General features: G+C 45.8%; 1 protein-coding gene and 1 long non-coding RNA gene across 4 annotated transcripts; both read left to right on the top strand.

The window, feature by feature from the left end:
- Window positions 1-17608: 17608 nt before the first annotated feature.
- Window positions 17609-35182, top strand: LOC142769300 (uncharacterized). The gene is made up of 2 exons (XR_012885757.1): window positions 17609-18080; window positions 33799-35182. It is a non-coding gene; the product is annotated as an uncharacterized LOC142769300 (long non-coding RNA).
- A 4170-nt stretch (window positions 35183-39352) lies between these two features.
- On the top strand, window positions 39353-54935 carry LOC142769299 (TNF receptor-associated factor 3-like). Of its 3 annotated transcripts, none has more exons than XR_012885756.1 (3): window positions 39353-39681; window positions 43742-43811; window positions 54829-54935. XR_012885756.1 is itself a non-coding variant. In XM_075872430.1 (3 exons), exons 1-3 carry the CDS (start codon window positions 39409-39411, stop codon window positions 53106-53108), a joined length of 576 nt encoding a protein of 191 aa, XP_075728545.1. In that variant the 5' UTR covers window positions 39353-39408; the 3' UTR covers window positions 53109-53599. The 3 variants fall into 3 exon arrangements, 2 of the variants coding, with proteins under 2 accessions (XP_075728545.1, XP_075728544.1); XM_075872430.1 differs by lacking the exon at window positions 54829-54935 and adding an exon at window positions 52876-53599; XM_075872429.1 differs by lacking the exon at window positions 54829-54935 and having other exon boundaries at window positions 43742-47587.
- Window positions 54936-72089: the final 17154 nt, after the last annotated feature.

The raw sequence follows: 72089 nt of genomic DNA, 5'->3' as shown, positions 1-72089 counted from the left end.
TCAGATTAAATGCATGAAATCGTAGTCTGTGCTAGTGCTCACTGTCCTGCACACATAATAATGCAAGCTGCAACTAAATTTCCAGCAGGATATCTGAGCACATGCATGCTAGAATTCTTACAAGTGATAATATGTAGAAATGTGACTGGCTCAAATATTTAACACATACATGATCTCCTGCTGCGGTCACTATTAAGTTGATTAATAAAACTTAATGGCACCGCTGACAGTGATAATTATTGTCTCACATTGCATCCTCCTGGATACATAGCTATCAGCAGAGGTCGCTTTACATACATAACTTACAGCGCTGACTTCTCTTTTTTAAGGAAAAATAAAAGGGTTAACTTTGAACACCCTCAACCTTTGTGCTCCTTGAATACAGCTACCAGGTGGCTCTCTGCAGCTTGCTTTTAAGAAGAAACAGAAGCCATGGGCCACTGATGTGCACCAGCAGTCAAATTTTCCACGAGCCAGCCTTGAAGATGGGCTAGTCCAGACGTCTCCCACACTCTCTTCCTACGACGAGCATGTATAAACTGCGAGAGAAACAAAAAAACAATTTACTGATGTGTCTGTTAGCGAAGCAAAATTTGGAACTCAATTTAGAATGATCTGGAACGTTTTGTTTTGAAAGAGTAGGATGTACGAAAACCAGACATGCTACAACAAAAACATCCTCAATGTTTTTGGCGAACATAGCTGCAACCTTACGAAAGAATATGCATTTTTCACATAACAGATGTGTCACAAAATATACTTGAATAGCGCTCTGGCATAGTGTGTATACATGCCAATTCAGTAATAGGGCAGTGCGTACATGACGGTATACGCTTTGATCAAGTATCCATTGGAGGTAACACATAAAGTTACATTACGAATTTTAGTTTGAACACAACTAATGCAACTTTCTTTCGGCTGCCTACATTAGGACGATTATGCCGATAACATAGAAAATTGGTTTCACTAAATTACCATTGCCAACTGCTAAATTATGGCTGTTAATTCAATGATTCCAGGTGGCTAAAAAGGCAGTGCCCCTCACTCATCCATAACATACCCCTCATTACAGGCTGTCTAATAAATAATGGGAAAAATGTGGAAGTGCTAATACAACGCACCCATCTTGAGCTAAATACCATCCCAATAAAGCATGCAAGCTTCTGCAACGATCTCTAGTAACAAGAATACTGGAAGGCATTGGTCACGATTTAGCAATACATAATAAACGTTTGACGAGACTGATTTCTGAAGTTGTGTAATTGTGTCAATGCCAACAGCTTGGAGACATGCAGTCTATATTCATGATTGTCAGATGAACATACTGTCAAATTTTCCATTTTCACAGCAACATGTGCATGCCTTATGTATGCATACTAGATGTATAACATTATTGCAAGTTTTGAGCGTTAAATGATATATTCGTTTCTCCAAACACCACAGATTCCTTTTATAACTGTAGCGCATGCCTATAGAATTTACTGAAGCTTGTCATCTGATGTGAAGACAAAACAATATGCTGACCCTAATTGAAAGCATGACGTTTTGGCCCCCACTCAAAAGCCCTATTCACTAGTGACAAAGGATGTGCTTTTATTTGTGGCCAGTGTGTGGTTTTTCAATGTTTTCAGGTGTGTTTCTGACCAGATCGGCGTAAGCTTGTAATCTGTTATTAAATGCCATTGGAGGTGATGGTCTAAATTGTTCTTACTGTTCGTACAAGTAAAATTGCTTAGCAAAGTTTGAACACAAAGTTTGGGCGAGGCGGTTTGTGGTGGTTTATTAAACAATGTTTAATAAACCACCACAAATTAATGAAATCTAAGCATAGCGAAAACAAGCTGAATAAAATAAAATGTGCTCTACCGCATGAACTACTGATCGAATTAGGGCTCGCACAGTTAAGCTACAGTTATTCGGCCCCAATAAGCCATGAAAATTTTGTTCGGAAATACAGTTTAAGTTTAACGAACGGCTCAAAATTCATGGGTTTCGAACGCATCAGACAACCTATGTTGCGAGTGTATAACATAAGCTCAGATTTGACTAAACGGGCTGCATAAACACCTAAGCGTACATACGTGCAAGCCTTGCGAGCCGTACCTAAGACGAGGCATCATGTTGCACGCGAACTCGAGTAACACGGTAGTTCAAAGATGCGTGCCGGCGTGGAAGCATACACCGGCATACGTTCGGCTACCCGCAGCAATTTCTGATAGCAGTTTAAAAAAAGGGCGTACAGCATATGAAACTTTTCAAACTGCTTTGGACGTACAACATATGAACCCGTTGACTCCTGTAGCACACAATATGAACAGGCATGCAAAAAAAAAATCCTCAAGTTAAGAGATCCAAACATACGCGCCCTAGGCGTAATCAACGCTTACAGCTAACAAACGCCGTCTTCGCCCAACAATTATTTAACCAAAATATTGGTCCATCGCGAGCAGGGCTCCCTGCCAACACCACTGCCGACAGAGGCGAGCGCCGTCACAACTCGCACAAATCCGCCGCCGAATTCCCACTGCGCACGCACGCGCCATGTGCTTCACACACCGAAGCATGCTTGAATCGAAAGAAAAAGCTCGCCCACGCTTGACTTCCTACAAAAACGCCTTCATCCTGATGAAATGACACACACAAACAGGTTCGCTACGTTAAAAAACTTCACTTATCGCCCACGTGTAACGAAAAACGTGGCATGGCGTCGTTATCACGCTCTCGGTGTTGACAAAGCGCCGACAGCAGGAATGTGGTACGTACCTGGCGAGTGTTCCAAAATGCGACGCCACACGTCCTCCCTTGAGTAGAGTTCATCTTCGTAATAGGCAGCACTGGCAGAACACAAAACACGAACACAGCGCGCAAGCACACCTCAAAAAACGAGAAAAAACGATGCAGATCCGACAAGCTGCCGCGCCCGACCAGCGAGCAAGCACGCCTAAACATGTATTACAGCTCCGGTTACAGCTCCGCAGACGTACAAAAGCGCAATAAAATGCTTTAGTAATGCGTTTAAGTATGAAAAGTAAACGGAAATATATATAGCATAAAAACGAAAGGGGCAAAATAATTTTATCTTTACAAAAAAAAAACGAAATTAACGTGACTTTAGCGCGCGAAGTTTGAAACGCTTGCAGGTACAATGCATTTTTAACAAATGAACAACAGCGGTAATAATCACCTAAAACACTCATGTTCGTGAATTCCAAATGTACTATTGTTGACGCACACATTTACACACAAAATTTTATTGCAATGATTGATGGTGCCTATGCATAGGCGTGCCCACCACGGGGGAAGGGGGGCGGGGGCGGCCCTTGGTCATTTAGGGGGCAATGTAAATCCCTATAGGTACATAGAGAAATAGAGAGGGGGCGCTGTAACTCGACGTAAGTTTTTTACCTTGACGGGGGTTGCAGTGCCCCCTGCTGATCACCTCATACACCCCCCCCCTCCGAGGGGATGTCAAACAGAATAGATAGCAAATACAACTTTTACGGCATGGGTCGCAGTGTACCACAATATATATATATATATATATATATATATGTATATATATATATATATGTATATATATATATATAAAATAAGGGAAAGAAGTGTATACCTAAGGGCTCGTTTTTCCGTGTTTTTAACACAATAATAATGAGATATAACAGACAGTAATGCCAAGGAATGTACAGGGGAAGTTATTAACATTAATGGAATGTAAATAAGAAGAAAGAAAAGTGGATATATATATATATATATATATATATATATATATGTGGGGGGGCGAGAGGTGTGTCTCTCCCTCCTCTCGTACCCTTCTCCCCTTCGCTTCGCAAAGGCGCTGCGTGCACTGACCGTGCCATTCTCTGACCTTTATTTCTTCACCTAAAGAACCACTTCCCGTGCTCCCGCATGGTTGCAGAAGGTAGTGCATTGTTTTCTTTTTCCACCAACACGTCTCGTCTTCGATAATCTTGTGAAAACAACTTGCACTCGAACGGCTTTTGACGGAGCAAGGGTTTTTTGTAATAAATTCAAGCTTTTTTTCTCAATTGCTTCTACACATGAATATGTGCTGTCCGTAGATCGTGACAGTAGCCCATTAATTTATTCACATATAATGTGGACGATATAAAGCGGCAAAGCATCTCGAATCATACAGTGTGAGGAGAAGTTAGTCTCTTTTACATTTTCTCAATTATTCTTAGTGTTCTGTAAAATTTGTCAATGCCTCAATCATTTCCTTGATTTTTTTCATCCTTAGACATTGTTATCTTAGGAAAGGCATGCATTCCTTGCGCTATGCGTGGTATTTTATTTGCAAGCATGGATGCAGCTCGATTCTTGCACGTGCACTCCAGCTCCGGTTGTCTGGTGCTTATTGTGCTGAACTGTTGACCCGCAAGTCGCAGGATCGAATCCCGGCAGTTCAAGGCAGCCACATTTTTAATGGACGAGAAAGAGGTCCAGACCTGTGTAGTCAGGCTTAGGTGCACCTTAAGTAACCCCAGGTGGTTTAACTTTTCGGAGCCCTTCGGTACAGCGTCTCTAATGATTATATGACAACTTTGGGACGTTAAACGGAACAATTTTTATTCCTACAATTATAGGTGTACACCCTTCTGTTCTTCAACACCCTCACGAACGGCATAATCACACCCTTTTGCCAGTTACACCCTTCTCTGAGGGTGTACCAGCAAAAAAGGGTGTTACATTCATTCAAAAAGAGTGTAAATCTGCAAAACACCCTTTTTACACCCATAAGGGTGTAAAAAGTTCTACTGTGCACTATCAGGGCCATAGTAGTCACAAAAATGGCTGCTACGAAAGCCTGCCGACAGCGTTCTGAGGTTGCACAGGCGGGAGTTGCTATGGTTAAATTATATTGGTCGTGAAACTTGGAGCAAAAAGGGCCGAAAACCTATTAGCACAGACATCAACGCCAGCCGATGATTTACGCGCGACTAGGTGAGGAGTGGAAGAAGTAACCAAAATCAAACATTTCATGTAATTGTTCCGCGACTATTCGTAACTTTATATATCTCAAACGTAACCATAAATTTATTTCGTGGTTTATCTGATACTGGAATAAATGATTGATTGTCTCCTATTTTAGTCAAAGTGCCATAAATAAAGGAGTATCCAGGCAAACTGCTATCAGCATTTGTGTTCAGTTCAGCACATTTCTGGGCCAGCGAGACATCTCACATAGTGGATTTGCGCGTATCTTTGGTAGTTTATATATTTGCGGATGTACTCTTCACTGGCATGGCATTTCAGAGATGGGCTTGCTCACAGATTGTGTAGATAGCCGCTACTGTAACTGCCAATTGCCTTTTGCAATTGCGTGCCCTCACCTTTTGGTGACGTTTAACGCGACACGCTAAGCACAAAACACTGTACTCTACGGTTGGCAAACCGATAATTTTATGGCTGCTTTCTCGCTGCACTGGTTTTACGCGATAGGGCAGTGCAAATTTTGAAAGTTAAAAATAGGCTGTTGTTCTCGTGATTAGTTGTTCCACGATTTCATCTCCAAAGTTTTTTATCTAATTGCAAGTAGATTGTTTGGCTAATAAAATAACTTTGCGACCTTTATCTTTCTCTTTCGCCTTCCTTTTCTCTCGCACACGCAATAAGCGAGCTACGAGGCGTGACAAAACTATGTATTACAGCCGCACGCAAAAAATCAGCAATTAAGGTTTTTTTTTTCAGTTTCGCGCCACGTAGGGCAAGAGCAAGGCATCGTTACAACTTACGGCTGTGACGGCATTTCTCTTTTTTTTCATTTTCTTCTTTGCTGCGAATTATTCCTGCGTACGTATGAGGCCTTCCAGGCCTATTGCGATGCATCAGCACACGTTGGTCAGTTTTTCCAAAGAGTTGAACTGGAGACGGTTCACTTTTGTGAAGCCAATGCCAACAAACAGAATATTTAGGTAGCCAGATTGACCGCTCTTCTACCTTTCCTGTACTTTTCAGCAACGCGTGCTACGATCAGTGCCCTCACTATGGCGTTGACTGTGCCCCGCTCAGTACCAATCTTAGCAGACGACGTCGAATGGCGAAATTTTCCTTTGGGCAACGTCCTCAATTAGGTACCTCCCTCAATTTTTACTCGCATAGATCAGGCATATTGAATTTACCTATGTGCATTTACTGTAATCAAGAGGAAACAATCAGTCATTTTTTATTACATCGTCGCCGTTTCGATTTATTCAGGCAAAGCATACTAGCACCATCTCTTCAAAGACTGGGCTTGCAACTATCACAACCTGATCTTCTTTCATTTGGAGCCTCTACACTGGGTTTCAGCCACAGGGATGTTTTATTCGCCGTTCAAGAATACATCACTGCGACTAAACGATTTTCTTGCTAAATTACTGTCGCACTATTTTTCTTCTTTTTTGCAAACTAGATATCGGTAATTTAAATCAAGTTACAAAAAGTTTGTAGGAAAGACGCATTGCTGAAAGTTTAGGGCAAATTCACCTTATAATCGGCCAATCCCCTTCTTTGGGTATGAGCCATTTGCACAGGGAAACAACAACAACAACAACCTCCTCAAAAGGAAGGCAAGATTTCTGATGCCTCATAGACGCTTTCCCCCTAATATTTAGAGTGTAGAATAGTAAGAGTCACCTGCAATAACTGGGCGAGAAGAAATCACAGAAATTAAAACTACGCTGATGCACAACCGCAGTACGTACACACGTAATCGCATAAAGATGGCACAACTGAATTCTGTTGCCAGGATTTGTTTTTTTTCTGCGTAAAACACTCCCCACTTCATTGCATGCAAACGTATGGGCTCTAAAATACTTTTCCACACTTTGTAATATTCGACATAGCATGAGCATTTGGGGCAATTATGTGTTGAAACCACGGTATCATTGTGAGAACCGCCGCAGTAAAGCGCTTCGAAACTTTCAACAGCCTGGTGTTTTTTTACGTTGTATTTATTTAACCTACGTACACAGGCCTCCAGCATCTCTATAATGCGACCACAACGGCCTTCATTCGATCAGTGAAAAATGGGCGCTCTGGAATGCACAAAGACTGCCAGTGATATAACACCACAGACGAAGCGCATCTGTTTTTGGGTCTTTGTATTCGATTCGTTGGCTTCAAGAATATCCGCTGGTATTGATTTACTTAATAAGAGTTTCTGGCGCCCATTTTTATATCGACTGTTTTCTTGCGTACGGGCACTTCCTATACGAGGGAAAATTGGTGCTGTGTTGTGGCCGATAGCCACTCGAATATTCGAATATCGAAGCAAATGTTCTCAGCTCTGCCAGGTAGCCTGTACAAGCGATTCAAAACATTAACGACCTTTATAATAAACGTCCAAAATCAAAGAGCTTTTACAGGATGCCGTAGGCTTGCAACGCCAAATTTCGGGCCCAGCAGCTCGTTTCGCCACCTGACGACAACTGCAAGGAAACTCTAGACGCTCGTTGACGCGTTTCTCTGCGATATTTTTACCGCTCTTTTTACTCGACCATTCTGATATCCAGTAACTGCTTTTATAAAATTTTTCACACCAGAGAAGCGTGCGCTCCTTCGTGGCCGCAACCCACGTCGAGGCGCTATCAGTGCGATAGTCGTCTGGAAAACGATTTCCGCGGAGGTGTTTTGACGATGCTCACAGTTGTGGCTACTGCCATAGTGAGCCGCTGCGCTATTCATCATACCAACTGCCAGCAATCAGTACACTTTGGTCGGTATTTTCGAGGAGTTGGACTGCAGAGAATTGAGCTTTGTGCAACCGATTCCACGGAACTAAATTTGCAAAGTGTGCGGGCTGGTTACCCGATTGACCGAAATTTTACCTTGCCGACACATGTCCTGCAAGAATCGCTAAGAAGAGCTGCTGTGATGACAGACTTTGCTGACCTATTGATGATCGAGATGTTCCGGCAGAAGACGTCGATTGGAGGGAGTGCCCGGTGCACAACCTACTCAAGCAGAAGATAGTAATGCTTAAAATCTAGACGCAAGGGCTCTTGTAGTAACATTCATCTTTTGAAACAGTCATCGTCCTAAACCGAAAGGAACTGAGCAGCACATAGAAGAAAATTTGACTGAATATGGTGCCATGGCTTTGTGTTCGATGTGTAGCTCCTTCATTCAACATCTGCTGCTGATATCGAAATCTAGAATTTTGTCTATTTGACCAATACTATGCATAGTTCCACACAATGACTGAGTCAATAAGATTTTTTAGAGTGGTGGGGGGCATGCTAGCCCTTCTGGTATGCTTTTCGTACCACATTCTTGTTGTCACAACAACTAAAAGTAAATGTAATGCAGCATGTGCCTAACAATGTTTACCACTCTGTCGCGGGGGATGCGAGGCTCAAACACGGCAAACACAATTGGCCAAGGTCTGCAAAACGCAAGCGTAATAGTGTCAAAGATAAGACGACGGCAATTGAATTGGATCTTTAAGCGTATTCTTGTGAAATAAAAACACGAAATTTCGTTGCTTGGCTAAGTAGGTAAATACGGTTGAGTGTTATAAACTGCGGTCACCAAGGTGTGTTGTCAATCTGAAATGCAGCATAGTACATGCTCAGACGATTTAGTTGTAACGAAGTGGTGCTTTCAGCAATTATTTCGGCCACTTGTATTTCATTCATGAGGGTGCGCGCATAGCAACAGTGGGGAGTATCCGAGTATTATAGCCTTCAGGTATGTAATAACTCTTCTCATTATTGTGGCTGCCTATTTACGTATTTGTGCACATATTCTGTGACAGTCTTGTGTTCCTAAAGAAGATACAATTCGAATGTCCAAGAATAGTTTCTGCATCAATTTTTTGTTTCAAGAGGATTCATGGACACGATTACTCTTATAAATTATACAGACGGTATTACTTGCTATTTCAGAATATATAGTCAACGGCCGAGTAGCAAAAAATAGCAACAGTGCAAGAAAGTTAGTAACAGCTGCAGTTGCCACGAAATTCGCCCGATTTCTTAGCTGGGTACATAAATAGGTCATAACCATGTAGCAAACAATTACTAATAATTGCATGTAGTAACTGTTCACTAACGTAATTAGTAAACAGTTTGCAAACGGAGGTAGTAAACAGATAAAAAAAGGTTACTAATGGTCCAAGATAGTAAGAAAGCGATGCAGTGATCACCTATTTGCTTTGAGTTTCTGCCTTTCAAATATCTTTTTAGGAGCGCACCATTAACTTCAAAAACTGCCTCAATGAAATTTTTATTGTTTTAGATTGTGTAAAAAAGATCTTGTCCTAATTTTCCAAATACTGTCGTAATTAGGCTTGTACATATCTGAACGTGCCTTCACCCAGGGAACACCGGAGGTACCTCGCAGATGACTTCTTTCTGCAAATTTTAAAATAACATTGAACATATTTCTTGAAACGTCTTGTTCGTGAGACCCGGTATTTACACGAGCCTGAATCCGGCCTGTGCTCTATTCCTCAGCGCCTTACCCTGCCCGACCCAGCCCGTGGGCCAGGCCCGAGCTTTTAGGCTGGGCCGGCCCAAGTAGTACCTCAGTACTCGGCCGCTTCTCATTTCTGAATGCTGCGGCTAGTTGCGGGGTCTCCAGAATTTTATAATAACGAGACTTGACTAACGAGGAATTAATATAATGAATTAAGCAGGCGCCTCTCACGACTTGCCAAGCATGTACAAACTCCAGCGCTTGATTGTGCAGGCATGTAAGGTATCGAGTCCACTACATGTGAAGTACACGGAGCTTCGAACTGCGAATGTTTTGAGAGTGCACAGTATTGAATGCTCGAACTGATTAGGACTATTCGCTGCTTCCGTGAGTTCTCGCACCCCCATATTGTTAGAGCCTATGTGGCGCGAGGTCACGCTTTCTTGCTAATATTGCTCACTAGGCTTCGTTTTGGAGATAGGTTGTATTTTCTAGAAACAAGCTCACAAATTTGCCCACAAGCGAAGCAAAAATGAGGCACAAACGAATTTGAATTACCACAGACAAAAGATTCTCGGTAACTCACAGTAAGTGAACGCTTTGAAGCTATTCCTGCTACAGCCCCGTAGCCTGCAAGAGAGACCACAGTGAAAAAGTGCAAAAGCATTTTTTTTATTTGGAGGATCGAATGCATTCAAAGCTTTTCACAACTTCTCGCCGGATTTTGCGTTGCTCGTTGATAGGTACTCAATTAACTGAGCACCATTTTCACTTGGTGATTTCATGATGCCTTCACAAGTTCCGGCGAACTGCGACGTCCTATTGTGACATCATCACGTCATCATCTTTTTAGTGACACTCGTGTAGACGCCGACGCTGTGGACAATGGTCGATGGCAAAGCTCAATTTTTGCGCTTCACGAGGATTTAAAGGTTGTTACCTTTGAAGGAACACCAAAAAGCAAAAAAAAGTTTCGCGTATCAATAAAGTACAATTTTGAAATCCCCAAAAACACCACACTTATCGTGACACAAGAATTGGTAAGCGTGAAAACAAAATGGAAGTTAAGACACCAACCTGCATTTCCTGCACCAGATACCATGGCGTGAAAACATTCAAATGCATCTACGGGGCTTTACGTAGCTTCTCATCAGTAACATGAAAGTACATTGTCACCTGTCGACGCCATAAAACTACCATACGAAGTTTCAGGAAAATTATTCGAGCCAATGTTGCGAAAATACCAAAAAAATTATTTTTAAGTTTTCTAGGACACGTGCGGAGATTTCAGCGTAAATTTTCAATATGGAGCTCTAAACTTGACTTTCTCTGTTAGTAATCAATTTATGATTGTGAACTTTACGGCTGTCTAGTTCTCAGAATGCAGTTCCCCAATCTAAACAAAGACATTGTTTCGCCCTTTGGTGCCTTTTAAACAGTTCCTTGCAGCCACCATAGCCAGCACGACCAACGTGTAGTATCACTCGCACGTGCTGGATGTTCGTTCGCTTTCTTTGAAGGCTCTTGGCTAATTCGCCTAAATTATAAGGTTTGTTCGTAGTGTATTTCAATTTTGTTCCTGAATAACCTTCTAGTAAGGGTTTTACATAAGGCGTGGATGCCTACATAAAAACTTAAAGCCAAGTTTAATTACACCACAATCTACTCTGTTACAGGTGGTTATGAACTCGATAGAAAACACACTGTCCCTACTCAATGTTAAAGCAATGAATGCGATAGAAACACATCGGACTATTATGCAAATTAAGGCTAGAATATTTTGGGACCTTGTAAATAAAGTGAACGTGATCGAATATGCGTTGACGTGCTGCGCCTCTTGCACGCCCAGCACCACATTCTTTTTCGGGGTTTGGGCGCGTATGCGACCACGCCGTGCTTCGACGCAATAAGCATTCCGTTGGAGCATCACAATTACGTTGGAGCATCACAAGGTCCGAACATCATACGTCATTTTCGCCAGCTTTTGTCTGGCGTTTTCTTCCTTGGCCTCAGTAGAAGTCGACGATATCGGTGATGGTAGCGAAGGTACACTTCCAACGCACTTGATGAAAACGTTCAACTTCGCTTGTCCCAGACGTTGCAGTGCGAACATAAACGCCGGAAGCAGCTGAATGGTGAGAGAATCTTGCTGACTTGCTTTTTATATATGGCTCTCATCCACCACGGAGGATCGCCCACGAAGCCGGCGACTAATGCATATGTCTATAACTGCATAGCTACAAGTGAGACATACAAGATTTGTTCGGAAATGCTTCTTTTAGGTCCATTGACGGCTCCTGTGTGCGTTTTTGTTTTCTCCCGAGTGCACGTGTGCACTTTCAAGGACGACAGTCTTTCTTGAGAGTCTTTGACACAAAAATGTTGGTCTATTTGTCTGTGTGTCTGTACATTTGTCTGTTTGCTCGCCCTTAACGATACCCTAAACGGTACCAGACGATACCCCAAACGGTCGCCTCCATCCGCAGCGCCCACAAATATTGCTCAATATGCAGCGTTCCCGCTTGTGCGATTGTCAAATGAAAAGCTATATTTGCGCATATCGAAGGCACCATAAGAACACGTCCATATTCTGTATGTGTCTTTTACTAGAAAAGGCATACATAAATAATTCTAAGGACCGTAGCGGTCATCACGCTACGCTGACCATGCAACGCTTGCACGAAAAGGCAAGTGTTTCCAACGCTTTGCTAAGACGGCACAGTGGTGGCATCTACCCGTCGCCTTGCGTTCTCACCTTATCACCTTCGAGACGGACGCGCACGCCACGCGCTTAGTTTTACAAAATAACTGCCAGGTAGCGCTCATGTCTCACGTGTGATGCAAATTCATGCGCTCGTTCACCTCCGCTGCACGCTCGAGGTACTCTAACGCAGCGCCTCCAGAATATTATTCACCGATTTTCTTGTGCAGAACATCAAGTACACTTTTCGTTCTCTCTTTTCAGACGCAAGACAATCGTCTTTCAGCGACATTTGCAGTGTGACATGCAGAAACAGGGCGAATTTGTTTTAGGAGCGAAGCTCCTTAAGGCGTGGGCTGTGCGTCCCCTGTATGTAGCCACCTCTCGTTCAGTTCTAAGTATTACGCTAGCCACCGCCCGATCTAAAGGGTACAGCCATATCCATCCGTCCATCCGTCCGTCCGTCCATCCATCCATCCAACCATCCATCCATCCATCCATCAATCCATCCGTCCATCCGTCCGTCCATCCGTCCGTCCATCCATCCGTCCGCCCGTCCGTCCGTCCGTCCGTCCAAAAGATGCAAGATGTTATTAACTAGACGGCGGTATGTGTAGTTGATTATGAAAGATGCGAGGTGTTATAAATAGGAATGATGCCACATATGGCGCGTGTCATCGTTCGATATAGTGCGGCGACGTACGCTAGGGGGAGCGTTGCAATAAAATCGACTGGGCAAATTGTACGGAGGATTCATGGTTTACCAGGTTTACCTCCGGAGCTTCGCCCACCCATCATCATTCACTTCGTGGATATGGCGGCATTTTTTTTCTCTCTCTCTTACTGCACTCTCTTTCTTGCCTTTGTTTCGCCACTCCTAGAGCTGGGTAGCAACCCAGATGCGAAAATTTGGTTAATCTCCAGGCCTTTCGTTTTCTCTTTCTCTCTCTCTTGCAATTAGTATGGGTGGGTAAGGTTATTTGATAATTGTGACTCCTGCCAATTACACAAATAATGTCACAATCTCATCGCACGCATCGTCACACCTTTTCCGCCAGACATGTGCCGCATACCCACTGGTGAATATTTGCCTTTGGTACTCGTATGTGTGGCAGGTGATTTATTGTTTATATCTTCCAAGCGACGGCAAGGGCAAACATTGGTGATTTTAATGCCCGAGCGTTAAGAGAAAGATCACATTGACAGCGCTGACCCGACAAAAGCAAAGAAGAAATGTAGGGGTCTAAGTGGGAATCGAGCCCCAGCGTTCTGTTTGGTCATAAGTACTATAAGATAGAGCCACACCAGGTCCCGGAAATACTTTTAAATACACCCTAGTCTACGTGAAATGTCAAGGTTGTTGAAGTGCTCACTATTCAAATTTAGAAAACATTAGGTGTGCACTTTTATGATGCAGCCGTCACGTTGGGTTAACGTCAGCAGTAGCTTATCGGCATTGACTGAAGTTGATTTAAAAAGGACTTTGCAGGACTACTATTCTCGCGAGCACCGGCGCTTCATATCTGCTTGCCGCTTCCGCCGTTTCTAATATTAATCTTAATGCTGGTATTGTTACTCAACTGTAAACAACTGGTTATATAAAACACATCCGGCTGTTTAACATATGTCTGAACGTGCGTTTCTACATGTATTTAGCGCTACTTCATTATGTTCTGATCAATAAAAAATTAAAACACAGTCACCTTTCATCTACACGCTTCGCATAACTTCGATTCCGAAGGTGAGTGGGAACTGCAAATTTTCGTTATTATCTTGACATCATCTCAAATAGATTACCATATTAAGAAAAAAACTGATTGTTTGTGCTGTAGGCTCAACGCACGCCCACATAATAACATATTTTTTTCCCAAATCCCAATGGCAGAAACCTCAAGTGAATGTAAATGTGTACGAAGTAGCAAAAATAAAACAGACAATCAAAAGAAAAAAGAAAACAGAGAGCCTATTTTGACTTCACTTTACGTATGGCATATTGCATTCACAAGACTACAAAAAAACAGATAAGAGATCCTGGAGATATTTGGGACGCAAGAGACGGACAACTATAAAAGCACTTATGCTAACAATCACATTTTAATTTCAAGAGCTCTTCGAATAGAATCACCGAGAAACAGCAGGAAAGCAAGCGCCATGATACGTCAAATATAGCCGGATTAGGTGAGTACTTTTTCTAGTAGATACAGCTGCAGTACCGGCGTTGCTATAGTTTTTTCGTTGGAGAGTGGCATCATAATGTGTGCAGTCACCGCTGCACAAATAATCGTACACGGCGCATGCAACTGGCTAAGTGTAAGTGCCGTGGCTCTCCAACAGCTAATAATTGGCAGATGCCACGTACATTGCGAATTGATTATAAGTGAAGTACGAATGAGGAAGGTTGATATGTCACTTTGAAATCAGCACAAAGTAAGGGCGCAAGCATTTAGTTTACAATAGACAAAAGCAGCAAAGTTATGCACACTCAGGTATGTAGATAGAATGCAAGTATGTTGTATATAGCCGCGTAACGAAGGCACTACTAACGTTTGCAATAGCAGCCCTAGTAGTGGTAGGCATGCATATTTTGTCGCACGTGGCTTCCATGTCTTTATTATGATGTTAGCGCCTGGTAATTCTGTTCGTTGTTTATTCACGTCACACAATACCAAATTTGCTACATGGTAATACATAACGCGCACATGATGAATATTATACTTGTATGTGTCATCTTCGTAGTCCATTCACGTCCCGTAATACGAAATTTGGTATTATATGAAGCTAGCGAAACAGCCGAGAGCGCATCATGAGCGTGGGTTGTAGTCATGTTCTTACATGGTACGCGTCTTGATTAACATATTCGCACTATTCCCTTCGCCATCAATTCACGTCACCTAATACCACATATAGCATACGTGAAGCTAGTGAAACGACCACGGCGCACCATGAGCGTATCTCGTGTAGTCATGATTTACATGACATGCATATCATGATTTCCACGTTACGGCCTGTCACTTTGTTCGCAACGCAGTTTGTCATATGTCATACCAGTCTTGTAATATGTCATGTGAACGAAACCACTGCGAAAGCAGCCAAATCATGACATGTAACTCATGGCATTCATAATAAACATGTCATGATTTACTTGTTATGACTAGTCACTCATGCTTGTCTTAGGGTAACGTTAGGCCATACCAATTTTGGTGTAGATCCCATCCTCGAAAGAGCTGAAAGTCATTGGCGGTCTAATTGATAGATAGATAGATAGATAGATAGATAGATAGATAGATAGATAGATAGATAGATAGATAGATAGATCCTCACCATTATCATCAGCCTGCCTACACCCATTGCAGGGCAAAGGCCTCTCCCATGATCGGCCTTGTGCTTCCCGTAGCCCATCGTCCAACCTAACTTTCTGCCTCCCCTTCGCGTGTTTGCCTTCTCTTGGAATCCATTAGTTACCCTAATGGTTATTCTGCCTACGTGCTACGTGCCTGGCCCATGTCGATTTCTTCTTAATTTCAACTATGATATCCTTGATCCGCGGTTTATGCCCTGACTCGCTATGCCGTCTTCTTGCCTCTTAATGTTACACTTAGAATTTTGTTTGCAGCGCTCGGTGCGTCGTGCTCAATTTAAGCCGAACCCTCTTTGTAAGCCTCTAAATCACAAGGTCAGAACTTCGAAAACAGGCGAGGTGTTTTTCTTCTTTCATACAGTTTACAAAACAAGCCCACGCGAGCTGCAAAAGTCAGATGAAGGTGAGAGTTTATGGGCGGTCAGGTGGTGTTCTACAGTGCTAATGGAAGGGACATTTTGCTTTTTCGAGAACATTCTTGAGCAGAAAAAAAATGGTGCTTTGAGCAGGCTTAATTGTCTTCGGAGCAGAAAAAAATACTATATGTACTAAAAGAGTGCAAAAGAAAACTTGCTCAGAGATGTCGGAGCAGCATAGCATGGAATAACAAAAATCAGTTCGAATGCAGATGCTGGACCATACCTCACGTATATTTATTTAAAACGCGTGATAAGAAAATCGCCTAATGAAAAATGAAAAATGAAAAGGCCTGGGGTGCTGCCTCACTGACGACCACCTGCAAGTAATGCACTTCCTCGGCAGAGGAGGATTGGTCATCCTGGTGTAGTACATGGCCGCTGCCTACCAAGACTATATGCAAATATTTAGATGGATAGCAGCGGCCAAAGTGTCTGCAGAACGCAAATAATTGCTTAGCATTGAAAAGTTGCAAACCTATGGTTCGTAGAAAGCTAGGTAAATGCGATAAGTACCATTAGCTCACACAGCGCTGGCTGCATTAAGTCCACTGGAGATCGCAGTCGTCCTCAAGCGACAATTCATGTGAAGAACATTGTTGAGCTAGCAATTGCTATGAAAGGACCAGTTCACTACGTCCTAGGTGTTCTAATTGAAGTTTCTTTCGGATTTATTCTTAGCGTGCAAATTTATTGCTTTTAAATGTTTTTTTCTACGTTTTGAAATGCCCGATATAGCATTAGTGATTGTTGCGATTATGTTCTGAAACAACGGTATGGTTGTGAAAGAAGCACCACTGTGAAGGGCTTCGCAAATTGCGGCCCCGTGGTGTTTATTTTCAACTTGCATACAGTCAAAACTACGCAAACGAGCCTCCAGCGTTTATTTACTGTGACCCCTATGGCTGGAAATCGATGAGTGTACAAACATCACTGCGTAATTCCCAAATATGACGAAATATATAACGACGCCAATGCAGCGGGTCCGTTTTACACCATGTAGTATTCAATCTCGTGACTTCAAAAATATCTAGGGTATTATTTACGTGAGAGTTTCTTGTGACACACGGCAGCGTTTATCTTTTATTTAACTGTTTGCATGCGTACTGGCATTTTCATTAGACGAGAGAAGCGTGTGCTTTGTCGTGGCTGAAAGTCGCTTGAATACATTGTAATTTATTGCAGTACCATTTCGAAGCAAGTTTTTCCTGCTATAGCCGGCAGCCTCTACAAACAAGCGAAAACATGAAGAACTTTTAAAAAAAGACGCACCTACAGAATATTTACGTGTTGTTATAGTGCCTAAGTTATGCGCGGTAATTGCTTTTTAATGGACAATCGCACTAATATGAGCGCTGGAGCTTGAGCAACATTGGTGGGCGCTGTGGATGAGGCCGGCCTTTTGGGGTATCCGCTGGTGCCATTTAAATTCCCGGTACTGTTAAAGATGGACAAACAGACGAAAGGACAGACAGACAAACAGAGCAAAATTTTTGCGTCGAAGGTCTCCAAGAAAGATTATCGTCTTGAAAAAATAAAATCGACAATCACTGTCATTTACAGGGCACCGTAGGCTTGCAACGCGCATTTTTGGGCCCAGCAACTCGTTCAGCCACCTACCTACTCATGCAAGAGAACTCGAGAGGCTCGGTGTTTTGCTTTTTGCGATCGTTTGACCACCCTTCCTTTTCGACCACTGTTATGTCAAGTAAGTGCTTACATACCCTTTCTGTTCACCAGAGAAGCGTGCGCTCCTTCGTGGCCGAAAGACGTGTCGAGGCACTATCAGTGCGATAGTCGTCATGGAAACGCGGGTAGGCATTCTGACGACGTTCCTAATTCCCAGTGAGGGAGCTGAAGCGACGGCGATAGCAGGCCGCTATACTATTCGCCATGTCAATTACCAGCCATCGGTACACTTTGGTCGGTATTTTTAACGAGTTGGACCGGAGAGAATTGAATTTTGTGGAACCGATTCCACGGAACAGAATTTGCGAAGCGTGTGGGCTGGTAACCCAACTGACCGCAATTCTACCTTGCCGACACATCTTCTGCAAGAATCGCTACGAACAGTGCAGCACTGACGAACGGCATAGCTGCCCTATCGATGGTGAACAATCCTGGCAGAAGACGTCGATTGGAAGGAGTGTCCGGTGCACAACCTGCTGAAACGGAAGGAAATATGGTATATTTTTTTCCGCGAGGGTTTTTGTGGTGATGTTTGCCTTGCGAAACCGTGATTTTCTGAAGCAGCGGGCGACCGATCAGTACAAGAAAGAGCATTTGGCTGAAGATTGTGATTTGGCTTTGTGTTTGATGTCCACCCCCTACATTTAACGTCTTCTACTTATATTGAAAGCTAGAACTCTTTTTTCCGGGCCAATACCCCGAATAGTACTGCGCAGTAGCTAAGTCAAATACTTTTTTTAAGGTGGGCACGCTTTTATGGAATGCGTTTTGTGCCACATTGTTGTTGTCACGGCAAATAACTAAATATAAGGCAGCCTCTGCCTAACGATCTTCGACCGGTCGGTGGCGGTGGTTCGGCAAACAAGATGGGTTAAGGTGGGTGTGTCGGGAACATTGTGGTGTGCAAGATAAGCCAAAAGCAATTCTACTGGATTCTTCAGCGTATTCTTTTGATATGAGAACACGGAATGGCTTCTCTTGGATAATTTGTTAAACATAGATGAGTGCTGTCAAATAGTGTCAGTGACGTGTGTTGTAAGTGGGAAAGGCTGAATAGTGCGTATTTAGATGATTTTGCTATATCGTTGTGGCGTTTGATACATTTAACTCACTCTCTCGTTTTTCTTCGTCGAGGCTGCGTGCATCGCAGCTGTCGAGGATATCCAAGAAGTAAGAGCCCCACGGCCTTGAAGTATGCAATGCCTCTTGTCGCTATTCCAGCGTCATATTTAAGTAAGTGTGCTTATAGTCTATCTTAGTCTTGTGTTTTAAAGAGAACATACAACCCAAACGAAAACCAAACGAAAAGTATAGAAGCTGGTTTATTTAGACATACGTGCGTGTTAAAGGAGACCAGGCGGTCTTCAATCCCGGAGCATTCGAGTACGGCGTCTCTAATAATCATCAGGTGATTTTAGGACGTCAATGTTGAATACATAATAATATTACCTAACGGCAAGCGATACATAGAGGACGTCATTTTTGTTATTTTACCGGCACTGCAGAATTTGTTCTATATTTTTTAAGAAAATAAAAAATATTTCCAGCTGCTACCATGTGTGACGCCACGACAGCTAGTGAAAAAAAAACGTGACTGATCATCCCTACATAATATAAAGGGTTAGAATATGAAAGTAAAACATGTCTCACAGAAGTAGTTGGTTGAGGTGGGGCCGGGGGGATGGGCGCACCACTTGATGTCGACCCACCTACGTTCACACCTAACGGCGAATGACCATTCCGACGAATACCCCTAAGATCATAGTTTGTATTAAATAAAGTTGTCAATACATGCCTGCACCCTACATATAGTGAATCTCTCGCAAAGATGGCTGCACTACGCAGGTAATCAACACTCGTACTTGGTATGCACTCCTTCAAATTCTCCTAAAAGGCGAACAGAAACGCAACGCGCATCTTGTTTTCTCTAGGCAGGCTGGCATTTCTAACAAGGTTACCGCGGAACGCGGCGTGTCTGCCAGGCGAGTGTCCGATAAGTATATTTTGAAGTTGGTAATTATAATGGGCGGGGAAGTTTGGCTTTCAGGCGCCTCCACACAGTGTGTGAAAACGTTCGAGAAATTAGTTTTCAAAATGTGCCTAATTGTATGGTAGTTGCCAAGGTGTGTTGCCTGAGCCCATTGCGGAAATCACGCGTACCAATTCTTCTGTTTACGGACGTAAACAGCACGCTGCCAACAAGGGCACTGTAAGAAAGAGGGTGTGGTCGTGTTGCCTCCTTCATGGCCTTAGTGCTGGCGGTTTGGTTCAAACGCACGCCAGCCGTTGTCGTAGACTGAGAGGTCGTAGGTTCAACCAACAGCAGCGAAAGAATTTTCTTCGCACCTTTTTTTTTCTGCTCCGTCTGGTTGAGTTTATTTCGTTGACGTATTTCTCTGACGGCGATAGGTCAAGAGTCGTGTTGGAGGCCGCCATCGAACACATTCGTGGTAAATGTGTTTCACTCTTTCTGTCGGCCTAAAGAGTCGCTATAGCTAACTCAACCACCAGCGTTTCATATCAGCTTATTTATTTATTTATTTATTTATTGTGGTTTGAGGTAAATTTATTTTTTTTCCTGTATATAAGAAAAACAAAGCAAAAGCAAAAGGCTGGTAAGCGTGACACAGGCTGTCGCTCCGAAATAGTCTGGCACAGAACTTAGACGCAGACTAAACAATTTTTACACAGACTAAGAATCAGCAAAGTATAATCAGACAAATAAACATTTCAAATAGGAAAAAATATAACAACAATATGCACAATAAAAGACAAAATACCATTACAGAAAAACATCCTATCACAATAAGTTGAATAGGTGAGATAAAAAAAAACATTTTTAGCAATATACATTTCTGAAGCCAGCATAGCATTGAAACTATACAGTTAACAATTAGAAAACATACAGTAATAACTAATCGAAATAATACATTAAACATATTCAATGCAATTATGAAAAACTTCCTTTAATGAATTTTTGAAATTTTTTTTATTTAGGTCAAATACAATTCCAAGTTTATTGAGGAGACTTGCTATTTCAGTCAGTACGTTGCTGACGATAGGCGGTACTAGTTTTCGGCGTTCCTATGCCAGGTGCACGGAGGCAGTACTCAACACACCGAGAAGAATCATACATAGGCTATAGTTTGTGAATTTTTATGCAAAAAAGTAACTTGTAGTATTATATTTGGTGTGCTTGTAATAAATGTTTAGAAAATATGGACGTGTGCTAAAATTTTGTGCGTGACCGTAGTATCCTTCGATTAGTCGTAGTACTAAGTTACTGTACGGTGGTTGTTCTCCAACACAAGACACAATAACTTAGCCTGGAGTAGAAAAGCGCACAACACTTTCTTTAGCCAAAGGGGTAATAAAGGAAATAGTCAGTACATGCATCTAGTGCATCTACTTGGGTCTGCTACTAGTTTATGTATGTGTTCATTCCAACAATGGTCCTCCCAGAATCAACAGTGCTATATACCCACATACCCATACCCACAAAAGCCACATGGTATTACAGTGGAGGAGTACGGGGGGAGCGCAAAGTAATATTGAAAGCATACAGTTGGTATTAATCTATAGGAGCATCAAGGGAAGATAATTATATAAGCAGAAACCGCTTCTGGTTTTTGTATTACTCATGTTTCTGTTGGCATTGTTGTGCAAAAGTTTCGCAACTGGTGATATAAACATATATCACCAGTTGATACTGGTGATATATATATATATATATATATATATATATATATATATATATATATATATATATATATATATATATATATATATACATATATATATATATTGTTACGGTACGATGAATGCCTTTATTTACAGGAGATAATCAATGCGAGAGTCCAGGGATCTGGCCGATCACTGCTCGTGCCAACCTCGTTCTCCTCTTCTTCCACGCGCATCCTCAGTATCGTAGCAATTCTCCCTTTGCAGACGATGCCCACCGGGCGAGTTAGGCTTCGTTGATGATAGCGTTTTAAACGGGCAACATGAACGACGTTGGTCTTGCTTGAGCGGCGTCCAGTTGACAACAGCTGAGATATCACGTACGTGACATCGCTTAGACGTTCCAAGACAACAAACGGACCGGTGTAGTTGGCCAGAAACTTTTGGCAGAGGCCGCGCTTGCGAAGCGGCGTCCAAAGCCACACCAAATCCCCTTTCTCAAACCATACGTGCCGGTGACTTCTGTCGTAACGGTTTTTGGAGCGTTTCTGTGAGACGAAAGTTCGAAGACAGGCGATGCGCCGGGCCTCTTCTGCGCGGCAAATGGTTTCGGCGAGAGTAGGTTGATCAGTCTCGGAAAAAGGAAGAATAGTGTCAAGAGCTGTGCGGGGTTGGCGTGCGTAGAGCAGATAAAATGGACTGTACCTCGTTGTTTCGTGCTGTGCAGTGTTGTAGGCGAAAGTTATAAATGGCAAAATCGCGTCCCATGTTTTGTGTCCAGAATCAACATACATGGAAATCATGTTGACGAGAGTCCTATTTGTTCGTTCCGTCAAACCATTAGCCTGCGGGTGATACGGGGTAGTCTGACGAAAATGGCACGAAGCAAAACGGAGGAGGTCTTCAACTACATCGGCAACAAATTGCCGCCCGCGATCACTGATGATGACACGGGGGGATCCATGGCGTAATATAACGTGTGACAGCATGAACTGTGAAACTTGAGTGGCCGTTGCCGCAGGAATCGCCGCAGTTTCGGCGTAACGTGTGAGGTGGTCAACGCCCACAATAATCCATCGGTTGCCGTTCGTTGATCGCGGAAAAGGGCCGAGCAGGTCGACACCTACGACGTCAAATGGTGAACTCGGGGGTGCTATGGGATGAAGTAGTCCGGCTGGTGGAGTTGTAGGACGCTTGTGGCGTTGACATTGCTCACAGCTCGCAACGTATGCAGTCACACTTTTACGCATCTTCGGCCAGAAGAAGCGTTCTTGCGTGCGATAAAATGTCCTAGAAAAACCCATATGGCCAGATGTTGGGTCGTCGTGCATTGCTCGAAGTACGTGTTGCCGAAGACTTGTAGGCACAACTAGAAGTAGGCGAGGGCCTACGCCGGAATAATTCTTTTTGTAGAGAACGCCATCCTTTACGACGAAACCACGTTGACCGTTCGTTCCGGAAACAAAGAAAGAAGCGAGACTGTTGTCATTGCGTTGCTCTGCTCGAAAAGTTGTTAGGTCGGGGAACGGAGTATCCACTACAGCCAAATATTCATCAAAGTTGTCAGCGTCACACTCGGTTGTCGGAAGGGGAAGTCGTGAAAGGCAATCAGCGTCGGCATGACGACGACCACTCTTGTAGCAGACTTCAAAGTCGTGTTCTTGCAATCGTAATGCCCAACGAGCAAGACGACCAGATGGGTCCCGTAGTCCAGTGAGCCAACACAAAGAATGGTGGTCCGTGACAATCGAGAATCGGCGGCCATAGATATAAGGGCGAAACTTGTGCACGGCGAATATGACCGCGAGACATTCCTACTCTGTGACAGTATAGTTTCGCTCCGGCTTACTTAAACAGCGACTGGCATAGGCAACGACGTGTTCAGCAGCTCCATGGCGTTGGACCAATACGGCGCCAATACCTACACCACTGGCGTCGGTATGAACTTCTGGGGCAGCAGATGGGTCATAGTGGCGAAGTACGGGCCCTGACGTAAGAGCAAACTTGAGTTGCGAAAAAGACGACTCGCATTCCGCTGACCACCGAAAAGGAGCGTTCTTGTTGAGTAGGGACGTCAAAGGGTAAGCGAGGTCGGCGAACCTGGGCACGAAGCGACGGAAGTACGAGCATAGGCCCAAAAAGCTTCGCAACTCTCGTACCGACTGAGGTTGTTTGAAGCTGCTGACTGCTGCGACTTTCTGGGGGTCGGGTCGAACGCCATGCTTGTCCACCAGGTGACCGAGAACGAGAGTCTCGCGGCTGCCAAAGTGACACTTCTTAGAGTTCAGGGTGAGCTTAGCTCTCTCAAGGCAGGTGAGAACAATGTCTAGACGATGGTTGTGTTCATCGAATGTACGGCCAAATATTATAATGTCATCCAGGTAGCAAAGACAAACTTCCCACTTTAGTCCACGTAACACAGAGTCCATGAAGCGCTCAAACGTGGCTGGAGCGTTGCATAGGCCAAACGGCATTACATTGAATTCAAATAGACCATCTGGAGTTATGAAGGCCGTTTTCTCTTTGTCATTCGGGTGCATGGGTATTTGCCAATAACCAGATCTCAAATCCACGGATGAGAAGTACGATGCCGAATGTAAACAATCGATGACATCATCAATCCTGGGAAGCGGGTAGACATCCTTTTTAGTAACAGAGTTGAGCCGTCTGTAATCCACGCAGAATCGCCATGTACCATCCTTCTTTCGGACAAGAATCACAGGGGCAGCCCAAGGGCTACACGACTCTTGAATAACCCTTTTCTTTAACATCTCTTCTACCTGTTGAGTAATGACCTTGCGCTCCGCAGATGAGACACGGTATGGTTTCTGCCGGATAGGGTGAGCAGATCCTGTGTCAATCCCATGGCGAGTACGCCACTCGGGTACACTTATTTGCTCTTCTTTCTGCGCAAAGTCAAATATAGTAGCGTGCTTCGCAAGGACTTCGACCAAAGCTTGACGTTTTTCTGATGTTAGCGACTTGTTTACCATACTCAGAAAGTTGGCTTCTGTATGGTACGTTGCAGAAATAGGATCTACTTTCTCGTCACTTAAAGATGCAATGAAACTAGTCACATTTTGTTCGAAGCGGGCGAGTCGCATTCCGCCGGGTAGCATAACAGGTTCATTTGAATAGTTCGACACCCATAAGGCCGATCGCCCATCACTGATCGACAGAACACAATGTGGAATGAGCACATTTTTCTTGGCGCAATTAAGAGGAATGGGCTCCACAAGAACATCAAACTTTCCGGCGTCCGAGGCAGAGGCGTCAACGCGTACGGTCTTCATTGAGTTGGGCGGCAAGACAACATCCTCAATGACGGTGATAGATCCTTGACAACACCTAGGATCGTCAGTAAATGCCGATAGCATAATCTCGCCAGCACCGCAATCTACAGTAGCCCCGCACTCGCGTAGAAAATCGATGCCCAAGATGATGTCATGGGTGGAGCTGGTCAGGACGGCGAATTCAGCCTCGAAGACCTTGTCACCCAAAGTGACACTAACAACACACACACCGATCGGGCACAATGTCTCCCCGCTCACTGCACGAAATGATGCACAACTGTCCCAGCGAAACATCACTTTATGCCCTAGCCGCAATTTGAAGTTAAGACTCATTACTGAAACAGCTGCTCCAGTATCTATCAAAGCCATCGTAGGAAGTCCATCAATAAGCACGGGGACCCTATTTTGAGTCATAAAAACGGGTGGAGGCATAGGCGGATGTAGTGACAAATGTTCGGCTACCTCACCTCCATTGGCCGCACCACCTAGTTTCCCGGAGGCGGGGAGGTGACGCGTCGACCAGGAGATGGGGAACGGAACCGGCGTGTTGTGGGGGGCGTCAAGCTTCGCACGGAGGAAGGCGAGTCGTTGCGTAAATTCCGGTGGAAATTGCGTCCTACATGCGTATCACTGTGGGTCGTTTGCTGGAAACCGTCCCCGTCGTACACGTCCCGCATTGAACGCATACCACCGCGCCAGCGGTTTTGTCGAGAGGAAGGTGATGGTCCCTCGTAGTAGCGTTGCTGGGGGCGACGCCTTTGACCACAGAATCGAGCCACATGTCCACGGAAACCGCAGTTATAGCACACAGGGGCCTCACGCACGTCGCGAAACCTTCCACGAGGGGCCATGTGCCCATGATCGTCCCACGAAGACACCATTGTAGGTGGTTGGCGGGAGGCGTTCTGGAAACCACGGCGATGATGTAAGTTGTCGGTTGGGGGCTCTGGTGCTCTTGATTGGGGCACATCATATAGCGTGGCATCAACGGCAGCACACATTGCGTCGTATGGCGGGGAGGTGTTGATAGCAGGTGCTCTCGGCGGGTTGACAGCATCACGTCGTCCAAGTTCTTCGCGTACGATTTGCCTGATCATTGAGGCAAGATCACAGGGGGATGTTGGAGGGACGTCGACACTTGCAACGGTGGTGACGTTGGCAAGTCTACCGAATTTGGGAGTGATGCGCCTAGCCTTCAGTGTCTCAAACGTGCGGCAGTGTTGTATTACGTCCGCTACAGACGCCAAGGTGTCCTTGCCGATGAGGAAATTGTAGACATCCTCAGCAACCCCTTTGAGAAGATGCCCTACCTTGTCGTCTTCTTTCATGCGTGGGTCTACAGACTTGCACAATTTCAAAATCTCTTCAATGTACGTTGTGCATGTTTCACCGGGGACTTGAGCACGCTGCATCAAAGTTTGCTCAGCGCGCTTCTTCTTCATCAATGGGTCCCCGAAGCAGCTCGCTATTTCTTTCTCAAACGCTTCCCAGGTCATTATTGTTTCTTCGTGGTTTTCAAACCACACCAACGCCGTTCCTTGAAGAAACAATCCGACGTTGGACAACCGGGAGGCCGCATCCCAACAGTTGTATTTACTCACACGGTTGAAGTGTTTCAGCCATTCGTCAACGTCTTCTCCGACCCTCCCTGAGAAGCTCCGTGGTACCATGTGCCGGGGCCACGCAGCGCCAGACGAAGAGTGCGTGGTGTCGCCGTCAGCAATCGGATCCATAGAGAGCGGTGGTAGACCAGCCAGTCGGCGGCTTCGGCGTAGTTCTTGAGGTAGCGCTTCCGTGATCGTTGGGCTTGGATCGCTCCGCTGTACCCCGCACCTTCCACCAATCTTGTTACGGTACGATGAATGCCTTTATTTACAGGAGATGATCAATGCGAGAGTCCAGGGATCTGGCCGATCACTGCTCGTGCCAACCTCGTTCTCCTCTTCTTCCACGCGCATCCTCAGTATCGTAGCAATATATTGTTGCGAATGTATTTACTACTTTAGAGTACAAAAGTACTCCAGCAGTCAAGATGGCAGCCGTTGTGTATTTCGAACAGCCCAAAAACGTCGTCGTCTTCTTCTTCGCACCGCCCGCATAGCTGCATAGCCGCGAACCCGCAACATCGACCTCCGGCGGCGAAAAGCGCCGACCCGGCGCTTGTTAGCAGGTGTTGGACGAGATGTACGGCTTGAGGCGAGCGACGTGGACGATGTCGGAAGATGTGGAAGGTATCGAAGGGTTTAGAGGTGCTATTTCATAGGTAACATCAGTTACCTGCCGTAGCACACGATAAGGTCCGGAATACTTGGGTAGAAGCTTTTCAGCCAGACCAACATGTCGCGACGGAGTCCACAGAAGAACGAGGTCACCTGGACTAAAGTGGACGTCCCGATGGTGGCTGTCATAGCTACGTTTCTGACGGAGCTGCGAGTCCGAAAGGCGCTGGTGGGCAATCTGACGGGCTTTCTCCGCGGTGCTAATAGCGCGGCGAGCATATGCTGTGGACAGGTCGGTAGGGTTGGGTACAAGCGTGTCGAACGGCAATGTCGGGTCTCTTCCATACAAAAGGTAAAAGGGAGAATATCCAGCAGTGTCGTGGCGTGAGCTATTGTAAGCGAAAGTGACAAAGGGTAGCGCAATGTCCCAGTCACGATGATCCGTCGACACGTACATGGCGAGCATGTCAGTGAGTGTGCGATTCAGACGTTCTGTGAGGCCGTTTGTTTGAGGATGGTAGGCCGTCGTAAGCTTGTGCTTGGTTGCACAAGAACGAAGTAGATCGTCAATTACCTTAGATAAAAAGTAGCGACCGCGATCGGTGACCAGTTGACGAGGAGCACCATGATGTAAGATGACGTCTTGAATCAAAAAGTCGGCGACATCTGTAGCGCAGCTGCTTGGAAGAGGTCTCGTAATTGCGAAACGGGTCGAGTAATCTATGGCGACGGCGACCCACCTGTTACCGTCGGTAGAAAGAGGGAAAGGGCCCAGCAGGTCGAGGCCGACACGATAGAAAGGCTCGGCAGGTACGTCGATCGGTTGAAGGAGCCCGGCGGGGTGTACCGCTGGCCTTTTGCGGCGTTGGCACGACTCACAAGACCTAACATAACGTTGTACAGAACGGTAGAGGCCGGGCCAGAAAAAGCGTCGGCGGACACGGTCGTACGTTCTGGCAACACCAAGGTGGCCAGCCGTTGGTACATCATGTAGTTGCTGAAGTACGGTCGAGTGCAAATGAGTGGGTATTACGAGTAGTAGTTCGTTTCCCACATGGTGCATGTTGCGGCGGTATAAAATGCCGTCTATGACAACGAACATGCGAAGCGAATTGTCTGTACAGCCTGTGTTCAGGCGGTCGATTAGCTCGCGTAGGGACGCGTCACGCCGTTGCTCACATCCTATGTTGCCGAAAGCAGAGAGCGAGGAAATACAGATGGACGCGTCGTCGGTTACTAGATCTGGAGCGTCAACGGGGTACCGAGAGAGGCAGTCGGCGTCTTGGTGTAAACGGCCAGACTTGTAAACCACTGTGTATGTGAATTCCTGGAGGCGCAGAGCCCAACGAGCAAGGCGCCCCGTTGGATCTTTGAGGGCTGAAAGCCAGCATAGAGCGTGATGGTCAGTGGTAACTGTGAAAGGCCGGCCATATAAATAGGGGCGGAATTTACCAACTGCCCATACAAGCGCCAGGCACTCGCGTTCCGTAATAGAGTAATTGCGTTCGGCAGGAGAAAGGAGCCGGCTGGCATACGCAAGAACTCGATCGTGACCGGATTGACGCTGGGCTAAAACCGCGCCAATACCGTAGCCACTAGCATCAGTGCGGACCTCGGTTGGAGCAGACGGGTCGAAGTGGGCGAGAATCGGTGGCGTGGTCAGAAGTGTTATGAGCTGGGAAAAGGCCGTGCCTTGATCAGGACCCCACTCAAATGGTACATCTTTCTTCAAAAGATCAGTGAGGGGGCGTGCGACCTCTGCGAAGTTTCTGACAAATCGTCGGAAATATGAGCATAGGCCCACAAAACTTCGAACGTCCTTGACACAAGTCGGTACAGGAAAATCCAGGACAGCTCGGACTTTGTCGGGATCGGGGCGGATGCCGGAGGAGTCAACGAGATGCCCTAGAATAGTAACTTGGCGATGCCCAAAATGGCATTTCGAGGAATTAAGTTGGAGCCCAGCCTCTCGAAATACTGAAAGAATTGAGGAAAGGCGCTCGAGGTGAGACTTAAAGGTTGGGGCAAACACAATCACGTCGTCCAGATAACACAGGCAGATAGACCATTTAAAGCTGCGCAAAAGCGTGTCCATCATCCGCTCGAACGTTGCCGGCGCATTGCACAAGCCAAACGGCATTACCTTGAATTGGTAGAGACCGTCAGGCGTTACAAAGGCGGTCTTCTCCCGGTCGAGGTCGTCCACGGCGATCTGCCAGTAACCGGAGCGTAAGTCTATCGAAGAAAAATAGGTTGCGCCATGAAGGCAGTCCAGGGCATCATCAATACGAGGAAGCGGGTAGACATCCCTTTTGGTGACCTTGTTTAAATGCCGATAGTCCACGCAGAAACGCCAGGTATTGTCCTTCTTTTTAACTAAGACTACAGGGGACGCCCACGGACTCGATGAGGGCTCTATGATGCCTTTTGTGAGCATCTTATTCACCTCCTGTTGGATAACTTGGCGTTCTGATGGTGACACTCGATAGGGACGCCTGTGAATTGGAGCTGCATCACCGGTATTAATGCGATGTTTGACTTGCGATGTTTGACTTATGGGCCTACCGTCAAAGTCAAATATGTCCGAATAGCTCGTGAGAAGATCAGTGAGGTCTTTGACCTGAGACGGCAAGAGGTCTGAGGCAATCATCTTAGTTACATTGTTGAGCCGTGTAGATTTGGCTGCGTCGGTGCTATGCAGGTTCGGCGAGGCGACTGTGGCCAGTTCACGTGACACTGATGAGATCTGGCACTCGTGTGACGGTGAAAGAGTGGCGAGAACAATGCCTTGTGGTAGGATTTGAGGGCTGAGTCCGAAGTTCAGAAGAGGAAGGCACGTCTTGTTCGCTGTGACAGTTAATATGGTGTACGGGGAGGAAACGTTGCGGGCCAATAAAACACCGGGAGAGGGAAAGACCACGTAATCCCCATCCGGAACACTGGGATATGGTTCAACTGTGACACAAGTTAGGGCTTGGGGTGGGAGGCGAACAAACTCAGCGCACGAAAGCTTGTTCTGTACCATCTTCGACTCTTCGGTGGCCGCAGGCAAGTCAAGTTGCACGACGCCGGCTGAGCAGTCAATTACAGCGGAGTGGTCGGACAAAAAATCGAGTCCAAGGATGACGTCATGTGGACAGTGAGCGAGAACATGGAATAGAACGGACGTCTGGCGGTCGGCGAATCTCACACGCGCGGTGCACATTCCGAGCACAGCCGGGGTCGCTCCACTAGCGACACGTACAAATAGGGACTCTGGCGGCGTAAGGACCTTGTTTAATCGTGCACGGAGGTCAGAGCTCAGAATTGAAATATGTGCGCCGGTGTCAATAAGGGCAGTAACAGGAAGGCCATCCACTTCTACATCAAGCAGGTTCTTGTCCGTAGTCAAGGTCAGCAGAGGGTTTTCAGGTCGGGAGTCCAATGCAGCGTCACCTCCGGGAGCTGCATTGCTCAGTTTTCCGAAGAAGGGCGTCCACTAGGGTGGGGCGACGAATAGCGGCGGTGCTGAGGTGACCTGGAGCGACGGTCATGCGGGGACGGCGAACGGCTGGACCGGCGGACTGGTGTCGCAGGAGTGCCATTGTACGGTCCATCGTCACGAGCGCTGTACTGCAGGGGCCGGTGGTTGTCGTCACGTCGATAGCCAGGAAACGACCGAGGTGGATACGTGCGGAAACGACAGTAGCGGGAGATGTGTCCTACACCATGACAATGAAAACATATAGGCTTGTCGTCCTGTGTCCTCCACTGAGCAGGATCACGATAGCGGCGGAATCTTTCTGGTGCAGGAGAAGGCGCTATGGTACTGACCCGAGGTTCCGTCAACGAACACACAGGCTGCAGCCCAACGTTTGCCAGCTCCTCTCTCACGACCTGTTGGATCAACGAGATCGTTGGTCGATCATCAGATGGGCGGGTCAGAAAAGACGGAGACGCGGCCTCGATTTCTCTACGAACGATGCGAACCACACTTTCGTTGTTATGTGGTTGACTGCATGGCGGCTGAAGGTCCTCGCAAGATGACGTAGCGGCCGTGTTCGGAAGTCGCAAGAAATTCTTGGCGACCCGGCGACTCTTCAGCTCTTCGAATCGGCGGCACTCTTTGATGATGTCATCAATGGTGGAACAGTCTTTGGAAACCAGTATGTTAAAAGCATCATCTGCAATGCCTTTAAGTAAATGGCTTACTTTGTCTTCCTCGGACATGTTGGGGTCGGCACGATGGCAAAGGGCGAGAACGTCAAGGATGTAGGTGACATATGATTCGGTCGTAGTTTGTGCCCGACCAGAGAGTTCTTTAGAAGCGGCCCGCTGGCGTCCGACGGCCTTACCAAACAGGTCACGAAGCTTCTGTTTGCAAGTATCCCAGCTGGTTATGTCCGCTTCATGAGCCTCGAACCACGCGCCAGCTGTTCCGCAGAGATAGAAGCCAACGTTGGCGAGCATCATCGTAGGGTCCCACCGGTACACTGCTGCAAACCGCTCGAACTTCGGAATCCAGTCGTCAACGTCAACATGGTCGGTGCCGCAGAAGTTGCCAGGGTCGCGCGGTTGCGTCAATACGACCGGCTGTACAGGCTGCGCCGGAGTCGCGGCTGAAACAGGAGCGGCAGAATTGGTTTCTGTTGCCATGGTCGGGCAGTCGAGAACACGTCCGCTTCGAAGTTCCGTCTTGCGTCGTACCCAGCGCCACCACCAAAATGTTGCGAATGTATTTACTACTTTAGAGTAGAAAAGTACTCCAGCAGTCAAGATGGCAGCCGTTGTGTATTTCGAACAGCCCAAAAACGTCGTCGTCTTCTTCTTCGCACCGCCCGCATAGCTGCATAGCCGCGAACCCGCAACAATATATATATACATATATATATATATAACATAACTTTTCGCTTCAATTAGAAAATAAAAAACGGTAACCTTTCTTTTTCAAGCTTTGCATAACCTTGATTCTCAAGGCACTAGAATCTGCCGAAATTTTTCATCTTCCATTCTAAAAGGTAGCCATGATACCATACACATAATTATTTTCGACGAGTTTGTTTTGGACGGTGACGTCTTTTTTAAAGTGGACATATGCTTTTCGTTTTTGTTGTTCCCTTTTTTCATTTATGTCTCTTTAGCTTTGAACGATTCCTAATGAAGTTCAGGACACAGAAAAGGCTCACGCAGTCCTGTATGAATTCGCGTCTGACTCGAAATTTAAAGCCCCCTCTTTTCTTCTTAATCAATCAATGAATTCTCTGCGATCCCTTCTGGAAGCTTTTGGCATATAACATGATCCTGCATTGCCTCAAGCATCGCAGTCATTGCAAGATTTCTGAATCTCACTTTGTTTAGAACTGCATCTATAATAGGCCGACATTTGACGATATCTTGTGAGAACGCCATGAAGCCACACATTTTCGCGATCTCCAGCGTCATCACGTGGCAACGATTTGTTACTCCATGATTTTCCGCGAACTCGAGTTGACAGCGATGGTAAAGCTTAGCGACACCCGAAACTTTCATTTTAAAAGAATCAGACTTCAAGGATACACAAGTTTAGACTGATAAATTGCACTCAGAAAACTTTATAGTAGTTGATTTCAATAGCGTAGCCTAGTTTGTAGTTGAGTATATTAGTATCAAAGGTATCAGTTTTCAATTTGCCGCCATGATCACGTGTGGTGAAGTCATGAATCTTTTCCCATTTTGGCCCCTTTCTCGAAGCAAAGCTTCCTTAAACTTGATATTATTAGTGTGCGTGTCCAATAGAAGACTCGTGGTCGGAGTAGCGACATCGCCACACGTGGCACTGTCACTCCCGATCGTGCTAATGGCAAGAATGCAAAGCAAATTGCCTTTTACGAAGCAGCAGATGCAGGCGAAATGTTTGCATATGCAATGATTGGTTATTCGCTGCTTATTGGCATAATCATGCGCGAGCGTTGCTGCAGGCAGGGGTTCTTTTTTACGTCTTTTTTTACTTAGCGTTGCTAGAACTGTCATTGCTTTCCGCCTGTCACCACAGCTTTCAAAAATGAATTGCGCTTGGAACTCAAGCTATCGGTATATTCGATAATATCAACGCTTCATGTCGAAATGTTGCCGTGCCGGTCACAAGCCACTTGTGCTAATCTTCATCCAATGCGGCTGTACTTCCTTTTTATCTATTACGAACTACCTGGGGCCCAATAGACGCCGGAAAAATCTCTTGACGCCAAGGCGGATAGTGCAGGAACTGCGAAGTCGCGTCGGCACTTTCATTTGCTCTTTACGTATGGTTAGCTTACCGAGCGTCTACTCGCAACCAGTGTCGTATTTTTGGTGTGTGAAAAGAGTATTGCTCCAACACAAATACTTTTTCATTGCCTCTTTTATGAATCAGTCGATAATTGTGAATTGACTCGTGTGTTGTTGAAAGGTGCCTTCGTCCCTTGCTGGCAGGGCGAAGATCCATGAATTCATTCTAAATACTCCCCATAGCAGTTTCGCTTGCTCTGGCTGGTTCAATGGGGCATTCCATGCTTCAGTGCTACCAAACTGAACCTAAATAAGATGCTTTGCGCTACCTGATTACTCTTCTTAATTACTACTGTTTATGTATATAGAAATATTGTCGTTATTTTTCTGATTGTATAGCGAATACATTGAGCAGAGTGACTCTAAAGAGCTGCTAGAAAGCTCAAGTGAGTCAGTCTTGGCTCACTTTAGAACCCTTAACTCTTTTATATGACGCAATTTGGGTGCACGTTAAAAACCCCAGGTGGTCGAAATTTCCGGAGACACTACGGCGTCTCGCATAATCTTGTGGTGGTTTTAGGACGTTAAACCCCACAAATCAATCAATCAATCAATCAATCAATTTATATGACGCAAGATAGTCTGGAATTCTTTCGGTTTCTTATGTAGACTGTGTTATAAATAACAGACACGGTCTGGCAAGATCTTAGTTTATGCACTATTGACATTCGAAGAGTATAGACATTTTAAACGTTGCTTAATTATTATTGTCCGAAATCTTGTTCATTCTCTTCATCAGGTGCAGTGCTGGAACCAAGACCGTGGGTGCAACGTTGTCTTGGCTGCATCAGAACTGAACGAACACTTTTGCAAAGAGTGCAACCACCACTCCACTTCATGTCCGAGGTGTTCTATGGTCGTACGCTGTGATAATGTGCGCGCGCACATGCAGAATGAGTGAGTAGATCAAATGATGTCTGTCGCGTCCGGAAATCGGGAAAGCAACACCACTACCGCAAAAGCATTGATGGTGGCTTTAAATGCAAATATACAATTACGAGTAGGTGAGATCAAACAGACTTTAAGCCACCTTACACAAGTTCAATGTAACCGACCTAATGAAATTTCACATTCCATGAGCATGGTTAAAGAAACACTGCTAAAAATATAATGCAGGACTAGCACGTTGGGCAGCGTTGCATCCTTCGTGGAAGCATTGCACGAAACACTAAATGACCACAATGAAAAGCTACAGCAGCTTGCAGAAACTATGAGTAATTTACATGAAACGCTTAAAAACGTGGAAAGCACGGCGCTCAGACTGGAACGGAAAAATGAAGACACAGCAAAGTTACTTAGTTCTGATCTAACAAAATATATTAGTGGTGGAAGTGGTGCGCTAAAGGAAACCCTTCAAAAAGAATCGAAGGATGCAACAAAAACAATCTGTAACGGCTGCGCTGAAACTGTTGCTACGATTGTTGCAAGTGTCAATAATACAGAAAAGATACTGGCATTAACGACAATTCCTGTCAAGCGACTAAAATATTTTGTCGCAGGATTCAAAGCATTGAAAAAGAGCACTTTGTCGAAGGGGTCTTGTCTTTATCGGGAGAAAAGAGCATACATATCTGGGTATCACCTGTCCCCAGGTGTATATTTAGAAAAGAAGGAACAACAAGTTTACCTTCATCCTCACATTCAGCTGCACAAAGGAGTGATCGACGACGTTCTTCAATGGCCATTCAAGCAAAAGGTTCGCTTGACCATTAAGCACCCAACGCAAAACAAAGAGTGCAGAAATTAGGAAGTCTAGGGGGACGTTGTCAAAAACTTTACAAGACCCGTTGATGGAAGTAATGCCGGAATATGTTTTTTTCGTGCAAGGCTATTTCAGCCCAGATAATCTCGAACGTGAAGGTTATGTCACGAATGAGAAACTTTTCGTAGTGTTAAAGCTTATTTCAGTAAACTGAGACGCATTAACACTAAGAGGGAATCAAACGTGTTATAAATACTTGTAATAATGCTTCCGGGTAAAATCTGGTCATGGCGTTGTACGTCCTGGACTATTGATACGACTGTATTATTGGTACATATAGCACCTTAGTCGTGCCATATTGCTCGCGGGACCTCTTATGTTTCGATGACTATGTTATAATAAAGCACTTGCGTGATTTTGAGTCGTGATTTATTGTTGAATCTTGAACACCCTGTCACTGATGCACAGAAGCCAACCGGTAACTCTTTGGCAGTAGTGGTGCCATCTGTTAACCATAAACAATGCTTACGAGAGCACTGACAGAAACGTTTGAAGGTGAGATTGCATTTGGGGCAGATGTCTGTGGAGACACACGCATGATCTACGTCATACCAATCATACCAACGGGTATTATAGCCGAGAACAAATTCAATATAGATCTCAAAATGCGTGTTGCACCACTGCAAGCGACATGCCCCGTCGGTTGCTGTGTGATCAACTAGTTGTGCCCTGAGTCATGAACTCAACACATTCAGCGCTAACAGGCACGAACGTGAGAGAGACAGCACGATGCGGCACGAACTTGCGTTGGCTGCCGCCAATCATGCGAGCGTACTTTCGGAGCAAACCTTTTTAACCAAAAAAAAAGGAGGCGGGCTTGCCAGTGAGTACAAAAAGTAATGTGGTTGCCTCTAAAGTGCATTTCTGATTGAATAATTTATATGTGGGCTTTAGCGTCCCAAAACAACATGATTATGAGAGACGCCGCATTGGAGGGCTCCGGAAATTGCGACCTCCTAGGGTTTTTTAACGTACACCCAAATCTGAGTACACGGCCCTACAGCATTTCCGCCTCCATCGTAAATGTAGCCGCCGCCGCTGGGAATCGATCTTGAGACCTGCGGGTCAGCAGCCGAGCACCATAGCCACTAGACCACCGTGGCGGGAAAGTGCATTTTTGTGTGGGTCACATATAATTACAACACCTCAAAGTAGATTGTAGCAATATCGAGGATGCCTTTATAGAAAAAAAGTCGGGAATGCGGAGCTCATGTGCCCAAGTTTGTTTGTTTGTTTGTGTGTGTGTGTGTGTGTGTTTGTGTGTGCGTGTGTGTGTGTGTGTGTGTGTGCGTGCGTGCGTGCTCACGAAATCACTCTGACTTTCAGCTTACTCGGCACTCTCTGCTATTGAAATTCTCACTGAGTGCTGTAGAACAACAATGTTCAAATGATTAACTGTTGCGCTCCAGTGTAAACGAGCTTTCGAGCCGCGATAAGCGAGTTGTTTGCCGCTCATTGGAAGAAAAAGAAAAACAAGGTGCGAAATATTTGTCGAGGCTACTTTCAGCTAACTTACATGTAGTTATTGAAAAAATAAACAAACACTGGCGCTAGCCATAACGGCGCAGTACAGCTGTGAGCCGACGCTGTTCGTGTTTTCTTTATGGATTTTCTCGCGAACAATGCCCATGTCAACGAAATCTGTGACTAAATGAGTGACTGATTTTGGTGGCATTGGTTTGGCTCGTGAGAAATCCCGGCGTCGGCGAGTGCAAAAGAACTTGATGTATCGACCACAAGTGCGTTTGAGTGCGCCGTTTTCCACTCACTGATGCCCTCTCGATCCTGGGCTTGTCGGTGATCAGCCGTGTCCATCACAACAATCTGAAATATCATCGAGGGCACTTGTCATTTCATCGTGTCAAATTTCACAGTCGCCTTTCGTAGTTGCATTTCACTGCATTAAGTATGACTGTTGATTTGCCCGTAGTAATGGTAGCGTTGCGCTGTGAAACACGAAGATGTTTCTGCCGGCATAAAGGAAGGAAAAGGTTAGAAAGCAGGATTGCGCAATGCTACACAAAAGTCTTTGCAGTAGTTTTAAAGTTTGGAATATTTAATGTATGATATATGTACTCTGCAAAGCTGGCCAGTCTTATTTATTCAATAATTCAAATAGAATACAATATCTATGACGAAACATATTTAATGAAAAGTCCCATGTTTGTTCAGGTTATTTAATATAACATCCCCGTAATCTTTTTGCGCCTTTTTTTAGTGTACGCGAAACATAAAAAAGAATTGCGTAGCGCGTAATAACTGAGCAGTACGTTATAAATTGGGTACGAGATTTTCTAGAATCTTGCAGTCCACGTTTTAGCGTGAACATGAACTATGTAGTGTACAAGTAGTGAGCCTAATTCAGTTAAGTTGATCATTGATTGTAGCAAAGTTATCTTAACATTTAAAAGCTACCCAGAAACAATATTGTTTAGAAAAGAGTTGAATAAGACGAATATTTTTTGATTATATTTATTTAAAAACAATATGAAAAAATCTGGAACCGTAAGCGATATGGCTAGTTAAGGATTGGTTATAGATAAGGTTTGTTGTGGATTACTTAGCGAGTACAATAATTACACCAATAATTACACAAAAATCCACGATTCAAATACACTCATGTAAAAAAATGAACGAGGAATAATGTGACGTATACATACATTTCAGCAACATTATTATGGCAACTACTAACTCCCTGAAGCAAAGAGATTTCCGAGTGACTGCACCATATTTGGCAGGCATTTATTCAGTGTGGATATACCGTTTAAAGTTCTAGTAGAAACATAGGGTTTTGTTCAACGACTGTAGAGAATTTCCACTATCGGCAGAATAAGATTATGTTGTTTTGACAGCCGAGCTTTACCTCTGGGTTTCGATATAATTGATGAGTGATGAGGTGCGTTATTATTTATAATTTCGCGTAACAATAAAGCGCTTTTAAATTACCTAATCATTTTAGATGACATTATATAAACGTTTGTGAAAAATTCAGCCAGTGGTGCACTTTTTGGCGCTGATGCATTGGTTCACAAAGCGCTTTTGTGCAAATGAGTAACGAACAAGATGAGGCTTATGCGTAGCTCCATGATTTGATGTAGTAAGTTAGGTGAGAATGAAATACGTTCAAGTTTAATATAGGAGTATGTGTGCGCTAAAATAAATTCCACACCAAAACAATGTAAATCATCTAAACCTCACTTACTAGAACAATTGTCTACGTGAGACGTCCACTGGAATGAATGGTCTAATGTCACGCCGATGTAAGTAGGATTGATTGATATGTGGGGTATAACATCCCGAAATCACCATATGATTATGAGAGACGCCGTAGTGGAGAACTTTGGAAATTTCGACCATCAGGGGTTTCTTAACGGGCACCCAAATCTGAGCACAGGGGCCTACAACATTTCCGCCTCAATCAGAAATGCAGCTGCCGCAGCCGGCATTGGATCCCGTGATCTGCGAGTCAGCAACCGAGTACCTTAGCCCCTAGACCCCTGCGGCGGGGCGCGAGGTAAGTATAGGCGTTTACATTATTATGGAGGTTTCTCCGACAAGCAGACAACGTGTTTCAAGTATCACCTTTGGTTAGAGGCGAAAATAACGTACTTCATTTTTTCATGTTTAGTGAAAATTTTTGTAAAGTACTGACAAATTATTTACAGTTTAATAGCTAGTGACTCGGCTTTCTGAAAAGATTGGTGAGGTATAAGTAAAGAAGAGCCACCTGCATGCAGACCTGCTTGTATAGGGGTTAAGGATCGAGGATTATCATAAATGAAGAAATAGAACGAAAATCAGTCTTAGTTCAGAACATAACAGCTCACCAGTTTCGACGGAATTCCTGTTTTATTTGCTACTAAATATTTGTACATAATGAGACCGTTCAGAGAAATAACTACAAAAGGAGTTTGAAGATATTCATCTAAATCGATAGGGTTCAAGTTTATTTAGCAATATATTCTGACCCACAGAATTGAAAGGTTGTTTTATGTCAAAGAAGATCCCGGGAATGGATTACCTTTAGTTTAATATACGGTTTACTGTTTCTACCACAAAGCTTAGCGCAGTAGCCAAACTGTGTTTTTTTTCTAAAGCCTTGTTGGTTCGGGGTTAGGGTACTGTATTTTGTAATAAAACTCATCATTCGTTTGGCACAAGCTGCTCAAAAAGAGCGTTCACAAAAGAAGGAATTGTTATGACGTGGTAAGTGCTTGTGTGTACGAAATTTCACGAGCCATGCAAGTCGATCGTCGAGTGACATTGTTAACACGGGGAAACTTTACGTGGTAAGTGTGTGTGTGTACGAAATTTTGCGAGCCATGGAAGGCAACCGTGCAGTGGCATTGGCAACACGCGGCAACTCTTTGGCCGATGTAGACGAGGCACCCTGTTCGCTCGAGCAGTAAATTGGCTTCGCTGTGAGGTGCTCAGACAATTGCGATGTGGGCGTTCCCTTATCGGACTGATAGCAGCTTTCGTATCCATCGCTTGACCACACAGCACAAGCAAGTCGCTAGGATAAGGACGGTGCTTTGACAGCACTTTCCTCTTGCTGAAAGTGCTGCGCCCTTCGTGGCTCTCAAAATGCAGCGATACAGTGTTTCCGGATTTTCCCACGAACTGGGCTTCAGGCCTTTTCACTTCGCTGAGCCCATTCCGGCCGTCAGAATATGCGCTGTCTGTGGGTTGCTGCCACAAACGACCACTTCACTGCAATGTCGACATGTGCTCTGCAAAACTTGCTACTCGCAGTGCTTGGTCAACGGAATCTGCGAATGTCCACTGGATGGGGATAAATTTCTCGTAAAACATGCTGAATGGAAAATTTTCCCCATGAAGAATCTGCTGAGGCACAAGGTAAGCATCTTGACTTTGTGAGCGAAAGAAAAAAAGCTTCGCGTTCTCGGGTCTTCCTATGCTTTCATCTATGATCTCCTGTTGTCTCATGTCGGCCCTTGGCGCCACGTACAAAAAAAAACGCCTATAGATTTTCTACGTATTACTTAGCTGTTTTAGCATATTCCTGTCTAGCTTACTCTAGCATCATACGTTTGCTTCTTCTACAAAGTTTGCAATTGACTTCACATGTTCACTAATCGCCTTTTGAAAGTTTGTGAGATTCTGTATAATGCTTCCACCTAACTGCTATCAGTCAAGAACTTTATAGGGAAGTGGTGAGGAGCTAAGGCTGCCATAGAGTCCACGTGGGACGCCCTAACATCCGCTACCGTATGTGACACCTGATTGAGAGAGGGAGCGTTGTGGCATCCCACCTGTTCTTGGGTACTATAAGGGTGCCTTTAGTTGGTGATCGAGCTCGGAGTTCCTGAGTGCTTTTTCCCAGACGAACACACTCTTTAGAGCACCCTGATGTAACGTGGGACATTTTTAGAGCATGTGGGAGAGTTAACAGTTAAGTTCTGTGCAAATTTGGCATGATGGAGTCTTGTCTTGGTTGTAATGGCTGTCGCTGTGTTTATGAAGAACTTTACTGGCTGTGGCTCCGCTGTAAATTTTTTGCGGTATGTTTCTGTGAAGCTTGTCAATGCCCTAATTCTGTTGTGCCGGCATCATTGCTGATGTCTCGACTGAGTCAGACGCCTTCTCGTAATCTATGAGGGCTATGTATAGGGGCTGAATGTATTCCGCACATTTATATTTCACCTGATACATAGCATAAATATAATATAAAGTGGAGTAACCTGTGCGAAATACAGCTCAGTCCTTTGGTTGATTTTTATTTCCACAAGCTAATGTTTTTCACAATATTTTGTAGAGAAAGAACAGTAGAGGTACAGAATTCTAATAAAGAAGGGTGTAAGGCAGACAGACACAATCTTTCCAATCTTATACGCCACGTGTTTACAAGAGGTTTTCAGGACCCTATATTGAGAAGAGTTAAGAATAAGAGTTACTTGAAAGTATCATAGTAACCTGCGGTTCGCTGATGACACCACCTTGATGAGTTACTCAGCTCACGATTACACGGAAAGCAGAAAAATAGCTCCGGAAATAATATGCACTCAACTAAAATATTTTACAACAATTTCAGCAGAAAACAACCCTTCGTGATAAGTAGAGAGACTGTGGAAGTTGTAAAGGTAAAGGTCTACTTATAAGATTACAATTATGCTTACTCGTGCATGTTTTTTAATGAAAATTCAGTTGCGATTAAGCCCTGCGGTTTGTCCCCCTTTCTTTTCTTGTATTGGCATTGTCGTGCTCTGCGTTATATTATGTTTAAGCAATGCTTACTTAGGACAGGTCATAACCAAGGAGCCACACCAGGAGATTGAAATATTTAGAAGAATAAAGATGGGGTGGATCACAGTCGGCAACCATTCTCAAAACATATATGGTAATCTACCGCTAGCCCTCAACTGGAAAGTATATAATAGCTGCATCTTTCCGATACTTACTTACCGAGCAGCAACCTGGAGGCTTATGAAAAGTGCTGGGCTTCTCTTAATTACGACGGAGCGAGCGATAGAAAGAAAAATGAGAAGTACAACCTTAAAAGACAAGAAGAGAGGAGAGTGAGTCAGGAAACAAACCGGGGTTAAAGATATCGCAGTGGAAATCAACAAAAAACTGGACGTGGGCCGGCCACGCAGCACCTAGGCAGGCGAACTTCTCATCATTCAGCGTAGCTGAGGGGACTACCAGAGCAAGGAAACCAATGAAAAGGAAACAAAGCTAGGTGGGCCGATGAAATTAAAAAGTTCGCAGGCATACCATGGCCTAAGAACACACAAGACCACTTTTATTGGCCGATCAAGGAAGAGGCATTTTGCCCTGCAGTGGGCATATTCAGACTAATGATGACCGTGATGCAATGACTAAGTCATCTTTGTGATGGTTTTGATCTCACATATAGCATGTGGAAGGCCCCTTGGACCCCTTGGGGCCCCTTGGGCGCCTTGGGCGCTTTCAAGGTTTATGTGCAGCAAGGGGTGTTGTCTTCTATCATTACGGATGCGAGATGAGATTTTTTTATTAAATGTATGTAAGGAGAGGTTGGTGCCAATGCGTGGCGCCGGCTACTCCTCGAGAAGTGATTTCTTGTAAAAAGAGTAATGCGTCGTTAAGCTGTTGGTGTGGACTCAGCGTATTGGCGCCTAATTCATCGTCATGGCCGTTCAGTTCTCGCTTTCGGTCATGAGCCGTTACGTTGACGTTGGGCTGTTCCGAGGACTTTGCTCATGTATCAAGTAGCGAAGAAATGTAGTGAGAGCTGAAGTGCTTGCGCTTTTGTAAAATATGGGTTGCTTTACACAATACATTGCCTGTTTGGTAAGCCCGATCTGTGGTGATGTCTGTGAATACGTTGCTGTGTTAGGAATTAGTCAGAGCTAAAGGTAAAACCACCTGCTAAGCTATGGCACTCGTTGCAAGCCTAACCAAAGCTGCCTTGCATCGGTTTCTGTTGCAATCTCCCATACCACCAGTGCAAAGCAGAGAAGTCACCGTATTGCGCCGCATCTGCAAACGTGTTAGAGCTGCCATTCGCGGCAAACAATGATCGTGCGAGTACGGGCCAGACATCAGCCTTTGTTGCGCTGTGCGTGGTCATTTTGTAGGAATGGGGCTACAATGCTGGTATCTCGGAGCCCAGTATCTCGACACCAGCTGATAGGACATTCGGGCACCTCGTAAGAGGCAGAACACTCTTTTGTATACAGCTGCACGTAGATAATACAATTTCCGGATTAAATTTTCGAAAAGACCCCAACCGAAGCACCAGTCGTCTTCCCAAAACGCGTGAGTATTTTTTTTTAAGTTCAATTTGATTTAGGGCGAAGAGCCTGATCAAAGAGGTACAACGATCTCGCTGTTTCTGGCAAGAAAACGCCTAACTGAAACGCTATAGCTAGGCCACGAGAAGTCTCGAATTTCAGCTTACGACCTGCTTCTCGATCTGATAGACAAAAAAAAACTACGATTTCTTTAACCTTACAATATTCCTAAACATCCCCTTCAACATCACGGCATATAGATCGATGAATACTCCTTATGGGATCGTTTATACCATCCCTTGTACCTTACCGAACCCAGACTTCTCGAAGGCTTAAAACAACAATTCGCAGCAAACGTAGAATGAAAAAAAAAATATTGAGAAAACAACACACAGAAGCCAGTCAAACACATAATACTCACAATTTGGTCGAGTGAACTGCTCCAGGCCCCAGAAACAGGGCGTACGAAACGAAAAGTTCATTCATACCTATTGAATTCACCAAGAAGCCTAAAATATAGAAGATACAATCACAGCTTCCTTGCAAAGCACAATTCACTTGTGTTAGGTGTGCTACAATGACCACATTTCAATCAACTAGAAACCTGCAATGCTTTGTGGTAACTGCGTGAGTATTCCGGGTACTTTACGCTCCTGGGCTGCATCAAAGAGAGAGAAAGACAATTTGTCTCTTGAAGGAAGAAAGCAAGGAATCTTTGAGGGAAACCAGTAAAAGATTATGACCATGAAATGGGCCACTTATGCGGACGTGGTTCATGAGGGGCCGCCAGCCTTCGCTGGTGGGACGCGGAATAGTGGACTAATAAATAGTAAGAATATGGGTTGGAACTTGGAAAACTTCCACAGTTATCAAGTATTAATAAATTTATCTTTACTCTCAGCTGTTTCTAAGCTACTAGTAGTCCCTTTCGTGAATACTTTAAATATACATGCCGTTTGTTACGTGCTACATTTGCGAAAGTTCCAATTTGATAACGAACTTTTACCCAGGTAGCAGGGATTGCAATGTTAATGAAGAATATTGATCTTGGGAGGATAAACATTCCGAATAGTAATCTGCATGTTTGTATCGAAGAAATAGCCAACATGTATGTCTGCTGCAAGTTTTGGTTTTTGTTCGAATTATGTTGTTTCATCTAAATGACATTCATTCTGCTGCAGGTAAAATGTTGGAACGAGGGCAACGGTTGCGACGCCGTCGTGACTACTTCAGACATGCTGAAGCATTTTGGTGAGGAATGCGTGCATCACACTACGCATTGTCCGAGCTGCTCAGCGCTTCTTCTGAGGACAAATCTGTGTGCGCATCGAAGAAGTAACTGCAGCACGCATGCATTACCCAATCACGCCCAACCTCTGGAGCCGTGGAGGAATTCAGTTCAGGAACCGATGATCACCGCTTTGGAGACGACGTTGAGTGAATGCGTCGGTGAACTGAAAGCTGGAATTGAACAGCTTTTACAAGGGCACGTGACCCACAGCGAGAGATTGGATGAGGTCTCGCACATTTTAAATGCGCTTAGAGAGACAGGGGTGCAGATGTCAGAAAAGCAAGAACAGGAAATAACTGTGGTGAAAAACACTGCGTTTAAAGAAGTGAAGAAAGGCTTGCTTAAACAAGATGAAAAGTTTGACGAATTTTCACGAAGATTAGGTGTTTTAGGTGCAGATGTCAAAAATACAGCTAACGCCACGCAACGATCTCTGGAGAAGCTGGAGCAGAGCCACGCTGAATTTAGGCGACATTCTACAAAAGACGACAACCAGCTTCAGAGAGTCTCAGACATTGTGAGCTCATTTGAGGGTATTCTCGATGAAGCACTGGAGCGTGCAACAAAAGCCATCGTACAAAAGTGCAAAACAAATGCTGAGCTTTTTGCTCCACCAAAGGTGAAAGAGATGGAATGTGGCAAAAAGGCATTGTGTGAGAATGAGACTATGCTCCTAGCGAAAAACACATTAAGCATTACACTGCATGCATTTTGTGTAAAAGAAATCAAGGCTTTTAAAGAAAAAGCGACATCAACAGGTTTAGCGAGTGACACATGTGAGCCCATATACGTTTGTGGCTATCACATTACGTTTTTATTGTATATGAAGAAACGTGAGAACACCGTTTCAGTGCACGCAGGATTACAGCTGCATAAAGGCGTGGTGGATGAATTCTTACAGTGGCCGTTCTTACACAAAGTGAAGCACACATATATGCATCCATCTTCAGACAAACACCTTCAGGTTTTAAATGTCACTCCTTTTAATCTCGAACATTGTGGCAGGCCGACAAAATCAAGGAATGCAGAATTTTATTGGAACCATTTCGTACGCCTGGAGGATCTGGAACGTGAGGGTTACATTGAGGCTGATCAACTCAGCCTAAAATACGAGCTTCTGCCTTCGTCAAAATAACAGATTATTAGAGAGACTAAGCGCTTTACCAACAATTCATTTGAACAGTGGGCACCTAGAAACTCGTAAGAAGAATTTCCAAAGGCCGTAAAACTTCGTGAGAATATAACATATTGGTGAATAGAGTGGTTTAAATAATCAATGCTGCTAATTCTTTACAAGTAATAAAACATGTTTCAGCAAATAAGCAGACATAACATGACATGAGACAGACTGTAAAGCCTTGATTTTTTGTGCTATTGCGCAATCATCTCACATTTACGGAGGCTAACGTGCGTGGAACAAATTAGCGTAGTTCTCACAAGTGGCGTAACGCTACAGAAACAGCATAACTGATCGGCACCAAGCTTGCTCAGTTCTTTGCGAGTGTTGCTTGGTCCTGCCTATCTTGGCGACGTGATGCTTTGTTTTGTTCATTGTTCCGAGGTGATGCTTGTTTTTTCTAAGTGTTGCGAGATGATTTTTATCGTCATGTTTTCGGCAGGCATTGCTAGATAACTTATTTTAGTTGAATGTGCTCTGCACTCACATGCATATTCTGTTCCAAATCTTGGCGAAACCGCACATGTGAAGTTCAGGCTGAGCTAAGCACGTCCAAACGTTGTCCTTTGCTTTTGTTTAGTAACTGATTTATTGTTGAAGTATCGATTTACTATTACAAAGTATAAGCCATGCATATCAGTAGACTAAGCTCACCCAAGAACTGTTCAGAATATATTGTTCATTCACCGATTACCTATTTATTGACAAATTTTTGCCTGTTTGAAGACATTGAAAATGCATAATGTTCAAGGGTGAGGTCTACGAAGAATTTTGTAGAATTTATTGGCTAGTTAGAGTATATTCGCAAGCTAATGGTTTTTGGTCGATTGTGTATACAACGTGAAAGACACCCATGTATTTCGAGCTAGTTTGGTTTTACCCACTCAATTAGTAGAAATCGTTGCAAAAATTGAGTGGTTAATGTTATTTTATTCATCCAGCAATGATTTGGTTTTTGGCGACGAATTGCCTCTCTCGAGGTAACGGTCGTTTTTTTCGTGCTAGGTTATGCTCAACCACTGTTCTACACTTTACTGAAAAAAAGTAAAAAATACGTTACTCGTTCTCAAACAAAAATGAACGTGTCACCACCCTACGTTACCTCCATAAAGTGTAAGATGTTCCCGTTAGCGAAAAACAAAACAAAATAGACATTACCTCTGCAATTACTCAACAATGACAGTTTTTAATCAGTGTGTTTTTGCTGCAGAGACCCACAACAAATGTTAAAGCCTCAAATGCATGCTTCACATAAAACCTCAACCGAAATAAATATTGTAACCAAATTCCCAATTGACGAAAATTATTTACGCAAGTTTTAATGTGCTTAACCATACCAATGTAAGAGAAGCTTAAAAATGCCTGTAGAGTTAAATCCCAATTCTTCTGACTCAACGGCACATGCTCAAGTCATTTCTCCTAACGTTTACACGGTATGAGAATGAGTCAACCAGGTGATTCACAAAGAAACATTTACCAAACTTTTATGAAATTTATAATGATCGTTCTTTTTGCGGCAAATACCAACTCCAATAGAGATCATGCAAATCAAAGTTGGCAGTCATTGTCATCCGAAATCGCTTGTCGCCCACCAGTAGAGATATTGCGGAGGCCTGCATTTACACCATTTGTTTGGTAAGAAAACTTTTGCACGCTTTTGAGACCAAATATTCCTCAGTTCTCTTCCGTCGTTGCGTTTTGATCGCCAAAAACGTGGACACGTGCAGACTACGTACTCAAAAAAGGCCCATTAGGACACAAACCTTGTACTAGGGGAATAGATGCGCAAATATCTACTATAGTAAAATAGTGCTTTAACGGCATAGTGACGCTAAAGAATTCCTGATTTTAAACAATTTTGTTTACCTAAATCCGTGTAATTACCGCGGAAAAAAGCAAGCGTTATGTCAAGGTGCTTAGGATCAGCCATGATCGCTCAGAAATTCAATACCCAGAAACGTAGCTGCCAATGCGGATAAAAAGAAGCAAATATTGTTTTCAAAACTAAATCAAAATCTCATCAAATTTGTACCAGATGTTTGGCAGAAAATGCCATATTTATCTTGCATACTTCGCATTTTTCGAAAGCACATTTTCAGTTCTCAATGTTTTAGACAATGTTTGTTTACATTTTAAGAGATAATTGGTCTCAAAAACGGGCTAAAGTTTTTCTACAAAAAACAATGCAAATGCAGGCCTCCGCAATTTCTCTACTGGCGGACAGTGAGCGATTTCAAATGACAACGACTGTCAGCTTTGATTTGCATGATCTCTACTTGAGGTGGTATTTGCCTCAGGAAAGAACGATCATTATAAATTTAAAGAGAGTTTGGTAAATGTTTCAGAGAATTTTGGTTCCTTTTAGTGCCAATATTTATGTGTCATATCGTCGTGAGCTTTTGAGGGTGACGTGCGATGAAATGGGTTTCTCCGCATTGAATATAATCGACATTTTTGTCGCCTTATTTAGGCAATAAGAAAACTAAGTTATTTTCAGGCTACTGCATGGTATGTGCATAAATAATAAAATACACAATCAATTACTGCTCTTGGTACGGATATCTCGCAGCAGCTTCAGCGTATTTTTTATCATCAACGCTTTTACATTTCATACAACGGCACTCTTGAACCGCGCGACGCGATTGTAGGCGGCTCTACTTAGCCATCACCTCGCCGATGAACTGCTGCCCGTGTGGCACAACCAGGAAGCCGCCCATGTCTAAGGACTCGAGGCAGTCACCAAGGCTGGGTTACTTGTACTCCACCCACTAAAAACAGCAGCGCATTTACGATAAAGTTCTTACTCACTGAATAAATCTAACTTAATACTCCACATATGTCGAGAGTTTGCCCTAGGAGGGCCAATCTTTCGTCGAGTACATGCTTCAATACATGCCCGTTACGAGATTGCCACGGCTGTCACGGGAATATCAATAAAGGTAGCTGTACTGCATCCTCGAAGGTTAACAAAAAGCGTTTGGTGGATGGACAGATGTACGGTGCAATTTTATTTAGAATGCAGCGAGACATGCCTAACGCGCGGTAATATTCTCCCACATTGGGACGGGCAGGCTGGGCCTGGCCGCCACTTCGTGGTCTCTCTGGACGGCCGAAATCTGATTTCTTTTGTTGTGGCAGCAATGATTTGCGGGGTTTAATGTCCCAAAACCACTATATGATTATGAGGGACGCCGTAGTGGAGGGCTCCGGAAATTTCGACCACCTGGGGTTCTTTACCGTACACCCAAATCTGAGCACACGGGCCTACAGCATTTCCGCCTCCACCGGAAATGCAGCCGCCGCAGCCGGGATTTAATCCCGCGACCTGCGGGTCAGCAGCCGAGTACCTTAGCCACTAGACCACCGCGGCGGGGCGTTGTGGTAGCAATACAAAATATGTGAAATACTTGAAAAACTCAGAATTACGATGGTGTGAGGAGGGGAATGCTACCAGCTTCATCATTGAACGGGTCTGCATGAGGAAGAGCTGGTTGTTATTTTGTTTGTTTTTATCAGAAAACCATTTGATAACATGAATGTTTAGTTAACACATGAATTCACCATCAAAATGTCTGATATTTGATTTTTACGTGTTGAGTATTGAAGTGGCGAAAAATGCCAGAACAAGCAGACACATTCCTTTATCATCCTGCGATTTCATGGCAGTTGTGTTGTTGCTGAGGCACCCTCATCCTCCGACCATCTGGCGCGGGAACCACGCCACCTAAAAGCACATGCTTGTTTCAGGATAAAAAAAAAGCTGAAGGTTTGTGTGGCCCTCAAAAGCAGCTGTTCGATCACGTAATCGTGAAGTGTCTAAGTATCGCCAGTGCCTCAAATGCCAGACTTACACTCTGCGTATGCGTGTGCGTAAAACATAACTGAATTGTTCAGTACCCTGGTTGACTGCATCTTGCTCTTTTATATTAACGCTTGATCGGTTAAGCTCAATACAAAGTACAACGGTGGTTCACTAAGGACGGGCAAGATTCGTTCTGTTTCGGGAAGCGCCTCTGTAAAATCAGTGCGTGCCGATGAGAGCAGTAAAATGTACAGAGGCAGTAAATGAGGCAGAGTTGGAGGGAGACGAGGAGGAAGAAGAGGTTAGAAATAAAGAAGATGGCTGACACCCCAGCCTAGTACTGTGTATTATTACAAATTGGCGCAGCCGCGTATACTTTCTGTGCGGACATTCAAGATGTGGGTGGACTTCACCATTCGAGCAAATCAACGCGGTGGCATCCGTATCTTGACTGCAACGCCTCAAGATGAAGAAGAACTAGCACTTGCGGAAGCAGTGAGGACTGACGCATTTGTTTCCTATATAAGCACTAAAATGAAGCTCGCTCCAGGCGATTTACTTGCTAAAAGAACGGCGAGGATCAACATGAGACTTCAGGACTAGGAGAATTTTGTGCTGACTCCAGTAAGAAACGACGCGAAGCCTGCTACCGCTGCTTCGCCCGAGAGTTCCGTCGAGCTGATCAACAAGTTTCTTGAACTGCACCAAGAACAGAATAGGCAGCAAAATGATTTAATGCGCTTGCTTGTAAACGCGACAGAAAGATTAAGTGGACCGACTCGCGAACACGTGAAGCCAGACATGTTTGACGGAGAGTCTAGTAGGCCCGAGTCCTGGCTCACGTTTTACGAGTATGTATGCAACGAAAACTACCGGTACAGCGACGAAGATAAAGTGAAAAACATGCAAATATTCCTATCGGGCATAGCGAAGAGTTGGTGCGAATGGCATTTCAATGCTCACTGCAACAAACCATGGATAGAGTGGAAAGCAAGCTTTCTGAGCTCCATCAGCGAGAACAAGGTGTTTCTATGGGACAAAGCTATCACGTTCAAATACATATCTGGATCTGCACTCAGCTATTTTTGTGAGAAAACGCGTTTGCTACAGCTGGTGGACTCGTCTTTGCCTGGGACGTCTGTGGTTCCGCTTTTCATTCATGGTTTAAATCCGGACCTCCAGAAGCAAATACAAATGCGAGGGCCCAAGATGGTCGAAGAACTTCTGCAGGGAACGCGAGACCTCTACCTCCAGCGCCTAGGAACCCAGCGTCAACCCATGACATCTGCTGCAAGGAATACCGCGGCTACACGAGCTAAGGAACAACGCCCGCTTGCAAGCTGGAGACCTACTGCAACACCCGTATCCTTTTTAACCCCCATGGACGCTCAGACCATGGCGAAGCACTCTATGACGTAACAAAAAACTAAATAGAGAGGGTCTCAGCTTCCACCCGACGATATCAATACAAGCTGTCCATTTGTCTCATACAAGTCTATCGTATATATCTGTTCTTGTGGATGGAAAGGAACGGAGTGCGTTAGTTGACAGTGATGCAAGCGTCATGGTTATTAACGGAAATATTGTTGAGAGGGTGAAAGTAAAAGGGGGAATACCAGTATAAGTACACGAATACGATGGAAGATGAGATGTCTACGATAAATGGACTTGTATAACCATATCGTGTCTTGGCAACACTGTCACTGCGCAAGCACTCGTACTCGATAGAGTTCCATATGAACTACTGCTTTCAGGTCCAGTCATCAGTGCACTTCGCCTTAATATCTACTGGACAGGCGAAATTACCACAGAAGAAAAGCACCGCGCTATCAACGCGGCAGTTTCACCTTCAAGGACTCCGCGGAAACCATCGTCAGATGAAATTTTAGGTCGCTTTACCCGGAATCGCTGTGCCTGAAAGGATATCCTACAGCAACTACGAAGTTTCAGGTTCCATTCTAGCTCAGTGATACGATGGTGGTGAGAAAAAGCCCTATATTATGTCACGAGAGAAGAGAGTGTGGCTTCAGAACGAGAATCAAAAGATGGATGCGCAGATTATCTATCCATCCACGTTTACGTTCGTTTCATCCATCACCATTGCACTAAAGGAAGATGGAAGTCTTCGACTCTGCACGGACTACAGACAAATTATTAAGCAGACTGAGCTTTTTCCGTTTCCTATGCCACGTATAGACTCTATCATAGATGACACGGGTGGCTGCAGAGTTTTCTCGCGCATCGACCTATGTAAAAGATTTCGGCAAGTTCCGATTTCTCACAAGTGCAAGAAATATTCTGCCTTCATCACGCCCTTTGACATCTATGAGTATAACCGACTTCCATTTGGATGGAAGAACTCACCCACTTGGTCCCAGAAAATGATTAACGACGTATTGTGACCGTTTATCGGGAAGTTTTGTAACGTCTACATAGATGACATAATAGTAGACTCCCGCAACGAGGAAGAGCACTCAAACCATCTGGCTAGTGTACTTCAAGCACGTTGTGACGCCGAGCTCAAAATTAATGACAAGAAGAGTGAGTTTTTCCAAAGTAAAGTGGTGTTTCTTGGAAGAGTACTTGATGGCCAAACGAAGACAACAAAACAGGAATATGTCGAACGAATCGCAAAAAATGCAGAAGCCATACGACTTGCACTATTTGCGGGTATTTCTGGGTCTTGCAGGGCTTTTCCGGCCATTCATCAGAGATTATGCGACCAAAACCAAATGCCTCACAGAAATGGCTAAGAAGAATGTGCCATTTCAGTGGACAGCAGAGTGTGAATCTGTTTATCACAGCCTTGTGACTATTATTTCATCGGATCCGGTCCTGACTATTCCAGACTTCAAGTTGCCCTTTGAACTGAACACCAATGCTTCTTATTATGGCACAGGCACAGTGCTTTATCAGAGAGATACCGATTCTCCACAGAGCCGTCAACAGAGAGTCTTCGGGTACTATTCGTACACCTTTTCGAAAACTCAACTGAACTACACGACTACAGAGAAGGAAGCCTTGGCAGTCTTATTGGCCGTACGCTATTTTAAACCTTACCTGGATGGCAGGAGCTTCAAGCTCTTTACGGATCACCAAGCCTTAACATGTATCCTTAACCTCGCCGAGCCCCGAGGAAAAGTTGCTAGGTGGGTGAGTGAACTCCAGCAGTTTACTTTCATGGTCCACCACAGGCCTGGAGAACACCTCAAGGACGCAGATGCGCTTTCGAACCTTGCGGTAATTTCTGACCATAAAAATGTCAACGCAACATTTGTGTGGGAGGGAACTGAAGAACTTAAGTTCCATAACGGAAAGTTCATAGTCCCAGAAACAATGGTGCCTCAAATTTGGAGCTTTATCACGATTCCTCGCACTCAGGTGGACATGACGGCTTTTGGAGGACGTATCACAAGATTCGTCAGCGTTTCCAGTGGAAACACATGGTACAGGACGTTCAACGGTATGCTCAGTCTTGTCATCAATGTCAAGTTCGCAAAGCCAAGTAGCTTCAGAGAACAGACGAGATGGTTTTGCTTCGACATTCCGACGTACCATTTGAAGTCATTCATCTAGATTTCGCAGAGCTCAAGAAGAAGGCTGCAGGAGTAAGAAGAACGCAGTCTTTTCTAGTGGCCATAGACCAGTGCACAAGAATAGTGGCTACATGGCCGGGAAGGGAAGACGCAAATAGTGTGATCACTCTTTTGAGTCGAGAGACGTTCATGAATACGAAAGTAGTAATACATTGGGCCAGCGTTTCTCAGTCAGCGTTTGCAAGATTGGGCGAAGGAACGAGGAGTTGTATTGCGACGCTGCGCTTCGTACCCTCCTGCAGGAAGTGGCATGGCTGAAAGAATAATTCGGGATTTGAAGCAGTTCATTTCAATGTATCCAGATTATCAAGGTGAATGTAAGTGCTGCTTGGAGGCAGCTATCGCTCATAACACTCGGTCGCACAGTGCGAGCATCGGCTGTAGCCCATATTTTGCAGCTTTCGAAAAGGTACCAGTGCTTCCTGCTGATCAAGAACTTTGTATTGCAGATCGCCTGCAATTTTGCGAAAAACGAAAAACTTCGGAAGCCTACCAGCGATACCGGGAAAATATGAAGAGGAACTTTGACCATCGCCACAACACGCGGATACCTCAGATACAAGTGAACGATCTGGTGCTTGTCAGAAAGGGCCTTCCCGGCACAAAGCAGGTGAACATGGGACCTTATCGCGTAGTGCAGATCGCAGTGCAACATGACGTTCTCGAGGACAATCTACCTTAAGCCAGGATTCCGAAAACACTACATTAGAAATGAATATTGGCTTCATACTGGTGAAGGAGTAAATATTAGAGAAAGTATCTGAATTTTTGAAGCTAGTTTTAATTGCGTGGCACGTGGGCCACCTGGATCACGAATGCCCTCACGCGGATCACACCGTCACGGCTGCGCAGGCTTAAAAGACTTGTAGTCACGGCACCTGCAAATGATTTCAAGGAAGAATCCATAAAGCGCTTCCAGACCGGCCACGTCCTGCCACAATAGTAGGAGATTTTGAGCATCGCGCAATTTCTAGACCAAAAACAGCATACAAATAGTAATAAACCGAGTACACGAGCTTCAGGATCAAGTGATCACCAATCCACGTTTTTAATGAAAAAAAACAAGACATAGAAGCATATTTGACATAGAAAAGTGTTATAGCCCCCAAGAACTATGGAGTTTCGCTGAAAATGTGTAAAAGAACAGATTAAACACGTGTCGTCGAAAAATAACACGTGTGTGTGAGCTACTTTTATGTCACTTTCCACGTGTAAAGTGCTGTTTTCTGTTTAATTTGGAAGCCTTACGCACTCAACTAATCGGCTCGCTTACGCCGATGTAGGTGGCTATTTTGTCCGCCACCCAGACCCACCAAGTTTGCAGCTATCGCACATGTTCAGCATAGCAAACAAAACAAACAATAGCCGGTGCATTTCAAGCCAGGCTGACAGCTTACAGTGAACGGACTCCACTTGGAAAGTGCAGCCACGCCAAGGCTTGAATTAGTTTAAGGAAAGAGCCTATGCAAGGACGAAACAGATTAGCAGACGTAGTATCACGAAGTAGACACGTAGAGTCACAGCAGCCGGCACACGAGGCAAAGTGTGAAACGAGTGGGTGCTATAAGTGTTGAACAGATTGCAATCAAACAGTTTCGTCAGGACACATTATCATCGTCATGCATCACAGGAACGACAAATTGCACAAGTACGTGCGTATGCACCCTGTTTTATCGCGAATATACTTGAAAGAACGGTAGCAGCGGGGTAGTTCAGTGAGAAGTGGGAGGCGAAGCACTGAAAGCAGGGCAACTCAATCTGCCACAGGATTGCCGCATGCTCTCGAAGAGCAGTCGAGAGCGTGACGAGTGGGTAGACAACGTGGTCGAAGCTTTTCAAGCCCCAGCTTTCTCTGTGGGACCGCATTAAAAGTGGCGTCAAGTCTGAGTCACATGTTCGTCATTATCGTAATATATAGTATGTTTGTGCAACGACGCAATCACCAGACGTCCTGCTGTTTTCGACGCCGTTTGTACAAAAGGACACCTATATGGCCAACACTTGTGTTAAGCTACACCTAGTGGCTACCTCTGCCGCGCGCACTCGGCGGTTGAAAAAAAAAGAAAATGAAACAGAGTCTGTGACTTTCAAAGGTGCACGTGGCCCCGCCGCGGTGGTCTAGTGGCTAAGGTACTCCGCTGCTGACCCGCAGGTCGCGGGATCGAATTCCGGCTGCGGCGGCTGCATTTCCAATGGAGGCGAAAATGTAGGCCCATGTGCTCAAATTTGGGTGCACTATAAAGAACCCCAGGTGGTCAAAATTTCCAGAGTCCTCCACTAAGGCGTCTCTCACAATCATACGGTGTTTTTGAGAGGTTAAATCTCCCACATCAAAGGTGAACGTGAGTCGTTGACTGCGGCTACTCCGCTCTACAGGAGAGACTACAAATTGTTCTTTGCAGCCCTCGGTGCAGTAAAAGCATCCCGCTCTACCACTGGATGACAGTGCTCTTACAATACTCTTTGACCACTGAAACACGCCAGCTCTGAATAAAGCACTTTCAGCGCACTTTTGATTGATCTTATTGTCCCACTAGAATACGTCCTTAGAAACGTGTAGTGTGCTGCAAGCAAAAGCACCTTCATCAGGCACTCTAGGAGAGTTTATGGCTGCCTTCATAAAGAAAGCTTAAGAGCCCAAACTCTGCCAGTCTGTGCTCTTTCACATGGCCGTTTTTTTTTCTTTTTTTTTTAAAGAACGGCAGATGCAGGATTGAAGTAGCTTTCGATCGCAGCTGCAGCACAAATTTGTAACTCCCTGCGTACAGCGGGGCGATATTGCTGTGAGTTTCCTGCTTATCAATAGAATAGCGGCCATGTGCTCGTACCCACGCCGTCATACTTCAACCCGGACCGTTTTCTGTATTCCGTGAAGTGTGTCGCAACTGCTAAGCCGCAACATTGTTAAATAACGAGTATAATACATTTCGAAGGCATCACTGTAATGTCTGAGAGTACATAACGCTTGGCGTCTTAGCCCAACTGAGCAGTTTGAGACCATAGCAGGTATGTATAACTGTAATACAGCAGAAACATTAGGCATCTCTATATGCGCAATTGCTGCACCACTCAAACAAGATGGTACAGTGTCGTCACATTATTTGAGTGATATCTTGATCACGTGTAAGTATTTAGGTATATTAAAACAATGTCTTAATATTTTCTGTACCACCCCATAACATCAAGAAGAAAATGCAGTTATTAAGTTGGCTCACGCCTATCTATAAAAAACGATATTTCATCTATTCTCCCACTCTCAGTTCTGCCGTAAAAAGATAATTCCTACTGATTGCGATTCTCGAACTCACTGCAAGATCACCACGTGTGTAGAACAATCTATACAAGAGAAAGACGTACAAGTGGTTCTCTACATCCATTGTTTGCTTTCTCCCGCAGGGGTGTCTGCGTAAGCAGGCTTTTATTTGTAGCGACACCACATACCCGAGCTAACCGGGAGCTTCGATCCCTTCCCATGCCTCGCCGCGCGTGGCTCAGTTGTTACCGGGGAAAAACGGATCTGGGGGGAGGGGGGTCGAGCCTATGCTGGGTGATTGCACTTTCAAGGCCCCCCGGTGGAGCCACAGCTTTTTGGCCCCGGCTTCACGTAGATGGTACCTCTGGGCTGACCGACCCAAGGGGAATCAGCAGTCACCCTTTCCTATCTCTATCTTTTCTCAGATCTTCGTCTTTCTCGCTTTCAGTCTTTGCTGTCTTCTTGACGATTCAATCTACTTCCATTTCCCTTAAGAATATTATATTTCGTTTAGCGGCATTGTACGGTTACCGTCTGCAGCACTTCTTGATGCGGCAGCGTCTCCAAGTTGGACTTCATGATGGGTGGCCAACACTGCAGCCGAATATACAAATTATATTGGGAGCACCTTCTTTTCCCTGCTTATTCCATCGTAACCCTTTCAAGAGGGGACGCACCGACGAATGCAACCCTTTCAGTCAACTCATAGAAACCTATACAAAATTTCATGGTGTATATATTGAGAATACAGCTAAACAGGCACGGGTAATTTCTCTAATCATTGTATCAAAGCCTTTAACAGAAGCCTTAGGACCGGGCTCTAAAGTGACAAAAATGGCAAGCGCAGACATTGTGCTTGAGCTGCCCCAAAGCCAACAGTATGTAAAACTGGGAAACCTTGTGAAATTTCACACCATTCCAGTATATGCCTCTTTGAACATAAATCAATGAACTCACCATGCGGAGTTTCTTTGGAAATTTACCTTCTCGAACTGTCGGAACATGAGCTATTAGAAAGATGGAGAGAACAGAACGTGACCAGAATAAAATGTATATCCATCACACGTGACAACAATGAAATTCCAAAACGAACACCTATAGGTGTTCGTTTTGTCCCCACTCTTGTATCAAGCCTACTGTCGGAAATCATGGAAACCGGGTACATAAAACTCTTTGTTCACTCATACATAACCAACCGTTGGCGATGTTTGAAATGCCAGAGATTCGGCCATGGCTCCTAGAGCTGCCGAGGTCGTGAAACCTGCGCAACTTGTGGAGAACGAGGACGCTGTACAAACACGTTTCACTCTTTCGACTGTGACGGTGATCACGCAGCCTACTCACGTTCATGCCCGAACTGGAAAAAATAAGAAAAGACTTTATAACGCAGCACCATAAGCTGATATGGCCCGCCGGGGGGCAATGCCTCACCAGTTTCTGCCACTACTTCGGCTAGCGCAGAGTGAGCCTTCTGATGTGGCACCTGCCTCCTTGGCGGTAGCAGCCCAGCCAATTCCGCCAGCTAGTGAACAGGTACCAGTGACTGAGGGTTGTCAGGTACCAAGGCCTCGTCTCACCAGGTAAGGTCCAAAACCCGAACCACCAGCTCGCACGTGTGAAAATCCAGTGCCTCGCAGGAGACAATGGACATCGCGGTACCCCTGGTACCGAAATATCAGCGTAGCTCCTTTGAGCATGCCAGAAAAACAAAAAAAGCTGATAACAGGGCCCAATGACGGCTCCGTTACTTGAACTCAGATCTCCTGTATAAACAACAAAACTCCATTTCTCGTGCACCAGCTTTACTTTACTTTCATTCTCACTGCCGAATTACACAATGGAACGTCAGTGTTCTTCTGAGTAACCTTGATAATGTCAAAGAACTCCTATACAAACACACTTAAGATCCAAACACATAGCTAAGCTCCTTTTCGAGAGCACCGTGATGATGCAATGACATCATCTGGAGGCGCAGCCCATCGAGTTATTCGAGGAACCGCGTGCAAGCATCTAACGCTTCGATCGCACCTTGAAGCTGTGGCTGTTCGACAGGTACTTTTTCACAGACTCGTCACTAATTGTTCTTTATACATAACTCTACACTACGAACAGCATAAACATGAATTTCCGTCATGCATAAATGATCTTCCTGAAGCCTACCTCCTCCTAGAAGACTTAATTCGCAAAGTAGTCTATGTAGAGAGTCTCGTTGCGATGCACGAGGTCACCTAATCAAACATTTCTTTTTCTGTTCTGCTGCCTGTCTGCTGGTTTGGAAAGAGCCTACATATTACAGCCTCGCTAACAATACCTACTGCTCCATAGACCCAAGCATTGTATATCTGCCATTTCTACCCCCACATCAACGGAAAGCCATAAATAATCATCACGGAAATGACCACTTCCCGGAAGCTTTGAGTACACTGATATTATATGAATGTCCTTGACAGGCACCCGAATGGCTCTCCGAGAAAGGCGATAGGGAACAGTTCAGCAAATATACCTTCTTAATATGGACTGATTCGTAGCGTCAAGCATAGCAGCTGCTGTAGACTAGTTGAAAGCTTTTCTATTTGACGCTGCCACCAGATGTTTTCACAAACAAGGGGACTATCTGGAAAACGATTGGTCCCTTGGTGAAATAATGAGTGTCGAAAAGCACGTAAAAAACAAAGTGTTAAGATTGCTTCAAGAATCATCGATGGCCAAGAATCTCACGAATTTTAAGACATAAAGCCCCAAGCCAGGAATGCGTGCAGCGAGGCCAGAAGAAAAAGTTGGCAAAAATTTTTGTCAGGCATCACTTCTTATACACGGTAGGGCAAGGGCTCCAACAGGTTGAGACGAGTGGAAGGAAAACGATCATATTTACTCCCTCTGGTGGACACACAAGGCGACACAAAAGACACAAGGAAGACCAGGCAAACGACTTAGGAGCACACATTGAGCAAGTTTCCAGCTCGTCACACTACTCTCAAGAGCTCCAACAGTACAAGACAAGAGCCGAGAAGCAGAAACTAGATACTAAATGTAGATAATACGAAGCATACAACCAACCTTTCTCCTTAGCTCAAGAACAAACAGCTCTAAACTTCTGCACCAATTCAGCCTCTGGATCTGACTGTGTGGTCTATGAAATGCTAATGAGCTTGTCTAACGAGGCGCAAAAAACCTTACTTTCTCTCTAAAATGTGAACTGGGTTTCCGGTCACATTCCTTTCACTTGTGACGAGACCATTGTCGTTCGCATTGTGACACAAGGCACGGATCTATTCTGCGTTTCAAGAGGCAAGCCCATCGCTATGACAAGCTGACTGTTTACACTTTTAGAAAACATGATATATCACCGATTTATACACTTCCCTGAAACTAACAGCCTACTTGACCCGTACCAGTGTGTGCTCCGAAAAGGTAGAATCACTGTCGTCGATCTGGTACGCATCTAGCCACAGATTCAAGATGCTTTCGTGCACAATTAATTATTTCTCTTGGTGTACCTTGATATGGAAAAGTCGTACGAAATACCACATGGCGCTTTGCCATTCCGTGAGACCGCTCACACTCAGGTATCGAGGTAACCTGCTGGAAATAATCAAAAGTGATTTGTCCAATCGCACTTGCTATGTTCGACTGGGGAATGCCTTGTCTCGAATATTTATTCAGTAGACTGGAGGGCTGCAAGGTAGTGTCCTAAGTTGCACGCTTTGTATTATGACAATTAATAGCTTAAATTCTGCATTCCACGCAATATAATCCAAAGCACACTTGTCGATGACGTGCTGTTAGGGTATAAATCATAATATAAATTATTATTCATTTTTCAATCATTTTCACCTGATGTGAGGTTAAGCGAGGACTGCACTCCTATGCTTTATAGGTTTTTTTTTGCTTTTCAGATGGTGAATATAACAGGGACACGCGCCACCACCAGTAGATGACGTCACCACTCACTCCTTTAAATCTAACAAGCTAATAATGACACGGTGCCTTTGATAAAGATAGGTACTCCTATCGAAAGGTCGGCCAGCCAGTCTGAGCCACTTCTACTGCTCACACTGATTATACCACTATGTGCTTTCCATTTGTCGGCTCCCATGTAAATTTTAGACTACACAAAGCAGTAATTAACACGAACTTCCTTAGTGTGGTAAAAGCTTTGCAAACTTAAAAAAAAACTTGTCCTCACCTCACTTTATTTCGTTTTAGGGTTGAAGCTCCTTATGGCGTGGATCTGTCCATCCCTTGTATGTATGTATGTATGTATGTATGTATGTATGTATGTATGTATGTATGTATGTATGTATGTATGTATGTATGTATGTATGTATGTATGTATGTATGTATGTATGTATGTATGTATGTATGTATGTATGTATGTAGTCACCCATCCATGGCACATACCCGCTCTAGAGCTGGTATGTGCAGCAGGAGTTGCAAGATGAGAGTTGGCGGTAGAGCGATCACTAAATGGGCGCAAGGACGAATGCACGGATGGAGGGATGGACAGGCAGGCTAGCAGATAGACAGATGAATGGATGGACGCGCGTACATACAGGCGGATTGACGCACGAATGGATGGACAAACGGACGAACGGGCTCCCGGACGGACGCATGAAACGACACACGAATGGTAGCGCGGACGGACGGAAGCAAGAACAGACGGACGGTGTTACGAACAGCACCTCCGACGACGTTACGAAGGGCGCCACGAATCTCACTGCTGCAACCACTGTTTCGAAAGACGGCGACGCCAACACGGCCCCGAAGGCGCCACTGCTTCAAACTCCGCCGGGAATGTCACCAGCAGTTTGGTAGCGTAGGTTTCTCAGCTCGCGACTGCTTCTGCGAAGATATGATAGACGAGCGGATGAGACGACGGTGAGTTAAACAAGGTTTATGTAGAGCATATATACAGAGGCGTTACAAATACGGCTCTGGGGCCGATGGTTTAGAGACGCGAAGTGCCAAGCTCTCTTCTCTGACACATAGGTCTATTGCTCGCGACACGCCGCAGGGCTTCTTTTATATGCATCGGGTGGATTATTTGAGTAACCAAATGTCCAACCAGAAGCGCCGCTGGTCGTGAGGTCAGACTCCTCCAATGTGGTCGCCGCTGGGCCGCGTCATTATTTTTCATCAAATCTGGAGCCGCTGCGTTGAACGTGGCTGCACCCGAGGGCAAGTGACGTCACCACGCATTGCGTCAGACTCGCCAGACAGGAAGGCGCCGGCTCGCTGGCTGACGTGACTCACTGCACGTGCGCGGAAGAAAGGCGCCGTCGCGTGATGACGCCGTTGAGTTGTTCATCGCGTCAAGCGGGCTCGCGTGCTGGCCTTGACACGGAGTTCCTTTTTCCGAGGCATGGACGTTCGCTGCGGACTCGCAGGCATAACAGCACCCCCGCCGCCAGACAATGCGCCGAAAAGACGAGCTGCTTCCACGTGGCTCGGATGTCAGGCGCGCTCGTTCGCCAGGTCCCTCCAGGTTCGCCTCCAGGGCCATGGGGAGAATGCAGCTCCAGACTGTTCCGGGAACACATACTATTCTTGAGGACGGATCCCAGCTCCACTGGCTTGTCGCCACAACTTGTCAACCAGCTTCGCTCGTATCTTCTGACGATCTTTGGTTTTAGCACTTGTCGATGGTTCTGGTACTCTTCAAGAACAGTTCGACAACAGACAAGACATGACACAAGCAAGTTCCCTCGGTCACCCGACAGAACACCACACAAAGTATAGTACAACATATACCTAGTTACGTGTCTATCGGAGTTTCGTTCCCTCTACATCAAAAGGCACATGTGGGACACAAGAATCTTAAAATGAGAACTCAAGTTTCTACACGTACAACAGCGTAACGAAATAGAATAAAACATAAAGTTGGCTCCTTGAGCTCATTCTGGACGAGAGCGCCCAGCAAAGGCCATGATGAGGACAAAATTTTGCCCCGAATCGCCAGCGAGAAACCGAAAGGTGGAGAAGGCTCTAACTAAACGCACAACTCAATGCGTCTGCATTAGCGTTTAGCTTTCCTTCTTTTTTTTTAGCGAGCGTCAAAGTTGCGCTGTTGAAGTATCACGCACCATCTCAGTAACCTGCCGCATTTAGGCGACGATACCTATGCGGTACCAAGAGCGGCTCATACTTGCGATGTTGCAGAGGAGAACAACGATACGGCTTGCTAGGGATTGGCTCCTCACAAGTTAGCTCGATACCGTGTTCGATCACCGTCGTGTTTCCAGGACGGTCCGAAAACACGTATCCAAACTCGGAAACAATCCTTTTCAGGTCCTTCTTCTGGACTTCACTCAACCTAGGCTCTAGGTTCAAGTGCTCCAACATTACCTCCGATCCCCTTTCGATTACATCACTATAACTCAAAATTTCTTCTCTCTCATCCTCTGAAGCATTCAACAGCAGATTTACGACCGCTTGACGTTGAACGTATGGTTTCATTAGGTTACTGTGGTAAATTTTGTTCGGCTGCCTAATTGATTTCACTTCATAATTCGTATCGGAAAGCTTCGATATTACTTTGGCAGGCCCTTCTCTATGAACCCCAAGCTTGTTCCTTATGGAAGGCTGCAGAAGCATTTCTGACTGACTTCCTCCTTCAAAATCACGCTTCTTCGCCGATTTGTCGTAGTACTCCTTCGACAACACTTGTGCAGCTTTCATGTGGCTTTCCACTCACGCTTTAATCGAGAGGTTATCACGCTGCTCTCGAATGAGCGTTTTTCGATCAACCCTCGACAGCTTACTCCTACTTTCCGCTACAGGGGAGAGCGTTGCACCCCTCTCGCTTCGACTTCATGGTGCCATGTCGTCTCCCCCTGCTACGGAAACCGCGCCGGTCGCTTCGGCGACGGGCCACTCGAGTGACGGCTCAAATGACTCACACGGAGCATCTTGTGTCTGAGGTTCCATCGACTCGCTGCCATGGTCACACAGATCTGCTGCTTTTGAACTTTTTTCACCACATAGAACAAGATCAATCTCCCGCGAAAGCTTCCACGCTTGCGATCGCGTGAGGACCGTGTACGCTAAGTTGGAGAAGAACGATTTACCCTGCTCTTTGAGATGCTGCTCTGAGTTGTTAGAGAAAAAAAAGGAAAACGCCCGGGAAGCGCGGCAGACACAGCCACTTTGGTACGAAGCTTACCAAACGGGCCTTCAATGGCAATCGTAGTGATTGGTAAGCAAGCACTCTACTCCTCGGCGACTTGCCTATTCCACTCGCATTCTCCTGTAAAGTCATCCGGAGACACCAATGAAGGATGGGCAATGTCATGATTGCCGCTGAGTGTCTAAGTGCTCGACACGTTTTCCCATTCCCCCTAATTTCTTCGAGATACGGCTCTAACAACCACATGTTCTTTTCCGATTCTCGGATTGTTGCAAAAGCAAACTTTTGCTTAGAGTTTTTCACGATGTGCTCTTCCTTTTTGCAGTTGTAGCAGATGAGCGGCTTCCGTGATTCAAACGCCCAAGTGGTATCAGTGCGTTGTTTAGGAACCTCACTCAATTTCTCCGCTTCCGTTTGCCTCTACCCTACAGTGTCCTTCGTAAAAGACGGGTCCTTCTTGAAATTGCGGTGTGGAGCGGGTTTCCGTTGATCAGGTTTCTTTGAAAAGCCTTCTTTCCTTTCATCCTTTTTAACGCGCACTGCCCTGCTATGCAACTTTCGGCGAGTATAATACTCCTCAGCTAACTCTGCTGCCAAGTTTAGCTGTACTTCACCAAGTTTGTCCTGCAGCCAAAGCTTGACATCCTCCTCAATGCAGCGGTAGAATTGCTCCAATGCAATGCATTCTACCACTTTATCGCGGTCGTCATAAACACCTTCGCCCTTGAGCCATTCAAATAAATCGGCTTTAAGACGAAACCTGAAGTCAACGTGTGACTCATTATCCTTTTTAGCATACCAGAACCTTTGCCTGAAAGCCTCAGGTGACAACTTATAACGTCTCAAGAGCACTTCCTGAACCTCGTCATAGCTGTCAAACGCTTCCCTCGACAAGAGAATTATAGCGTCGGACACTTCGCCGGGAAGAAGAGCTAACAGGTTCTGCGCCCAAAGAGACCACTCTAAAGCATTTCGCTCAAAGTCGTGTTCAAACTTGACGAGATACTTCGCCATGTCCTCGCCTACTACGAACAGTGGCAGTTGGTCCCGAATTCTATAACCGCTGACCTGAACTGTCGGAGAAGCTACGCTAGGCGCCTGAGAACACTGTAGGATTGCCAATTCTATTCGTTTCAACTCGAGGCGCTCCTGTCTCTCGGCCTCCTCGCGAACTTCTCGCCTTTCAGCTTCTTCACGTTCGCAAACTTCCCGCCTTTCAGCCTCCTTGCGGCGTGCTTTGATATCCTCCCAGGCCTCATCAAGTTCCTGAGCCGAAACTCCTTCATCTCTCATGATCTCAAGAATCGCTTGCTTTCTTTTTGCACGGCCCCAAGTAATGCTGAGTTCTTCACAAATTTCGATGAGTTCCTTCACTTTAAGTTTCTCCATCGTTCACACTAGCCTCTTGCTGTTTGCCCCTGTTAAGAATCTTCTAGTCGTACCCACTATAAATCTACTAGCAAGACGCGCAAGCAATTTTTAACACTCCAGTGTTACCCAATCCGCATTAACTTTGGTTTGAAAGCCCTTCGACTTTGATTGAAACGATCAAAGCTCAATCTAATGCTTCACACAGCCCTTCTTTAAAGTACTATAACCTGTGCTAGAGTAGTCTGGTGAACTGAAGGGAAAACGTCAGGCACTCATCGCATTGATGTCGCTGACGCCGGACGATCCCGCAGCTGCCAACCACTGTTGCGAAGCGCGCCTCCAACGACGTTGCGAAGGGCGCCACGAATCTCACTGCTGCAACCACTGTTTCGAAAGGCGGTGACGCCAACACGTTCCCGAAGGCGCCACTGCTTCGAACTCCGCCGGGAATGTCACCAGCCGTTTGGTAGCGTAGGTTTCTCAGCTCGCGACTGCTTCTGCGAAGATCTGATAGACGAGCGGTTGAGACGACGGTGAGTTAAACAAGGTTTATGTAGAGCATATATACAGAGGCGTTACAAATACGGCTCTGAGGCCGATGGTTTAGAGACGCGAAGCGCCAAGCTCTCTTCTCTGACACATAAGTCTATTGCTCACGACACGCCGCAGGGCTTCTTTTATATGCACCGGGTGGAATCTTTGAGTAACCAAATGTCCAACCAGAAGCGCCGCTGGTCATGAGGTCAGACTCCTCCAATGGGGTCGCCACTGGGCCGCGTCATTCTTTTTCATAGAATCTGGAGCCGCAGCGTTGCACGTGGCTGCACCCGAGGACAAGTGACGTCGCCACGCATTGCGTCAAACTCGCCAGACAGGAAGGCACCGGCTCGCTGGCTGACGTGACTCACTGCACGTGCGCGGCAGAAAGGCGCCGTCGCGTGATGCCACCGTTGAGTTGTTCATCGCGTCAGGCGGGCTAGCGGACTGGCCTTGACACAGATTTCCTTTTTCCGAGGCATGGACGTTCGCTCCGGACTCGCAGGCATAACAACGGATGGAAGCATGGACGGGCTGATGGACAATTCCACCCACTCATCATCATTTACTCCGGGGATATTCTGTGATTTTTATGCACAAGCTACACGCTCAAACTGTCGTAATGTGCTGGGTGTCGAGGCACCATGAGACCCCAATCAACGTGATGACGGACCAGCTCGCTGAATCCGTCCACGAAATCACTGCCACTATGCTCATATCTATCCTGGCCCTTCATTTTACAACATCTCTCAAACCATAGCTCAGGAACTACAGGCCGAGCGAGTGGGATTGACACACAAAAACAAACTACACGTTATTAAGCGACACATTGGTAATTCGCCGCAATATTGAAGTCACGTCTCACGGAGTTAACACTATGTTCATGGTAAGACACACATACACGACGCAGTAGTACCATTTGTCTGGTGGCGATAGACCACTGAGTGACAGATGTGGTGAAGCACTAACAGTGTTTGACGTTTTACACTAGTGTGAACAATTAGGCAACCTAGGAAGACAACACTTTCCTTTACCCTACCGGCAGCAAATACCACTTCACTCTGTGATATTGGGTGGTAGGAGACAACTTTTCGCGGATAAATCCATGTTGGCTTTTTCAAGAGATATCAGCACTTTACAAACTATATACGCAGGCATCGCGTTGTGCAACCTGTCAAGAGAGGTTGCTGCTGTGGTGGCTACATTGAAAAGCATCTGCCTCACTACCATTGGACACAAGGACGCTTATGAGGCACTTTCGCTAGTGTCGAACATATCCGCAGTGCTTGATTAATAAAAATTTTCACTACCCATTCTCAATATGCATTTAACGTCACTGTCATAATTTTATTACCTCTATGTTTCACCCGCCTTAGCGCAAGCAATTTTAAGGCCATTGTACAGCCACTACACATAATCATTGTTCACATCTCTTTTCCTATGACCTGGCACTCTTCAGCCATCAAATGGTCCTTGCGCCACAAAACACCATACATCATCATCATTACCACGGAGAAGACATTCAAAGAAAAAAACAAAATAAAGATATTTATTCTCTTTTCCTCAACGCCGTCGTCAATGTGAGCGTTAGCACCCGCTTCCTTGCATGTATATATACACATGGTTCTCGTTAGCAGAAGATGGCGTAATTTTTATTTCCTGCCCCGCCGCAGTGGTCTAGTGGCTAAGGTACATGGCTACGGACCCGCAGGTCGCGGGATCTAATCCCAGCTGCGGCGTCTGCATTTTCGATGGAGGCAAAATGGTGTAGGCCCGCGTGCTCATATTTGGGTGCACGATAAAGAACCCCAGGTGGTCGACATTTCTGGAGCCCACCACTGCGGCACCTTTCATTATGATATGATGGTTTTGGGACGTTAAACCTCACAAATAAATAAATCAATCAGTGATGAAGTTTCTTCCGCAGTCTGCTTCGCACGTGCTGTAGATATTGCGGACTGCCGAGAGAAGTATTCTCGACATTTCACATGCATATAGCCAAGCTTTCACCTTAGCTAAGCTCCAAACATTAATGAACTCCTGCAGTAATTTCGCCCCTGGTTGTGACCATGTGGTGTATGCAATGGTAAAAAACCTACAACTCGAAGCACAAAAAAAACCTTACTTTGCTTGTACCTATCTGGCTCTTTCACACTATGCCTACTTTCTGGAAAGAGGCTATTGTTATTCCCAGTTTTAAAAGGGGCAAGAACCCTTCTTCATTTTAGAGTTGCCTATTGCCTATTGTTGCCTACTGCCTAATGTAAGTGCCTATTGCACTTACATGCTGCCTGTGCAAACTTTTCAAATTCAAAAAAAAATGAAAAACTGCTGTCTTGTACATTTCCTTGAAACAAACAATTTGCTCGACAAATTCCAGTGCGGGTTTCGTGAGGGTAGATCCACCACCAACCACCTTGTTTGTATCGAGGCAGAGATCAGAGATGCTTTCGTCCACAAGCAATACTTTCTTTCTGTGTTCCTCGATATCGAAAAGTCATATGGTGCAACATGGCTATTTAGAGTGAGGGGAAAAAGAAGTTGTCACCGAGAACAGCCTCTGCTTCGAGCTCTGTGAGTTTCCTAATTCTTTTGCCAAGATTTTTCAATAATCAACACACCTCGAAGAGGCGTTCCCCCTTAGATTGGGGGATCAAAACCCCATCCAGCAACCGGGACCGGGCCGACCACATCATAGTGCGTCTGATGGAAGTTCTCACCCCGGCCCAAGCGGGGCCCACGATGACAATTCTTATGACTCCTCCGTTGAAGATATGGCTTCGGAAAGCGACTACGTGGTCGTACCAAGCCGACGCCTGAAGAGGAAAATCAGCCGGACATCGCCCACTAGCCGGCAAGCACAGACAAAGGCGAGTAGCGTGCGTTCGTACACCATTTCGTATGTGCCGACATCGAAGACAGACATCTTGAACTCTCTAAATAGGCCGAGCCTGACAGAGTACTTTGAGCTCATCGCTCTAGGGAAAGTCGTAAAAATACGCATAAATACCCGAAAGAACATACGGTCTGTGGAGGTAACTACGAAGGCCTTAATGGACACGCTGAAAGCAATTGTTAGATTAAGAAATATTCCGGTTCGCGCATTCTCCGCGTACGACGAAGAAACAACAACATGAGTTATATACGCTGTGGATGAGGAGATAACAGACTCGAGTCTCGAGAAACTGCTGTCATCGTCTGCTCCCGTGCTTGGCTTCCACCGCTTTGGACGCACGTGATGTGTTAAAGTAGTGTTTCAGTCGAAGACGTTACCCACACATGTAAAAGTTGGGTACGTGAGGCACTCGGTACGTTCTTACGTACCAAACCCTCTGCAATGTCATAAATGCATGAAATTTGGGCACGTTAGTGCAGTTGGCAAGGGTGCAGTAACCTGCAAGCATCGCGGTGGCCCTCATGATGGTGATAACTGCAATGCTGTGGCCAAATGCCCAAACAGCTCAGGCGCCCACGACGCAACATCAAAGGAATGTCCCAAAATGAGGAATGAAATTAGTATCCTGAAGAAGATGGTTCGAGACCACTCCACTCACAGAGAAGCTGCAAGGGCTGTACGGCGCCATAAACATAGTTCGCGACATCGACGCAAACGAAGCAGCAGTGCTTATAGCTTATCGAATCCGACACACAAAACCGTGCCCTTACCACCTCCTAGCCTACTTTTGTCGGCAAGAAAGGAGGATACAGATGCTCAAATGCCAATACAGTCCACGCAAGTACAATGTAACCAGTCATTGGCTCTCCCCACGTCGGAGACTCAGTGGCCTTCACTACCGTCAAGAGCTACGGTAGCGCCATCATCACATAGTGCCCCTACCTCCAATGAAGAAAACAAGAAGATGGGCAACACAGATGTCAAGGCTATGCTTAAAAATTTGATGGGTTCGATGCGTAAGATTCTCAGCAGCCTAAACACTCGCGCTGCTAAGGCGGCTCTGCAGCTACTTGAGGTTTTGGAGCCTCTTCTACTGGTTCTTCAGTAAGTGAACATGGCACTGATGTTCGAAGAACGCATGCGCCAGTCGCTTGTTATGCAATAGAATGCTCGTGGCCTACGTGGCCGTCTGTCAGACTTCAGACAATGGGTTTTTAAATATCAATTTCCTGTTATCGTTATATGTGAACCGAATATGGTTTCACCTTTTCGTATATCTGAATATATCCAGATTTGGTCCCGCAGTGATCAACGTACGAGCAAAGTTCTCGTTTGTATAAGCCGTGATTTGACATTCTTGAGACATGAAGTCGCGTCGAATACCAGCAATGATTACGTGAGCCTGACTGTAACACATAAAAAGCGAACGTTCTCCGTAATAGGAGGACACATACACCCAAGCGCACAGATGGACTGCTTTCATCTGGGGACCATTCTTCAAGCAGCACAAAGGCCACACATTGTGATCGGCAATTTTAATGCATATCATCCTCTCTGGGGTAGCACTACAACGAATTATCACGGAAAGGATTTAGCCAATTTTATATACAACTATGGACTAAGCGTACTCAACGACGGATCACCTACATTTGTTCGTGGCACGTCCTACAGCAGCTGCCTCGACCTCTGTTTCGTTTCCAGAAACCTTCTGTCTTCCGCATGTTGGTGCACAGATTTGGACACTCGCGGCAGTGACCACCTTCCAACCTATGTTCAGTTCAGGTAGTTTCGCCGCACGCACACACGCTACATCCGTCAAACCTACTGGACACTGTTCAAGGCATCTGTCAAGTCTGGCTGTGAGCACACGACTGATCCATCCGTGGTAGAAAACATCATTGCTTCTTCACTGCGTGACACAACCAAACAAGTTAACCTACCGATGCAGAGATCAGCAGTTGACTCCCAATACGAGGCCCTTCGTGCAATCCGTCGCCGTGCCGAACGCCGATACAGACGAACGAAGTCAATTTCAGATCTTTCCGCCTGTCGTCGAGCTCAACGACATGTTCTTCGGCATCTTGAAAAGATTGACAGGCAACGTTGGAGAAATTTCTGTGGATCTCTGGACCCCAGGCAACCTCTATCTAAGATCTGGCGGGTGGTACGAAGTTTGCAGACAACTCCCCAACAACATCAACCATTTTAAGCTGTTGCTCTACATCAGGGACGGACAGAAGTTGAGATAGCCAGTGACTACTGTAGCCTCATCGTGGACACCACTGATGATCTTGCCAATAATGAGCTTGTAGTGCCATCATCAACATCATCATTTTTTCCATCACCGCGCCGCGTCTCTCGCGCAGCTGGCGCGAGCTCGAGCTGCGCGAGAATGAGAACGAGCTTCTGGCCTGGCGGTTTGGACGCTGGTAGTCGACGTGGCTCCGCTTCAGGCCTGCAATAAAGTGGCGAGATCGGCACGGCCCCATCGGCCGCCTTCGACGTCATCTCACGTCTCTCTTCTCTCGCCGCTACATTGGTGACCCGGAGAACACGCCCTTCGCCGAGCGGCCCGCGGCCATGTTCCCGCAACTCTGCCCACCAGTGCCGCCGTACCAATCAACTTACCCCAAGGTATGGTTCATGCAGCTCGATGCCGTTCTGGCGCTGAATGGCGTCACGGACCAGCTGCAGATGCACGCCATTCTTCTCGACGCCCTCCCGGTAGAGTTGCGCCATCTCGCTGCCACTTCAAGCACCAGCCCGCAGCCTTACGATGCCCTCTGCACTGCGGTGCTCGCCCGCAGCGGCAACACATACCGTCCGCTTCCGTTTACCCGCACCAGGCAGGTTTCCCCGGCGTCGCAGAGCAAGGTACGCACGCAAGCGCACGCAGAGCAAGCGACGGCACGTGACACCGTGGCCCTCGCCGTTTCCGCGACCACCAGCTCAGACGTCTCGGCCTCCTCCTCGCCGCAGCTGCTGGTCAGCTCCTCGACGGTGCCCCCTGCCGCTCCGCCACCTGCCACTGGTGCCAGCAATGGCCTGCCGGGTGCCTCGCCACATTCCACTCGCACCTCCCCGGCCAGCAGCCGACCACCCTCGGCGTCTCCGCTCCCCGCCCCTGTCCCTGTCTCTGTTTTGTGGTCTACGACGGGCCCCAGCGCCGTGCCTTCGCGGAGCCAGAGCCTGCCCTCATCGTCGGCGTCGACACCGGCAACCACCAAAGCAACTGCCACCGTCGCCCCTCTGCCCGTGGCGCCGCAGCAGGCACCTGCGTCGAGACCCGGCGTCGCACAGGTGGTTTCGGCCAGCCCCAGTCCTCGCACCTCTGGTGCCCCCCGGCTCATCCAGCTGAAACAGCCACAGATCCTGCCCAAGCTGTCGAGCGGCAGCGCGAACATGACGACGCCTTCGGCAGCGGCCACCACCCGGTCCCAGTCTCCACGGGCGAGCAGCACAAGGCCACACCGTGGCCCGCGCCTGTACCGGCGCCGCAGCCTGCGACCACGGTGCAGCGCGGAGCCGCGATGGGGCTCAACACGGGGAGTCCGCTGCTCATCGGGAACCCCGCGGCACCGCAGCCGGGCATGTTTCCGGCTGGACCTGCGCACGACACTTTCCTGCTGAACCAGTACATTCCGGGCCTGGACCACAGCCCGATTCTGATACAAGGCGCACTGGGGCAGACCCAGAGCTCTCTGGGACAGATACAGGGGTTCCAGCTGGCCCTGCGACCACCCTATGCCACGGGCCTGACCCTGGGACCTCAGACGGGGCCCAGGCCCCATGGGGGACATCCAGGACCGCCTGGCACCCCGACGCTTGTCATTCCACAGAACCTGGGGCCAAGGCCCAACATCTTTCTGGCACCGCCACGCATGATGTCGCCCCCCTCGTTTGCCATAGTCCAGGTACAGCCACTGACGCTCCAACAGCTGCAGGCCATGCTGCCCACGCAGACCATGCTGGCCCAGCCCACACTGGGTGCGTTCCAGACAGACCAGCACCAATCCCTGGTGCAGATACCGACGTTCACCCAGCCGCAGATACTGGCGCATGCCCATCATCACCACCACCACCACCACCATCATGGCGCCCTGTCAGGACCTCTAATCTCAACAGGCGGCAGTATAGTGTCCTCTGCACCCAGCGCCAACATTGTCACCCACCATCCTGTCATGACCTCGCGACACACGGTCCATTCTCGGCCTTTCCGACCAGGTCACCGTGAGACCCGCTTGTCGGCTACCACGGCGACCCGGCACTTCCTCCTGCGTCCTCTGCGCAACTCCCAGAGTCGCCCACCAGAGACACACTGCTTACCGATGGCCTATAAACGTTGACAACCTGGACTTGCCAAAAGGAACACTTTATGGACTGCCGTTCATGTACATAGCATTTGTCGCCCTCTTTCTTTTTTTCATATGAGTTCAAATCGCGCAAAGCGCTAGGGGGGGAGCCCTGTAGTGCCATCATC

Source organism: Rhipicephalus microplus, chromosome 8, assembly GCF_043290135.1.
Source record: "Rhipicephalus microplus isolate Deutch F79 chromosome 8, USDA_Rmic, whole genome shotgun sequence".
Classification (NCBI taxonomy): Eukaryota; Metazoa; Arthropoda; class Arachnida; order Ixodida; family Ixodidae; genus Rhipicephalus; species Rhipicephalus microplus.
This window is presented reverse-complemented; position numbering and strand designations above follow the sequence as displayed.

Bases quoted from the DNA above. Each gene is read 5' to 3' on its own strand.
- LOC142769299 (XM_075872429.1), top strand. From the start codon at position 39,409: ATGCAGCGATACAGTGTTTCCGGATTTTCCCACGAACTGGGCTTCAGG. The intron at 39,682-43,741 runs GTAAGCATCTTG...ATTCTGCTGCAG, and splicing joins AGAATCTGCTGAGGCACAAG to GTAAAATGTTGGAACGAGGG.